General features: G+C 33.6%; 3 protein-coding genes across 3 annotated transcripts; 2 read left to right on the forward strand and 1 right to left on the reverse strand.

Annotated features, from left to right (window-relative positions):
• Positions 1-24,520: 24,520 nt before the first annotated feature.
• LOC139853084 (phenylalanine ammonia-lyase) lies at positions 24,521-28,067 on the forward strand. Its single transcript, XM_071842446.1, has 2 exons — positions 24,521-25,015; positions 26,318-28,067. The coding sequence occupies exons 1-2, from the start codon at positions 24,651-24,653 to the stop codon at positions 28,065-28,067; spliced, it is 2,115 nt and encodes a 704-aa protein (XP_071698547.1). The 5' UTR covers positions 24,521-24,650.
• A 2,742-nt stretch (positions 28,068-30,809) lies between these two features.
• Positions 30,810-33,437, forward strand: LOC139851394 (uncharacterized). The gene is made up of 2 exons (XM_071840426.1): positions 30,810-31,862; positions 33,348-33,437. The coding sequence occupies exons 1-2, from the start codon at positions 30,815-30,817 to the stop codon at positions 33,383-33,385; spliced, it is 1,086 nt and encodes a 361-aa protein (XP_071696527.1). The 5' UTR covers positions 30,810-30,814; the 3' UTR covers positions 33,386-33,437.
• A 19,471-nt stretch (positions 33,438-52,908) lies between these two features.
• Positions 52,909-54,167, reverse strand: LOC139855605 (pentatricopeptide repeat-containing protein At4g32450, mitochondrial-like). Its single transcript, XM_071844844.1, has one exon. The coding sequence runs from the start codon at positions 54,138-54,140 to the stop codon at positions 52,953-52,955; it is 1,188 nt and encodes a 395-aa protein (XP_071700945.1). The 5' UTR covers positions 54,141-54,167; the 3' UTR covers positions 52,909-52,952.
• Between the last annotated feature and the right edge of the window lie 17,922 nt (positions 54,168-72,089).

The raw sequence follows: 72,089 nt of genomic DNA on the forward strand, positions 1-72,089 counted from the left end.
ATCAATGAAAACAATGACAAACTTGTCAAGGTATGGTCCACACACTCGGTTCATAAGGTCCATGAACACAGCTGGTGCATTAGTTAAACCAAACAGCATGACCATAAACTCGTAATGACCGTAACGTGTTCTGAAAGCAGTCTTTGGAATATCATCTTCTTTCACCCGCATTTGATGATACCCGGAACGTAAGTCAATCATTGAATAAACAGACGAGCCTTGTAGTTGATCAAATAAGTCGTCGATTCTCGGTAGTGGGTAGCGGTTCTTGATGGTAAGTTTGTTCAACTCTCGGTAGTCGATACACAGCCTGAATGTACCATCTTTCTTCTTGACAAACAAAACAGGAGCTCCCCACGGTGATGTGCTTGGACGAATGAAACCACGCTCTAAAAGTTCTTGTAATTGGCTTTGCAGTTCTTTCATCTCGCTGGGTGCGAGTCTGTAAGGAGCACGAGCTATTGGTGCAGCTCCTGGTACAAGATCTATTTGAAATTCAACGGATCGATGTGGGGGTAATCCCGGTAATTCTTTCGGAAATACATCGGGAAATTCTTTTGCAATGGGAACATCATTGATGCTCTTTTCTTCAGTTTGTACTTTCTCGACGTGTGCTAGAACAGCATAGCAACCTTTTCTTATTAGTTTTTGTGCCTTCAAATTACTAATAAGATGTAGCTTCGTGTTTCCCTTTTCTCCGTACACCATTAAGGGTTTTCCTTTTTCTCGTATAATGCGAATTGCATTTTTGTAACAAACGATCTCTGCTTTCACTTCTTTCAACCAGTCCATACCGATTATCACATCAAAACTCCCTAACTCTACTGGTATCAAATCAATCTTAAATGTTTCGCTAACCAGTTTAATTTCTCGATTCCGACATATATTATCTGCTGAAATTAATTTACCATTTGCTAATTTGAGTAAAAATTTACTATCCAAAGGCGTCAATGGACAACTTAATTTAGCACAAAAATCTCTACTCATATAGCTTCTATCCGCACCCGAATCAAATAAAACGTAAGCAGATTTATTGTCAATAAGAAACGTACCCGTAACAAGCTCCGGGTCTTCCTGTGCCTCTGCCGCATTAATATTGAAAACTCTTCCGCGGCCTTGTCCATTCGTGTTCTCCTGGTTCGGGCAATTTCTAATAATGTGGCCCGGTTTTTCACATTTATAACAAACTACATTGGCATAACTTGCTCCGACACTACTTGCTCCGCCATTACTCATTCCGTCACCATTTGTTCCTTTCGTTCTATTAACCCCTGGTCCGTAGACCTCACACTTCATCGCGCTATGACCATTTCTTTTACACTTGTTGCAAAATTTGGTGCAGAACCCCGAGTGATACTTTTCACACCTTTCGCATAGCTGCTTCTGATTGTTGTTGTTGTTGCGGTTATTATTGTTGTTGGGATGATTGTTGTAGTTGCTGTTGTTGTTGTTGTTGTTATTGGGCCGTTTGTTGTAGTTGCGATTGATGTTGCGATTGTTGGGATAATTGTTGCGATTATTGTTGTAATTGCTGTTGTTGTTGTATTGGTGATTCTTATCACCGTTTTCCTCCCACTTTCTTTTGACTTGCTTCACATTGGCCTCTTCAGCAGTCTGTTCTTTAATTCTTTCTTCAATATGGTTCACTAGTTTGTGAGCCATTCTGCATGCCTGTTGTATGGAGGCGGGCTCGTGTGAACTTATATCTTCTTGGATTCTTTTTGGTAATCCTTTCACAAACGCGTCGATCTTCTCTTCCTCATCTTCGAATGCTCCCGGACACAATAGGCACAATTCTGTGAATCGTATTTCGTACGTGGTAATATCAAATCCTTGGGTTCGTAACCCTCTAAGTTCTGTCTTGAGCTTATTGACCTCGGTTCTGGGACGGTACTTCTCGTTCATCAAGTGCTTGAATGCTGACCACTGTAGTGCATACGCATCGTCTTGTCCCACTTGCTCTATATAGGTATTCCACCATGTTAACGCAGAACCTGTGAAGGTATGCGTAGCGTACTTCACTTTGTCCTCTTCAGTACACTTACTTATGGCAAACACCGATTCGACCTTCTCGGTCCACCGTTTCAATCCGATCGGTCCTTCGGTTCCATCAAATTCCAAAGGTTTGCAGGCAGTGAATTCTTTGTCGGTGCATCCTACACGATTTCCTGTACTGCTAGATCCAAGGTTATTGTTGGTATGTAGCGCAGCCTGTACTGCGGCTATGTTTGAAGCTAGAAAAGTACGTAATTCCTCTTCATTCATATTCACGGTGTGTCGAGTAGTCGGTGCCATTTCCTTCAAAATAGTCAAATGGAACAAGTTAATCATACAGAATATTAAGAGTAGTTAATAGTATTTCGTAGCATAATATGAACTCATTTATAAAAGCTTTTTCTTCATATTAGCGTTTTATAAGTTTAAATTCGGGTAGTACCTACCCGTTAAGTTCATACTTAGTAGCTAATATACAATTCAACTACTACAATTCTATATGAAAAACTGATTATAATAATATTTCGCGTTCAAACTTTTACACAATATTTTACAAACTTACAATACCGCTTATTTTACATATAGCTTGAAATATAGCACACAATAAATTTGATACAAGATGGTTGTGAAGATAATTCTAGCTAGTACACAAGTCGTTCAGCAAAGGCAATAAAGACACGTAATTCATACGTCCAGAAATAAGTCATGCATTCTGGTTTTACTAGGATTACTTCCCATCCTTGGTCTTGTGGAACATAACCGTTATGGCCGTTGATAATACATCGTGTTGTAACGTCGTCAAAGGGACGAGGGTTACGTAATGTCCAACAGTCCCGTAACAATCTAAAAACCTCATTTCTTACCCCAATTACCGACTCCGTCACTTGTGGGAACGTTTTGTTTAATAGTTGTAGGCCGATGTTCTTGTTCTCACTTTGGTGAGAAGCGAACATTACTAATCCGTAAGCATAACATGCTTCTTTATGTTGCATGTTAGCCGCTTTTTCTAAATCACGAAGTCCAATATTCGGATATATTGAGTCAAAATAATTTCTTAACCCATTGCGTCAAATAGCATTTGGGTTCCCCGCAATATATGCGTCAAAGTAAACACATCGTAACTTATGGATTTCCCAATGTGATATCCCCCATCTTTCGAACGAAAGCCTTCTATAAACCAAGGCATTCTTGGAACGTTCTTCGAATGTCTTACAAACTGATCTCGCCTTAAATAGTTGTGCCGAAGAATTCTGACCGACTCTAGACAAGATTTCATCAATCATGTCTCCGGGTAGGTCTCTTAAAATATTGGGTTGTCTATCCATTTTGTGTTTTTATACTGTAAAATAGACAAGAGTTAGATTCATAAAAAAAAATACTTATTAATACAAGTAATTTTTACATATATCATAAAGCATAAGCACACTATATTACATATATTACACCACACGAATACAACTATCTTATTCCGACTCGCTTGTTTCTTCTTCTTCGGTTTTGGTTCGTTTTGCCAAGTTTCTAGGGATATATGATGTTCCCCTAATACGAGCCGTCGTTTTCCACATTGGTTTAGAAAAACTTGGTGGTTTAGAGGTTCCCGGGTCATTGTTACAACTTAAGGACTTCGGGGGTTGACGATACATATAAAGTTCATTGGGGTTGGAATTAGATTTCTCTATTTTTATGCCCTTTCCCTTATTATTTTCTTTTGCCTTTTTAAATTCAGTTGGGGTAATTTCTATAACATCATCGAAATTCTCGTCGGAATCCGATTCATCGGAGAATTGGTAATCCTCCCAATATTTTGCTTCCTTGGCGGAAACACCATTGACCATAATTAACCTTGGTCGGTTGGTTGAGAATTTTCTTTTACTTAACCGTTTTATTATTTCCCCCACCGGTTCTATTTCTTCATCCGGTTCCGATTCTTCTTCCGGTTCCGATTCTTCTTCCGGTTCCGACTCTTCTTCCGGTTCCTCTTCGGGAACTTGTGAATCAGTCCACGAATCATTCCAATTTACATTTGACCCTTCATTATTATTAGGTGAGTCAATGGGACTTGTTCTAGAGGTAGACATCTATCACATAATATCAAACGCGTTAAGAGATTAATATATCACATAATATTCACATGTTAAAAATATATAGTTTCCAACAAAATTTGTTAAGCAATCATTTTTCAAGTAAACATGGTCGAAGTCCAGACTCACTAATGCATCCTAACAAACTCGATAAGACACACTAATGCAAAACTCTGGTTCTCTAAGACCAACGCTCGGATACCAACTGAAATGTCCCGTTATTATTGATTAAAAACGTTCCATATTTATTGATTTCGTTGCGAGGTTTTGACCTCTATATGAGACGTTTTTCAAAGACTGCATTCATTTTAAAACAAACCATAACCTTTATTTCATCAATAAAGGTTTAAAAAGCTTTACGTAGATTATTAAATAATGATAATCTAAAATATCCTGTTTACACACGACCATTACATAATGGTTTACAATACAAATATGTTACAACAAAATAAGTTTCTTGAATGCAGTTTTTACACAATATCATACAAGCATGGACTCCAAATCTCGTCCTTATTTAAGTATGCGACAGCGGAAGCTTTTAATAATCACCTGAGAATAAACATGCTTAAAACGTCAACAAAAATGTTGGTGAGTTATAGGTTTAACCTATATATATCAAATCATAATAATAGACCACAAGATTTCATATTTCAATACACATCCCATACATAGAGATAAAAATCATTCATATGGTGAACACCTGGTAACCGACATTAACAAGATGCATATATAAGAATATCCCCCTCATTCCGGGACACCCTTCGGATATGATATAAATTTCGAAGTACTAAAGCATCTGGTACTTTGGATGGGGTTTGTTAGGCCCAATAGATCTATCTTTAGGATTCGCGTCAATTAGGGTGTCTGTTCCCTAATTCTTAGATTACCAGACTTAATAAAAAGGGGCATATTCGATTTCGATAATTCAACCATAGAATGTAGTTTCACGTACTTGTGTCTATTTTGTAAATCATTTATAAAACCTGCATGTATTCTCATCCCAAAAATATTAGATTTTAAAAGTGGGACTATAACTCACTTTCACAGATTTTTACTTCGTCGGGAAGTAAGACTTGGCCACTGGTTGATTCACGAACCTATAACAATATATACATATATATCAAAGTATGTTCAAAATATATTTACAACACTTTTAATATATTTTGATGTTTTAAGTTTATTAAGTCAGCTGTCCTCGTTAGTAACCTGCAACTAGTTGTTCACAGTTAGATGTACAGAAATAAATCGATAAATATTATCTTGAATCAATCCACGACCCAGTGTATACGTATCTCAGTATTGATCACAACTCAAACTATATATATTTTGGAATCAACCTCAACCCTGTATAGCTAACTCCAACATTCACATATAGAGTGTCTATGGTTGTTCCGAAATATATATAGATGTGTCGACATGATAGGTCAAAACATTGTATACGTGTCTATGGTATCTCAAGATTACATAATATACAATACAAGTTGATTAAGTTATTGTTGGAATAGATTTGTTACCAATTTTCACGTAGCTAAAATGAGAAAAATTATCCAATCTTGTTTTACCCATAACTTCTTCATTTTAAATCCGTTTTGAGTGAATCAAATTGCTATGGTTTTATATTGAACTCTATTTTATGAATATAAATAGAAAAAGTATAATTTTATAGTCGGAAAAATAAGTTACAAGTCGTTTTTGTAAAGGTAGTCATTTCAGTCGAAAAAACTACGTCTAGATGACCATTTTAGAAAACATACTTCCACTTTGAGTTTAACCATAATTTTTGGATATAGTTTCATGTTCATAATAAAAATCATTTTCTCAGAATAACAACTTTTAAATCAAAGTTTATCATAGTTTTTAATTAACTAACCCAAAACAACCCGCGGTGTTACTACGACGGCGTAAATCCGGTTTTACGGTATTTTTCGTGTCTCCAGGTTTTAAATCATTAAGTTAGCATATCATATAGATATAGAACATGTGTTTAGTTGATTTTAAAAGTCAAGTTAGAAGGATTAACTTTTGTTTGCGACAAGTTTAGAATTAACTAAACTATGTTCTAGTGATTACAAGTTTAAACCTTCGAATAAGATAGCTTTATATGTATGAATCAAATGATGTTATGAGCATCATTACTACCTTAAGTTCCTTAGATAAACCTACTAGAAAAGAGAAAAATGGATCTAGCTTCAACGGATCCTTGGATGGCTCGAAGTTCTTGAAGCAGAATCATGACACGAAAACAAGTTCAAGTAAGATCATCACTTGAAATAAGATTGTTATAGTTATAGAAATTGAAGCAAAGTTTGAATATGATTATTACCTTGTATTAGAATGATAACCTAATGTAAGAAATAAAGATTTCTTGAGGTTGGATGATCACCTTACAAGATTGGAAGTGAGCTAGCAAACTTGAAAGTATTCTTGATTTTATGTAACTAGAACTTGTAGAATATATGAAGAACACTTAGAACTTGAAGATAGAACTTGAGAGAGATCAATTAGATGAAGAAAATTGAAGAATTAAAGTGTTTGTAGGTGTTTTTGGTCGTTGGTGTATGGATTAGATATAAAGGATATGTAATTTTGTTTTCATGTAAATAAGTCATGAATGATTACTCATATTTTTGTAATTTTATGAGATATTTCATGCTAGTTGCCAAATGATGGTTCCCACATGTGTTAGGTGACTCACATGGGCTGCTAAGAGCTGATCATTGGAGTGTATATACCAATAGTACATACATCTAAAAGCTGTGTATTGTACGAGTACGAATACGGGTGCATACGAGTAGAATTGTTGATGAAACTTGAACGAGGATGTAATTGTAAGCATTTTTGTTAAGTAGAAGTATTTTGATAAGTGTATTGAAGTCTTTCAAAAGTGTATAAATGCATATTAAAACACTACATGTATATACATTTTAACTGAGTCGTTAAGTCATCGTTAGTCGTTACATGTAAGTGTTGTTTTGAAACCTTTAGGTTAACGATCTTGTTAAATGTTGTTAACCCAATGTTTATAATATCAAATGAGATTTTAAATTATTATATTATCATGATATTATCATGTATGAATATCTCTTAATATGATATATATATACATTAAATGTCTTTACAACGATAATCGTTACATATATGTCTCGTTTAAAAATCATTAAGTTAGTAGTCTTGTTTTTACATATGTAGTTCATTGTTAATATACTTAATGATATGTTTACTTATCATAGTATCATGTTAACTATATATATATCCATATATATGTCATCATATAGTTTTTACAAGTTTTAACGTTCGTGAATCACCGGTCAACTTGGGTGGTCAATTGTCTATATGAAACATATTTCAATCAATCAAGTCTTAACAAGTTTGATTGCTTAACATGTTGGAAACATTTAATCATGTAAATATCAATCTCAATTAATATATATAAACATGGAAAAGTTCGGGTCACTACAGTTGCCATAAGTAGTAAACTGATGCAGCAAAGCAAAGCTTTGCAACCACAACTTGAGATAAATTCCGAGCAGCCACTTGAATTAAGCTACCACGAATGGACCTCCATGTCGCATTGTCAACCAGAATCCGAATCAACTGCTTGACTTTGTCCTAAACCTTCATATAGACATTGCATTCGAGGAAAACATGGTCATGCGAGTCTTGAGTTTGCTTACATAGAGGACATAAGAGAGTGCCTCCACTTGGGTTATCCTGCGTCTTCATTTTATTTTGCGTCTTGAGCCTTTCACTCATAAATAGCCACATAATAAAAGCATGACGAGGGATGCATTACGAATACCAAACCACCTGAAACCAATCAACTTTTAAAGCTCTAGGCCGTATACTTTCCCATACGATAGTAACAAAGAATTTATGGTAATTACCATCATGACCCACCCACTTGGTCACATCATTAGAATCGTTGAAACTGGGAGGATTCAGACCCTGTGGCAAGGTGTAATTTCACATTCCATTGGTTTGGCCAAATAAATTGTGACCCCTGAACAAATCATGGACTAAAGCATTGCTATTTGACCCAATCCCGTGGATATCCCTTTGAGATATAAACGCATCTAGAGGCCCACATGTACTCCAGTTGTCTGACCAAGCAAAATTTGAGATTCCATTGCCTATCAGATGCTTGAAAAAATTACGAACCATGGGCTTAATTCTCAAGATCTTACGACAACTCCAGCTCGAATCTCCTAAAAATGGAACATCCCAAAAACTTCTGCCATTCAATTTATATATTTGGATCCACCTTACCCATAAAGAGTCCTTGTTCGTTAGGCTTCGCCAAATATGCGCAGTCATAAGGGAAATATTTGAGTATTTAAAACGCTTCAAACTGAGACCACCCTCATCTTTCAAAAGACATAAATCATCTCATTTAACTTTCGCTTTTTCTTTTTACATTTCTCCTTGGCACAAAAGAAACCCGCAATGGAATTTTTCTATATCTTTAATAATAGCTTCGGGAAGAATAAAAAACTGAAGACCAATATGCTTGCATAGAGGTTAATACGGATTTAATAAGTTGCATTCGTCGAGTAAATGATAGGAAATTGTTTTTCAAATATTCAAAATTGTTCTTAACCCGCTCAACCAAAACTTTGCAATCCTGATACATTAATCTCGAAGAAAGCAAAGGCACTCCAAGATACCGTACCGGTAAATTACCTTCATCAAACGGTAAGATTGATAAGATTTAAGCTTTGACTACCAAAGAAACGTTTAAGAAAAAGGCAGTACTCTTAGGGAGACTTGGAACCAGTCTCGAGCATCTCTTGAATTCCTCAAGAGAATCACGAATAACAAACACCAAATTAATGTCCCCAAGAGCAAACATAAACAAATCATCTGCGAAACAAAGACTGATAAATCAAATTCGATCACATCTTGGATGAAATTTAAAATGATCATCACGCCGGATATTCCCATTAATCATCAAATTTAGGACCTGCATCACAAGCATAGACAATAGACCTAAGGTCACCTTGACGGAGACTTCTTTTTCCTTTAAAATAAAAGTGAAGATACCCATTAATGAAAATAGAATAAGACTTTGTAGAAACACGATTCATTATCCATCTAACCATCTTCATAAGGAATCCAAAACAAATAAGCATAACCTCACGAAAATTCCAATTCACTGTAGTGTAAGCTTTCTGGATGTCAACCTTAAATGCACATTTTGAAACACCTCTATTCAAATGATAGTTCTTTATGAATTCTTGAAACACCTCTATACGAATGGATATAATTTGCACAGCTAATAAAAATAAGCCACGTGAAACAAATGCACGTCGCTCTTCCCGTTGGATTCTAACTGACACCCCACCACACCCACTTCGAACGTCGTGTATCGTGAAAGTGTAGTGTGGCTTTTGCGCCACATGACTTATTTTCATTGGGATAATGTTTTGTCCTGACGAGGACGTCAGGAGTTTAAATGGGGGAGTTTATAATAACGCTTTGCACATCCTATTGTGAAAGAATTATGAGTCTTTTATAAGCATAAAATAGTGTTTAACTAATATCTCCAACCATGGTTTTAGTTAAAACATGGAGATCTCAGTTAGACCACTGATTTAGCTTATGATGAGCGATTGACTTCCGGGTTATGACGGGCATGGGCCTCGTGTATCTCTTGGGGCCGATTCGAGGGTCGTTTCATTAATTGTGATAAAAACCTGCAATTCAAAGTGCCGGTAATCCAGTTCATCATGAAAAAAAGTAAACATTTTGAGTTGGATTAGTACATTGTAAAAGAGAAAGTTAATAGTGGCATTTTAAAAAATTTGAAGGTAGAAGCAAATCTTAGTATAGCAGATTTATTTACAAAATTTATTAATAGCTCTCAACATCATTTACTTTGTCACAAGTCAATTATGTTTGATATTTTTGTTAACTAAAATTGTGGGGGAGTATTGAATGATCTAATTAAGTTAGATTGTACAATCTTAATTAGTTGATTTAATTACTCCTAACTTCAGCTAGTTAAGTGTAGGACTTGTGATGAAATAATAATAACTGGAAAGGATTAGTTATGCAAGAGTGTGACAGTAGAGGGGTTAAAGTTGTACAAACTAAAACTTGAAGGTTGCTGGAACTAATTTGGATTATTATATAAGTGAATGTCATTATTCGTTTATTACATTGTATCATTATTGTTATCAACTAGATCATTCTCCATGCTTTCTTTTTTAGAACAACAATATGTTCACGAAGAAGCTTGAACTTCTAATCTCTTTGGTTGAGAGGATCTTTGAATACCGCTAGACTATAAGCCCTTTGGTATTCTATGTGCTTTCTTATTCACTAATTTAGATTTGATGTATTTTGTTCCCAAGATCAAATCTCTTGATTCTTGGTATATTGCGTTTCCCATTTCGGTTTACATTCGAAATATTGTTTTTGTATAATTTACAAACTCTTATTTCAAGAAAAGAATTTGGATTGATTCAAGATTAATTGATTGGAACTGTTGTTGCTTGATTAAGCTTAAATCGGTATGTACTTTTTGTTGAGATAATCGGTTAATGAGTGTCCCACATCGGATATGAGAAGAAACACATATATGTTTATAAGCTTAAGAGAAACCTCCATCTATCACCAATTGATTTTAAAGCACCAGGGAACTCTTGGGCTTATGTGTAGGACATGTTGTTGGGCCTAAAATGATCCTATAAGTGATATCAGAGATAGGCGGCATGAGTGTAATTAATGTGGCAGCAGGGGTTCAAATCGGGGTTACTTTGGACGTGAGAGGTCGTGGGTCAGTGAAAAATCAAGATGTAAATGAACGTGTCCGGAATTAGTCATGTTATATGATACAAGTGCATGAATAAATAGATGAAGACGTTGAGTAAGGGGGCAGAGCTTGAAGAGCGAAGAGAGCTGCGCTAGCCTCTTACGTCTTTCAGCAGCAAGCTACATCGATTAAGGGGGTGAATGTTGTAGAGAATCGATTAATGGGTGTTCCCGTGTCGAATATGAGAAATTGAGAAGTAACAAATTGTGATGACCCATCCAAATCCATTTGGATGAATACATCATTCATCGATTTCACAGTGAGGTACTGACCTCTATATGATACGTTTTGTAAACATTGCATTCTTTTGAAAAGGCACACCATAATTGAATATCAAATTCCAAGGTTTTTGACGATTGATGATTTCTACATATAGACAATCACCGTAATTAATAGTTTACAATACTACATCGGTTGATAATGCAGTCAAAATAAGATACATGGTGATGATTTTGTGAATGCAATGTTTTCTCGAATAAAGCATGTATCACTCCATGCACATAGCTTGTATCACATATAAGCAAATAGCGGAAGAGACTTCTAGGAACCTGAGAATAAACATGCTTAAAAGTGTCAACACAAAGGTTGGTGAGTTCATAGTTTTAATGTTGCGCATAATCTGTATATAAAGGTGGATCACAAGATTTCAGTTGTTTCATCCAGAAACGTTTATCAAAATATTCTACAAGATTGAGCACCATGGTAACTAAACTTAACGTATATATAATAAGTACCCCTGTTTTAACATACATGAAACTAACATGTACAATACACGCAAACCAACGTGTACTAAACTCAAATAGCATACGTCTGTTTTATAGTTCAGGCTAGGGTTTCTATACCTGGAACAGACAGGGATGTCAAACCCTATGGATCCATATACAACTATTCGCGCCCACCTATTCTTATAACTAGCAGCTACTAGTTACCAAAGTTAAGGGATTTTCAGTTTAAACTCAGTGTAGAATTAAGTATGTACTTGTATCCATTGCGTTTAAAATAAATTGCATGCATTCTCAGCCCAAAAATATAGATTTCAAAAGCAATTAAAAAGGGAGCATATGAAACTCACCTTAGCAGCACATAAGGTCATTCACCGAAATGTGACCGAAACTCGGAATGCAAAATAACCGTAGATCTCAACCTAGAGAACATATGTTGGTCAATACATGTCTAACAAGCTAGGTCAGGTCATAGTGTATCATAATCCTAATGCTCGAGACCGACATGCAAAAGTTAATAAAAAGTTATCTCAAAAGTCAACCTGACCCAATATGATCTTTAAATCTATACATGTTTATTAACATAGTATAAGTCTTGATAATTGAACGAATTTATAGTTTATCAAACTTAAAATATTATTTATTTCAGGAGCTATGTTATATTTGAATTGTCATGGCAATCGAACATATTTTACTATTTCACATAGTTTTTCAATACTTGTTGTAACGACCCGGAAAATTTCGACTAATTTTAAACCAAACTCTCGATACGATAGTGTAATTTTAACACGATAAGCAAAGTCTGCTAAGTTGAGTCTCAAAAAGTTTGAACTGTTTCATGGATTCAATTGACCTCGACCAGTTTCGATGATTCACGAACAATTAATTGTATATAGTTTGTGTGTGTGTGTGTGTGTCTATATATATATATATATATATATATATATATATATATATATATATATATATATATATATATATATATATATATATATATATATATATAATTAAAAATGTAATTTGAAATATTAAATGTTGTTGTTATATGTAATTATGTGATAAAAATATTTTTACCTTTTTAGATCAAATTTTAGTACTCCGTACATAGCAATTGGAACAGAAAATAAATAATTATTGAACCCTTTTTGATCAGGTTTTAAACAGTTAATGAGTGAAATAATTAATTATATTTAATCTAAAAGTTTGAGATTTTTAAGAACACTTTTATACAACAACTGTTTAGCAATGGACACGATATAGCACTCCGCGAATTGAAAATATCTAACCGTCGGCACAAAAATTAAAAATGGTTCACGGATGATTTCCTGTCAACTTCCACATGCTTCTTTCATTATTGTATGTATTATATTATTAATTATTAAGTATTATTATATTATTATTATTAATTTAATATCACTGTTTTTTTTCTTTTCACCTGACCACACCATCTTCCTAGCATCTAAAATCTATTTATCTATAGCTATACATATGTTTATTGAAATGCATATTGAAGTTTTACACTAAACATAACCCACATCTTTTTCTTCCTTCTATTTCTTGTCGACCACCATTCGATACTTCTTATTTTCTGTATCTCATCATGAGCCATCCCCATCATGTCGATCACCACCACGGTTATAACAACCATCGAACCACAATAATTATCATCCTCACCACCTTTCTTAATGAAACCCACCATAGTCAATCTTCAACACCCATGATCATAAAACCATAACCTGCTACAAGTTTACTATGATCAAGTGATGGTTCTACTGTTGCCGAGCATCATCATGGAATCATTCATGTTAATGTCCGTAAACCACACAAAACCACATCACTGTTCTGCGACTCTAATTGTCACCATTCATTAATCAAAACCAAACACCAAGTTTATTTCTTGTATGATCACGAGCTCGAAACCAAAACACCATTTGATCGATTTTTCCAGCTACTTGCTATCGTCGACCCAAAACAAACCCACACCATCGACTATTGTCGATACCACACAAACTAAACACCTAACCTTTATTTTTCTCACTATTAGGATATTCGACAACCACCTTTGGTTTCTAATTCTTGTTCTCTTTCATTACCGTACACCATTCGACCACCATGAAACCGACTTCCTTCCTTCTTCCCTTCGTCAACCCACTGCCACATCCACCTCCTTCTACCCACTTGTACTTACGAAAACCACTATCTTTAAAACTATAACAACTACCTAAATCATCACCATACTCATTACTACTTCTGTTATGATTACACCATTTCCACCATTTCCACCATATTACCTTCCAACCCCTAAATCACCTCCTTCTAACCACTTGTATTTAGGTATAACCTTCTAGTGCCACTCCTGTTATACTATTCTTATTCGACACCACGCTAAAACCAAACATCCCATAGCTTTTACTAGTTTCGATATTCTTGTTTTGGGTTATCAAAGCAACGAATTTTTTTTAATGATTGTGGGGCGGGACAAACATGCAAGTAAAAGGTGATATTAATGGAATGTGGGTCTATGGGAAACACAAAACTACACGTACACTTTTCTTTTATGCATACAACCACTTTTACAATCCAACAAAAACACATACATACAATCGGCTATTTATATTTATAGTTGGGCCGATGCATATTTTAGTCCATGAACTTGTGATGGGCCGAGATTAAGACTATATATTTGGGCCGAGAAGTCCATTGATGAGGGTTAAAAGATGATTGTTGATGAATCGTGAAAATGAAACCGTCATCCTTAAGTTTCTGCTGTAAACGTTTTTATAAAAAAAAAATTTCAACTGACAACGAAGGAAACAATAAAAACGATGATGAAAAGGTTAGATGATAGAAATGATGTTTATGTTATATGATTATGCGTATGATTATAATTATAATTAAGTTATGATTATGATTATGATGATGAAGAGATGATATTGTTATGATCATGATGATGAAGAGATGATGTTGTTATGATCTTGATGGATGATGATAATCGAATCAGTTTATAAATATATGGATTTAGATTGGGAATTAAATTAGAAAAGTTTAGCGGAGCAGTTGGTTAGGCGTGTTGTGTTGATGAACGAGAGGTCTCGGGTTCGAGCCTGAGAAGTAGCCTTTTTTTTATAGAAAAGAGAAGAAGAAGAAGAAGAAGAAGAAGAAGAAGAAGAGGAAACAGTTAAGAGGTTAAATAAATTTACGTATGGTTATTATCAGAAGATACTAAATAGAGGAGTGGTTGTGGTGTTATCGGGACGTCGCGGGTTCAAACCCGGACTTGGGCATTTTTTTTAGAACTACTCCTTTGAGGTAGTTTACTAAGTACTCATTATTATTATTATTATTATTATTATTATTATTATTATTATTATTATTATTATTATTATTATTATTATTATTATTATTATTATTATTATCGTCATTTTTAATGTAAGTAATATTATTATTGAAACTAAATTTTGTTTTATAAAAATTATCATATTTATTATTAGAATTATCATTATTATTATTTTTGCCATTACTAATATTACTTTAATATTATTATAACTTTAACAAACAAACGATATATATATATATATACAAAAATATATTTCGTACATATAACATAACAAAAGTAATATTTCTTATTTTAAATATATAAAAAGAATATATGAAACATATATGTTATTAATATAAAAATAATATAACTAATAAATTTATATATATATATAAATTCGTACGATTACAATTATGTGTGTTAATATATATAAATGATATAGGTTCGTGAATCCGATGCCAACCTTGCACTTGATCAGTGCCGTTATATGCATATTTGCTACGAAATGCAGTATTGTGAGTTTCATTTGCTCTCTTTTTAATTGCTTTTGCAATATATATTTTTGGGCTGAGAATACATGCGCTGCTTTTATAAATGTTTACAAAATAGACACAAGTACTTAAAAATATATTCTACGTTGAGTTGTACCACTGGCATATTTCCCTGTAGCTTGATAACTACTATTTACATGGGTATTGTAAACGCGAATCCTGTTGATAGATCTATCGGGCCTGACAACCCCAACCAGACTGGACGACCAGTATTCAACGGTTGCACAGTACTTCGTTTTGGTGACTACACTTGGTACGGTGTAGTGAGATTTCATAATAAAGGGAATATGCGACGTTGATTAAATGTTAAGTATGATTACCAAGTGCTCAACCACTTAGAATGCTTTACATACACTTGCGAGTGTATTATGTTTATGATTATGAAATCTTGTGGTCTATTAACATATTGAAATGATTGTTATGATAACCTATGAACTCACCAACCTTTTGGTTGACACTTTAAAGCATGTTTATTCTCAGGTACGAATTAAGTCTTCCGCTGTGCATTTGCTCAATATAAGGACATTACTTGGAGCCGATCATCGCAATGGGGCCAAATGTTGTTGACTTCGTCCAGGTGGATTAGGACGGGTCCTTTCACTTGTAAAATCAGATTATAGTGTTTATAAAGCTTTAAAATATGATAAAACAGTCAACTTGACAATTGTTCAACGAGACGTGCCTTATATAAGAATTCATTTACTCGACTAATAATATTTGGAAATTCAATTTATCAATCTCATAAACAAGTTGTTTAAATATCAATTTACAGTTTCAAACACAATTTCAATTAATATTAATCATAATTCAGTTGACCATAACTTTTAATCCGTTTCTCGAAAACACACGATTTCTAAATGAAAAGTTATTAATTTTTCGACAGCTTTTCAACGACATGCATATCATATACCTTATATCAATAACATATGTATCAAATTCGTGATTCATCATAAACTATCTAACGACAAAATTAAAGCATACAAGTATGCATAAACATATATACTCGAGCACTAGACATGGATACACTATTAAATATATAAAAGATAAGATATGAATGCTCACGTATCAATATTGTGATTCAATATTGCAGGAAAGTAAGTAGACGCAACGGAGATGATAAACACTAGGTTTGACTTGCGAACAATACCCACGAACATTACCCATAACCTCCATAGCTATAACCCATAGTTTTCTTAGCTCTATCCCGCTTGAAAAACTCGTTTTGAAATATCTTGCTCATAACCTCGTCGTAGTATTTTATGTATAATACTAATAATAATACTAATACTCCTAATAATAATAATGATTAATAATAATAATATTAATAATAATATAAATAATAACAATAATAATAATAATAATAATAATAATAATAATAATAATAATAATAATAATAATAATAATAATAATACAGAGATAGATATGAGTGTGTGAGAAGCCAGAAATCGATGAGCTTTATAGACATCTCCTGGCCAGCCATCCCATGCGATCGCATGGGTTTGAAGGCCATTGGCCATGCGATCGCATGGCCTTCATTTTCCAGCTCACCTTGTTTTGTTTCTTTGTTCGTCGACATAATTTTATAATATATAAATAATACATATAAATAATATTAATTATATATACATATTATATTATATTCTCGTGTATAGGTGACTTGTACTTTTAGTTTCGATGACTTGTACATTGATGCTCGACTAATGTCCCGGTTCCGATTTTTCGAACCTCCTTTCGTACACTTAGAAAACCTGTACTTTACCTTTCGCGGCGTGTACATTTATCAATAATTAGACTTAATCAATGATAAACTATATTACCCGAAGTATAACTTAATCATTTGAGTGTTTTGGTCATTTGCTTCCTTAAATCAACATCTCTTTACCAATTAAAATATAATTAATAATATCAAAACGTTTTATATCTAAATTACTATTATATATTATCACATCATAAAATATATATATAATTTAGAAAAATAAAAATTTGTACACCTCATATATAATATCGTAATCTTTATTTAACACTAAATCGTTTAGTTTTTCAAAACTAAATATATTTAAAGTTCATTATATTTTAAAATTATTTAAATCGTAACGTTTACATTTTAAAACTTAAATCGATATAACTCATTTATATACCAACGTTTATTTTAACTTCTCAAACGTTCTAATTAACTTATAGAAATATTAATCGAATCAATAAACGAATGTCACTATTGTTTACAAAATACCTATATATATATATATATATATATATATATATATATATATATATATATATATATATATATATATATATATATATATATATATATATATATATATATATATATATATATATATATATATATATATATATTATATGCACATCTATTTACATATAATTGTCCGTGAATCGTTGGGAATAGTCGAAAGGTTATTGAATACATTAACATAATTCCAAAATTTTAGAGACTCAACATAACAGACTTTGCTTATCGTGTCGGAAACATTATTTATACAAAGATTAAGTTTAAATTTGGTCGGAAATTTCCGAGTTGTCACACAAATGAACATACATGTTATGCATGATACAAAGTAGATAAATCAAAATTACAAAATTATAACTGAAAAACATGTTAGATTTAAAGAAAAAATTTGAGGATTATCATATATCGTTTGTATAGTATAAGCGAACTCTTCGTCTTATATATAAAACATGTTTGGAAGCAATCATACAATTTTGTTTAGTTGCAAATTGAATAACGCAGTAAAAAACTCATCCTGCTTGATGCGTTGTTACTACCCGTTTGGATGGTCTTATGGATATAAAGTATACTTGACTCCTTTTATCAACTAATGGGATGCTATAGCACTTTGACTTTGACTAGAAAGAAGTTCGCTGCGCTGATATTGGTAGTGTAGGAATATAAACTTGAAGCAATTACAAAATAGAAGTCATAACAGATGTAAAGTAGCTTATCCAAATGTCTTTGAGGATCACACTAAACATAGATATTGTATTAAAGACGTCATTAATTATTTAATATTAAACATATACTGTAACGACGTACTAACGTTTTAACGTGATATTATAGATTTTGAGGTATATGTTAACATGTACTTCATGAGACTCTATTGTATTTCAATTAGCTAAAGATTTGATTAAGAAAGATGTACATTCATCAATAATATCTAAGAAACATTAATTGTATATTTAATCCTCAAGAAATTTGGGATCTGATATCTGCCAAAAAGTCATGTTTTTACCCTCGTTATTAAGCCCTAAATCCATAAAGTTCCAAACTTTATCGTAAAATTTATCGCTTTGACTGTTGATTTTGTAGATTAAGTGATTACGAAGGCGATGTAAAAAGAATCAAGTAAAACGGAGCTAAAACGAAGAATCTCGAGCAAAAACGGTGAAAGTCAAGTTACGATCCAGGAAACAGGATGACTAGAGCACCAAATGGCCTGCCACTATGGCAAACGGCATGCCACACGGGTCAAGCAAACGGGCACCAGAAACGGCTGATCAAGCCAAACGGCCTGCCAAATGGCCTGCCAGCCGTTTGCAGGCAAAATCTAAGTCTATTTGAAGGGCTTCTTCCATCCATTTCAATACACACTCAATTTGTATTTCACTTTATATTTTCAAGCTTTTTGGTTAGTTTTTAGTACTAGCTAGCTTAGCTTTTATTTTCCGGAGGATATCCCGGCGAGTCCCTGCGATCTCGGACAGATTTCTTCAGCCTTTTCAGGTTTTTATCTGAAACGTTTATCTTTTGTATTAAACATGCTTTGTTACCATTTATGTTTAATAATGAGTTCTGATATTACCATGTTAGCTTAATTAATCTGTATGTTGCCATGATAGAAGTCTGGGTTAACGTAGTTATATTAATTTAGTACAGTTACTATTGTTATGCTGAACTTGTGAGTCTGATAGATTTGTATGCTAGCATCTTAAGGATTGACCAACTTAGGTTGTGATCAAAAATTGTCCACCCATATAAACTTAGCTACTTCATAGGATTAAGGCCCCTGGTTATACTATATCTGAAGATTCTATGAACTCGGTATGGCCGGAGTTCCCGAGAGGCATCTAATGCGCTTTTAGGACACGGAACCTAAGAATTGAGACATGAATGACCTAGTATGCCTATTGACTGATCCAAAGAGACCTCTTAGGAGCTGTTAAGATCTAGCTAGTGCTTTAAGTGTATGACCCAAGCCTATTGCATGTTCTTGTCTGATTGTTGCCCTAGGATTAAGTCATATCAACTGTTTTGGTATCTGTTAGGTTTCTATCTGCTTTACTTTCAGTATATCAACTATAATGCTATATAATGTTTGATTTGGTATGATTTCATTAGTATGATGAAATGGTTGTTAGTTTTCATTTAAGGTTTTGTCAACTTAACTCGACGGACTCCTTTCGTTTGTGATCAGTGTTCAATCAACACGGCACGTTGTTATTCAGTTATCCAAACTGATAACGAGGGTTAGGATTAGAACTTAACTCACTAATAAACCTAGTACTTTACTAAGGATGACCTCCAAGGTATAGTTACCTTTCAATTATATAACCAAATGACATGCTTTTCACTACTTAACGATAACTCCGAGAGTCTAGAGATAAGTAGGTCTGTGTAATTGGCTAACCAGATCTGCACCATTCTAATCTTAGCCTTAACATAAACATAATTACCTTAACCTAACCCAAACTAATATCTTGTTCAACATTTCCCTGACCTGCATACTTCAGATATCCTTCCACTTCCTTTACTTTTATGCAATTAGGACCATTAGCTTAAACCAACTACTACCCTTTATCCAGGTAATTTAAATAAAAGACAATTATCCACTTGATCTTCAATTCGTTAATCCATTCAAAAACACGACCCTAGGTTAACTTACACCTTCTACATCTTAGAAAGTTGAAAGTAAATTTAGGCCCCGCACAATATAAATAATAAACCACTGTTTGCTACTCTGATCAGCCGATTCTGACGCTCTGCGGCCTAACGACACCGCACGAATAAAACTGTCCGTTTCGGTCATATCAGGATCTATAATATCTATCTTATCAAGAACTATATATAGAACTAGGGGTGTGCACCATTTGTGTTCAAACCGAATATCAAATCGAATCCAAACAAAAAAAACCCAACCGAATTTTTTAAACGGTTTTCGGATTGATCGAAACCGAAACCGAATTCGTAATTCGGTTTTTGATTTGATTTTCGATTTTGAAAATTAAAAATTCGGTTAACCAAAAACCGAATTAAAAACCAAAAATTCAAATTAATAACATATTAAAATATATTTATAATTATAATATTTATATATCTATATTATATTTGATGTATTATTACATTTTTATTAAATAATAAACATGTTATATATCCTATATACTTAAATTAATTTCACAATCGTTATTCCTAATTTATATGTAAGTTTATGGCGGTTAGGATTTTTATTTTTAGTGATTTTCGGTTTTAACCGAAACCAAACCGAAATCAAATTCGGTTTTTGGTTCGATTTTGGTTATGGTTTTGATATTTAAATTTGGTTTTGGTTTGGTTTTCGGTTTTGATTTTATAAGTTTCAAAACCGAAAAAACCGAACCGAATAAACCGAAAAACCAAAAACCGAACCGATGAACACCTCTATTTGAGTCAACAACAAGCGTCGATTTATTGGAAACTTGAATGCTGCTTAGAGCCTAAATTGAATTCCATGCATGATTTAAACTCATGGAGAATTGATACCATTTTCATGGCGTCTCATTTTTTAAATTTTATCTTTTTAAAAAAATTTCCTACTTATTGGTTGGAGGTCCTCTTGGAAGCAATCTCTTTATTCGTCGAACAGAGAGATTAAGGACTTTCTCTACTCTTGAAGTGTTTCACTCCCGGTGGAGAAATGACTTCTCTTTATTTCACGATAGATGAATGATTGTCTACATCACCTCTACCATACCCCACACATGTAGGATTGAATTTTGTTGTTGTTGTTGTTGCTACGGATCGTGGGACGTATTATTACCAACCACTCTTCACTTCACTTCCCTTCAATCAAGTGCCCCACTCTCTGCAACTTAAACCTGTCACAACCCTCAGTCGGGCAATTCAAAAACATCTGACTCGAGATCGGAAATTAAAAAAAAAAAAAAGGGCATTAATAAAACTGTTGTTTTACCAAATTATACATTTCTTCTAATTAAAAAATCGAAGGCAAACGAATGTGACGATGATATTGAATCTTAAAAGAAAGGTTCATATTAGAAAGGTTCATATTAGATGGTGTTCTAACGGCAAACGAATCTCTTGAGTTCATGAGAGCAACCAAGAAAAAAGGTATCATCTTTAAGGCCGATTTTGAAAAGGCTTTTGATACCCTGAATTGGGACTTTCTTATGGAAGTTATGACTTGTATGGGGTTTGGTGTGAAATGGCGTAAATGGATTCTTTCTTGCCTTAAGTCGGCTTCTATTTCGATTCTCATAAATGGTTCTCCAACTCCGGAATTCTCTATTGGTAGAGGGGTTAGACAGGGGGACCCACTTTCGCCTTTCTTGTTTATTTTAGCAGCGGAGGGTCTTAACATTCTCACTAAGGCGGCGATTGATAAAGGTATCTATAAGGGTGTGGAAATTGGGAGGGATAAAATCAATCTATCTCACTTGCAATACGCGGATGATACTATGTTTTTTGGAGAATGGTCGAGAATAAATGCCCGGAACCTAATTAATATTCTTAAATGCTTCGAATTATCATCGGGTTTAAAAGTTAATTTTCGGAAAAGCTATCTTTATGGTATTGGTGTGAGTTCGAATGATGTTGATCTGTTGGCTAGGAGGATGGGTTGTCTAGCCGGGAAATTGCCCTTCTTTTATCTAGGCCTCCCGATTGGTGCCAAAATGAAAAAAATTAGTGATTGGGAACCGGTGATTCAAAAGGTGAAAAGTAGACTCTCGGATTGGAAAATGAAAACAATGTCATACGGTGGAAGAATGGTCCTTATTAAGTCGATTCTTAATAGTCTTCCTTTGTATTACTTTTCGCTCTTTCGTGCCCCGCCTTGTGTGCTCAAAATACTTGAGAGTGTGAGGCGAAACTTCTTTTGGGGAGGGGATGGGTCGAATAAAAAAATTTCATGGGTGGGGTGGAATAAAACTATTCTTCCTTATCGGGATGGGGGTTTAAATTTTGGTTCCCTAAAGTGTAAAAACCTTGCACTTCTAGGAAAATGGTGGTGGAGGTTCAAAACCGAAACCGACTGTCTTTGGACAAAAATTATCAAAAGTATTTATGGAATTGACGGTAGCCTTCGGGCGGATAATGGGCTTGCCCATCTTCCGTCCGCGGGCATTTGGAGTAACATTATTCTTGCAGGAAATCACATTGAAGAGTTGCATATACCTTTTAAAAATTCATTTCAGAAATCTCTGGGTGATGGCAGTACAACATCTTTTTGGGAAGAAACGTGGTGTGGGTCGGTGCGCTTCTGTGATATGTTTCAGCGGCTATTTCGGTTGGAATCGAATCCTTCAGTTCACGTGAATGAAAGGATCAAAACAGTTGCTGCAGGTCAGATTGTTACGGATCAGCAAGGTGTTGCAGGTCCAATTGTTGCAGGTCAGTTTGCTGCGGGTCAGAGGGCTGCTGTTGGTCAGTTTGGTGCGGGTCAGAGGGCTGCTGCTGGTCAAAATGGGTCCGGGAATGCAGCTGCTGCAGATCTGTTCGGTTTGGGCCATCCAGCGGGTGTAGGTCGGAATTTTTTGGTTCAATTTGCTGCTGCAGGTCAGGGTGCTAACGCCAATCAAAATCAAAATCAGTCTATGCCAGCGGGTCATCTTCAATTCGAGTGGTCTTGGGTGCGTAATCCAACCGGACGGACCCACGATGAATTGGTCGAACTCAGCAATCTTCTATCGATGATTTCTTTTGATTTCACGCGTCCGACATCTTGGAGTTGGAATCTAGCTAATAACGGTATTTTCTCCGTTAAAAAACTTTCAAATATCATTACTTCGGCTATGTTTCCAAGTCAATCGGGTGTTGTTCAAAAAACTTTGAAAAACAATCTCGTTCCAACAAAACTTGAAGTGTTCACTTGGAGGGTTATGAAAAAAAGATTACCGGTTCGTGTGGAACTTGACAAAAGGGGAATTGACCTTCATTCGGTTCGATGCCCCGTATGTGACGATGATATTGAATCGGTTGACCATGCGGTTATAGGGTGCAAGCTTTCCAGAGAAGTTTGGTTAAGGATTTACAATTGGTGGGGTATTGGAAATGGCATAAATCGCGGCTTCAATGATATTCTTCATGGTCTTATTCCTTTCACTTCTTCTTCGCTTGGCATTCAAATTTGGCAAGCCGTAGAATGGGTGAGTGCCTACTTGCTTTGGAAGAATCGTAACGCAAAGGTCTTCAAGAATCAATCTTCGTGTGCTTCGGTGATTTTCAACGACATTCAAGTCATGTCCTTCGATTGGGTCTCGAGAAAACTAAAGAAGAATAGTATAGATTGGCTCTCGTGGCTCTCAAATCCATCTGTGTATTGTAATATGTAATATTTAATTTTCTCGTGTTGGGTTGCTTTCTAGGCTCCCATGTTGTTTCTTCGTTTCCGTTCTTGGGTTAGCTCCGTTCTGTAGCTTTCCCGTGTTGTTTGCTCGTGTTCTTCTTAATGAATATCTTGCCTTTCAAAAAAAAAAAAAAAAAAAAAAAAATCGAAGGCAAACTAATAAAAAAGTACTTAATAAAGAAAATAATATGAAAAACATTGGAAACTCACCAACCACAACTAGTGTTTTACGAATGGTGCATTGAATCAAAAACATCCACTCGTTATTCCGGCCCGCTTGTCCACGTCAGATAAAATCGGCCGTCGATCAAATAAACAAAACCAACGGCCATGATTAAATCATGAAAACCAACCTACCACTTTCCTATTGGTTTCACCTACCCCGTTATTCATACAACTACAACAATTTCCTCTTCTATATAAACACCGTATAATCCCATAAAATAATACTAACTCACCAATCTCTCATTTTTTGTTATTTATTCTCACACATTTAGTGTGAGTCTAAATTTGTTAAAAAAATCTTGTTCTTGCGTTTGACTTTTATTTTTCATAAATAATTAATATTTTGCTGTGAAAATACGTTAATTTTACTATGGAGAACGGTAACCATGCTAACGGATTATGTATCAAGGATCCGTTGAACTGGGGAGCGGCGGCGGAAGCGTTAACCGGAAGTCATCTTGATGAAGTTAAGAAAATGGTGTCGGAATTTAGGAAGCCGGTTGTTAAGATTGGTGGAGAGACATTAACTGTGTCTCAAGTTGCAGGAATTGCTGCCGAGAATGATGTTAAGGTTGAGTTGTCGGAAAGTGCACGTGCGGGTGTGAAGGCGAGTAGTGATTGGGTGATGGAAAGTATGAATAAAGGAACTGATAGTTATGGTGTTACAACTGGTTTTGGTGCCACGTCACACCGGAGAACTAAACAAGGTGGTGCTCTACAAAAGGAACTCATTAGGTATATATATATTTTTATTTTTTGTTCTTTAGATTATTATATAAGACACTCCTTTAACGTATTAGAACTGCATGAGTAAAAGTTTCGTTATTGTACATAATAATAATAATATGTGAGATCAAATTAAATAAAGAAGCATAAACGATCAAGATATTTGTAATTTAACATGGGTTAAGTTGCTTAAGACAAATTATAGGATATAATGATCTATGGTTAAATGCAAGGTTTGTTAGTTTTAAATTTTGTGTGACATCTAATACTCGTAGAAAAGTACTATAAATAGAAATTTGGTAGGCATGTATGTTATGGCAAAGCACGTTGAGGATTTGGAGATCTGAATCCTCAATTATGAAGTAATTAAAAATATATATAATTCAAAGTATTGAAATTTGGTCAGTAACGATATAATCATATAATTATTGGTACTATTTAAGGTTAAAAAATTGAATACATAGGGATCAGATATTTTTTAACCTTTTGTACATGGTAAAGAATGAAAATAATAATGACCTGTTTTAAAATTTGTCTTTTACAATTGTGATATCACACCGAAAATGTACTTTGAAATAATATTGTACCATCTAGAATCTAACTTCTAACTATCTAACTTTATGTTATAAAAAAAAAGTAAAAATAATACTACGGAGTATTAAAGATCTGTGTATCAAAATTGTCGTGATAAATGAGTAAATTTATAACTGTTTAAATATATCAACCAAAGTTGAAAATGATATTTGTAGTGATATTTGCATTTGGTTGAGGTGTAAATGAATTTTTCTAATTAAGTTTAAGTTTCAAGAGAGACAAATATCTTGCTAGAGAGATTATTTAAAGATTTACTAATTAAGGTGTATTTAGTTAGCTAGTAATAATAATGTCAACTATTTTATAAAAATGATGTGCAAATTCCAAGATTTATATGCTTATTTATTTTTATATTAATTTAAAAAAATAGTCAATAGATTATATAAAACCATATTTCTAAAAATGAATAATGATTTGGCCGGCTGGTGGTAGGTAGAGAAACGAAGAGGAATATATTGAACGGAGTTGAAAAACTACTAAGGAATATATATAAGAAACCTTGAAAAAAATTAAAGTCGGTACACCCCATATAGTCAACGGTCAACAAAAACCTAACAGTAAACTCCTTATATATTCATAAATTTAATAAGTTATATTTAATTTAATGTTTGTAAATATAATAATAATAAAATACAGTACCGTAGTAAAAAGTAAAATATAAAACTTGAGAAAAATAATCCAAAGCTAATAGCTTTTTTACTGCTTTCCTATCACCAGATTCTTGAACGCCGGAATATTCGGTAACGGTACGGAATCAAGCCACACGCTGCCGCATTCCGCCACAAGAGCCGCCATGTTGGTCAGAATCAACACTCTTCTTCAAGGTTACTCCGGCATCCGTTTCGAAATCTTGGAAGCAATCACCAAATTCCTCAACAACAATGTCACACCATGTTTACCACTCCGCGGAACCATCACTGCTTCCGGTGATCTAGTCCCATTATCCTACATTGCCGGTCTTTTAACCGGTCGTCCCAACTCAAAAGCCGTGGGCCCCACCGGCGAAATCCTGAACGCCGAAAAGGCGTTCCAGAAAGCCGGTGTGGAAGGCGGGTTTTTCGAGTTACAACCCAAAGAAGGGTTGGCACTTGTTAACGGGACAGCAGTTGGATCGGGTATGGCTTCGATGGTTCTTTTCGATGCGAACGTGTTAGCATTGTTGTCGGAAGTGTTGTCCGCTATTTTTGCGGAGGTTATGCAAGGAAAGCCCGAGTTTACGGATCATTTGACCCATAAGTTGAAGCATCATCCGGGTCAAATAGAAGCTGCAGCTATTATGGAATATATATTAGATGGAAGTGATTATGTTAAAGCTAATGCAAAGGTTCATGAAATGGATCCTTTACAAAAACCTAAACAAGATCGTTACGCTCTGCGTACTTCGCCTCAATGGTTGGGCCCACAAATTGAGGTCATTCGATCCGCGACTAAAATGATCGAACGGGAGATTAACTCGGTTAACGACAACCCGTTGATTGATGTTTCGAGAAACAAAGCTTTACATGGTGGTAACTTTCAAGGAACACCAATTGGTGTATCAATGGACAACACTCGTTTAGCTATTGCGGCCATTGGGAAACTTATGTTCGCTCAATTTTCCGAGTTAGTAAATGATTTCTACAATAACGGGTTGCCTTCGAATTTATCGGGTGGGCGTAACCCGAGTTTGGATTACGGGTTCAAAGGTGGGGAAATCGCTATGGCTTCTTATTGTTCCGAGTTACAATTTCTTGCTAATCCGGTTACAAACCATGTTCAAAGTGCCGAACAACATAACCAAGATGTCAACTCGTTAGGGCTTATTTCGGCGAGGAAAACAGCTGAATCGGTCGAGATTTTGAAACTCATGTCGTCCACTTACTTAGTCGCTTTATGCCAATCGATCGACTTGAGGCATTTGGAAGAAAACATGAAAACAACGGTTAAAAACGCCGTTAGCCAAGTAGCTAAAAAGGTCCTAACAACGGGCGTGAATGGCGAGCTTCACCCATCAAGATTTTGCGAAAAGGACTTGCTTAGTGTTGTTGATCGCGAGTATGTTTTTGCGTACATTGACGACCCTTGTCTCACAACGTACCCATTAATGCAAAAGCTTCGACAAGTCCTCGTTGACCACGCTTTAAACAATGGTGAAACCGAGAAAAACACACACACTTCTATTTTCCAAAAGATAGCTACTTTTGAAGATGAACTAAAAGCTATATTACCAAAAGAGGTGGAAAGTGTTCGAGTTGCGTTTGAGAACAATACAATGGCCATTCCTAACAGGATCAAGGCTTGTAGATCGTACCCGTTGTATCGATTTGTTCGTGAGGAGCTCGCCGGAGGTTATTTGACTGGCGAAAAGGTGACATCACCAGGAGAAGAGTTTGATAAAGTCTTCACGGCTATGTGCAAAGGTCAAATAATTGATCCATTGTTGGAGTGTGTTGAAGGATGGAATGGTGCACCACTTCCTATTTGTTAGGGTTGAAAGTTGTTTGATTTGGAACTAATGATTTTAATTACTTTTGTTGCATTTGGATTCAGATTCAGATTTGTATGAACTCGTGTTTATGTCTCGAATGGTTGTAAATCATATCTATTAACTTATTTTTTGTCTCTTTTGTTTCGTTAATCAAACTCAAATAAATGTCATTATTGTGTTAGACCTAATACATTCCATTGTCATTTTCAGTAATATTATACAAGTGGAGTATTAGTTTAAATGCAAACACATGAGTTGATGTCACATGTTAGGTGTTGCACATCACATTTATTTTGGGGGTCACATATACATTTGGGCCCTTTATCATTATGGCCTAAACATGCTTATTCGGCCGTTTGTCATCAAGTCTCAAATTTTTGTCCAAGAAAAGACTCCCCCCATCTCAAGTGGTTCAAGAATATGGTGGGGTTAATCATTATATGATACTATTAGTTAATCATTATATGATACTATTAGTTAATCATTCATTATGTTCGGTATCGACTATGCATATTATGAAAGATTGAAGCTCCCAAACTCTTCCTCGTTGACCCTGTTGGTCAAAGCGTGGTCAATGAGGGTCAAAGCGTGGTCAATGAGGACTTCACGAAGCTATGCGTAGTTGCGAGAGATGGATTCTCAATGTAGGCAAAAACATACTTGCGATCAACTATACAAAGCAGGTCTTTTTCGCAATCTCTATGGGTGAAGCTTGCCGTTTAAGTATGATTTTAGGACCTTTTTGGCTACTTGGTTAACAACGTTTCTAAAAACTGTGGATTTCAAGTTTTCTTCGAAATGCCTCAAGTCGATCGATTGGCATAAATCGACAAAGTCTATGACATGAGTTTCAAGATCTCGAACGAGTTAATAACATCTTGGTTATGAGTTAACTGTGAACTCATAGGGCTTATTTCTGCAAGGAAAAAAGCTGAATCTATCGAGATCTTGAAACTCATGGCATCAACTTACTTAGTCGCTTTATGCCAATCGATCGACTTGAGCCACTTGGAAAACATTAGTGTTTACAACCTAGTTATTCGTTCATGCCCTTTGTGATAAGAGAAGGAAAACACCACTTTTATCCTGTGAAAATATCTATCCCAAAATTTCATTAAAAACCCATATTAATTACACAATCAAATGATGTTATTGGTTCAAAAACAGACGTGTATATAACATCTATCCCAATATTTCATTGAAGAACAATCATATGTTAAAGCTGAACAGAAGCCACAAAGAGCATGAAAAAAGATAGTACAAAACAGAACACATCATGTTACATTAAAAAATATGAAATCAAAACCCATACATATTACATATAAGTAGTTGAACATCCATCCATAATAATTAATAATGCTTCTTAATTAATGAGATTAGCTAAAGAGAAGAGGTAGTAAATTAGTTATTGTCCACAAGAACATGCTCCATTGTTGAAGCGATGTATCCTCCAATGATCAACAATTACAACAATTGATCTTCCAACTATCTTTGAAATAATCTTGAGTGCATCATGGCAATCACGACATACATAAATACTTTTAATTATAAGTTAATTGTGTAAGATTCACCTTCGAGAATGAAACATTGTTGATACCGAACAAGAACAAGGCTTGTAAATTATACCCATTGTATACGTTTGTAAGAAAAGAAGTTGGTGGACCTTATCTTACACGCGAAAAGTCAACATCGCTTGGTGAAGAATTTGATAAAGTGTTCACGTCGTTATGTGAAGAAGAAATTATTGATTCATTGTTGGAATGTCTTTAAGGATGAAATGGTGCCCCACTTTCTATTTGTTAGAGGATAGATGTGAAGTCTAATTTGAGTTCATGTGTTTTGTAAGTTAGATGCCATCTGTTTAACTATATATGTATGTATGTTTGTAATAGTAACTATTGCAAATTGAAATGTAATTTATGTTTCATATATGAAAACCCTATTACGTTATTTTATTATCTTAAGAAAGAAAAAAAAAACATCATTGATGTATCACAAACTATCATAGTTTTTAGTTTACTTTTTTCTTCTTCTTTCAACTTGTATACAGAATACAGAACTAGTAGGAAAAAAAAAAGACTGATATGTTGATGATATGCACGCTGAAGATGGAGGTCATAGAATCTACTAAGCGAATTAATGATCAATTTGCAACCAACACAGGGTAACTTTCACATGATATGTTCAAGCATTAAACTTGATCTTATATGAAAATTATTTTAAGATTTTTATAACTTTGATCGATAAAATGTATCGTAGACAATGTCATATTGACACAATGTCACCATGTATATGAAGAAACTGCTTTGATGAAGACAGTGGCGCAGAAACTGTTTGGAGTATTTTCTCTTTTTCAATTCATGTTGACACAATGTCACCATGTATATTTTTAAGCCTTCATAAAAGCAGCATTCAAATTCGACCTCCGGTTGGATGCTAAAGTTGTTGAGATAAAAGGATCAGAACAGGTTTTCAGCTCAGGCTAACGGCAATTTCTTTTTTAGTCAAAAGTAGATTCCCTCAAAAGTAACAAAACTCCATTCCAATAAAGGAATTAGCTGTTACTTTTTCTATCTTATAAATAGCTTAGCTTCTCATTGTAAACATATAACAATTTAGCTTGTATCAAAAATTATCTATCAATACAAATGATCAATTTTAGTTTAAACATGGTATCAGAGCTAACGGTATAGATCCCTGATCATTATACACGTTTTTTAGTCTCATCTACCTAAGAGATTACTGCCATGTCCGAGGACGGTAGTCATCTCCATTCTGAGTCTCAAAGTGAGTCATCGGGCAACAAAACTGATTTTCAAATTCAATTGGAAAACTTTTTCAAAAATGGTATGAGTTTTCAACCTAGACCCAAATTGACTAGTAGCTTGAAGATTAATATTAATCTTAACAGTCAAAACTATGCACTTTGGTCACGAATGATGAAAGTGGCCATAGGAGGTGAATCGAAAAACCTCCTAAACCACCTGAGTTCAAACGCACCTGAAAGTGATGACTCAAGCAATAGTCAATGGGAACAGGATGATCTCGTTGTTTTCTCCTGGTTAATACAAAACATTGAGCCAAATCTCGCAAGTGATTTGACATCTTTTCCAACAGCCAAGACCCTTTGGGATGCCCTAATTACCACTTACAGTAGTGGTCAAGATAAACTTCAAACTTATGATTTATATGTAAAAGCAATTAAAATGGAACAATCTAACATGTCTTTAGAAGAGTTGTGGATAAAGATGCAAGGAGTATGGGGGGAACTCGAAAGAAGAGATCCAAACCCCATGGAGCATCCATCCGACATCTCAAAATACAACAAAATACGAGCAGAACAAAAATTGTTCCAATTTTTAAATGCTTTAGATCGAAAACATGATACCATTAAACGAGAAATGCTGAGATTAAACCCATTACCAACTGTTGAAGAGGCATATGCTGCCGTGAGAAAGGAAGCAGCACACCAACAGATTTTAGGGTTAGCCACGAATGATTCTTCGACCAGTCATGGAATTGCAGTTGGGTTAGCTGCAATTGACGGCAAAAAACCACCGGCTCAACCTCACCGTACCGGTCATCCAACCAAATTCGATAAATCAAAGTTAAAGTGTACAAGGTGTGGAAAATCCAAGCATACGATTGAGCAGTGCTTTGAGATTAAGGGGTATCCAGAATGGTGGACAAAGCCAAGCAAAGGTAAAGCATCAACAGCCGCAGCCGCCGATGAAACCACCACCACCGCCGCCGATCAAGGCTTCAGTGGTATTGCTTCCTCCTCAAAATCCACGGGTATAAAACTCAAACCCTTTATTTCTTTTTTTCCAGATATAGGGAAGATAAAATCTAGGGTTTGTGAATTGAAAAAGTCATATGGGGATGATGAACTAGGGAGGGAAACTTGTGGGGATGATAAACGAGTTACATATACACATAGGTATAACAAACTGTTGGATCGTTTTCAGGTCCACCAACATATACAACATATAAGCTCATGAGTTCCTCTTTTCTCTAAAACCAATTGGTGATAGAGGGAGGTTCCCATAAGCTTATATATGCACATTTGTTTATTTCACTTTCCGATGTGGGACACAATGAATCGATTAGCTCCAACAATCACCCCCTTAATCGATTCATTCCACGCTACTTCCACGAACACGTTCAATACCATCTCGACTCTTCCGGGACACCCGACCTCCTCCTCGGTCACGTCCATAGTCATCTCGGTTTGAACCACCGCTACCATTCTGCACCGTCCACACATCTAGGCTATAACCAGGCTCGGATACCATTTGTTGGATCGTTTTCAGGTCCACCAACATATACAACATATAAGCTCATGAGTTCCTCTTTTCTCTAAAACCAATTGGTGATAGAGGGAGGTTCCCATAAGCTTATATATGCACATTTGTTTCTTTCACTTTCCGATGTGGGACACAATGAATCGATTAGCTCCAACACAAACTAGCTACAGATGTACATAAACCAATCAACCACAAAAGTACTAGTTGTGGTTTAATTAATAAAAAAGGGGAACATGTGGTAGATATGCATGGGAACAATAAAAAATTCGGTCAACATAATGGAAAAAAGAGGAAACATAAACCAATCAACCACAAAAGTAGGTGTGATTTAATTAATAAAAAAGGAGAACATGTGGCAGATATGCATGAGGACACTAAACAATTCGATCAACATAATACAAATGATTATGGGCCGAAACAAGTGGGGAAGCCCACTATGGGTATATGGGGAAATGTTAGCAGGCCAAAATTTAAACATGGTAGGAAAATATTAACAGCCCAAAATAAACATGACTCTATAAATACTACAAGTGGGCCAGCCTGTTTACAATCAAAAATTGACCCTCAAAATGTAAATAAATTTAATATGCCAAACAAACCCGAGCCTATTATTTCGTGTCAAAATACATACTCTGTCTTGTCTAAAATATAAAAGGACCCTTCCGAAGCGAATATTGTTTCAAATAATTTCAAATCTGAGTCTTGGATATTTGACTGTGGAGCAACGGATACTATGACCTTTGACGAAAAAGATATTATTTTTAAAACAAAACCTAGGAAAAATAAGATTCAAACGGCTAACGGTGAAATTGTTCAAGTCAAAAGTGGTGGTACTATTGAAATATCACCAACGATTAAACTACCTAATTGTCTATATATTCCAGCTTTATCTCATAAGCTGTTATCGGTAAGTCATGTTACAAAGGAATTAAACTGTAAAGTCCTAATGTATCCGACTTTCTGCATCTTGCAGGACATCCGGACGGGACTGTTGATTGGGCGTGGCACTGAAAAAGGGGGGTTATACTATGTTGACGAAGTTTCTCAACAAGGTACCGTGTCACTTGTTCACGGAACGCCTACGAGAGAAGCTTGGTTATGGCAAAGGAGGTTGGGTCACCCGTCAGCCGGATATTTACATGCTTTATTTCCTAGTTTATTTTCGTCGAATGTTATCTTAAATTGTGAAACTTGTATTTTGGATAAAAGTCACCGAAGTACCTTTAAATCTAGTAATACTAGAAAAGATGTACCTTTTGCCTTAATTCATTCTGATGTATGGGGTCCAGCTCCTGTTAACGGGGGAAAAAATTTTCGTTACTTTGTTCTCTTTATTGATGACCATACAAGAATGACATGGATTTATTTCTTAACCCACAAATCTGAAGTGTTTGACAAATTTTCCCACTTTTATAAAATGGTGCAAACACAATTTAACAAAAACATCCAGATTTTGAGATCCGATAATGGAGGTGAGTTTGTCAATAATTCAATGAAATGTTTTTGCGAAGATAAAGGGATTATTCACCAAACATCTTGTGCGCATACCCCCGAACAAAATGGAGTAGCCGAACGAAAGAATCGGCTACTCTTAGAAATGACAAGAGCCTTATTAATTGAATCTAAAGTTCCGAAAAGTTTTTGGCCCGAAGCTCATGCTTCCGCTACCTATCTTATCAACCGTCTACCTACAAAAGTTTTGGGTACAAAAACCCCTAAGGATGTGCTTTCCCAATTTCATACCCTTCCGACCTCTTTTAGCCTTGAACCTCGTATATTTGGGTGCTCGGTCTTTGTCCACATCCCAAAACATGAGCGTTCCAAACTAGACCCGTGTGCGGAGAAATGTGTCATGGTTGGCTATGGAATAAATCAAAAAGGATATAGATGTTATAGCCCTAAGAGACGTCATGTCTTTACTACAATAAACTGTGATTTTATTGAAACCGAATACTTTTATAATACCCAACTCACGAGTGAGAGGGAGAAAGAAGAAATCGACACTCTAAGTTGGGTACAATGGGTACCTAGACATGATGATATACAACCACCAAATCTCGATAATATCCAAACATCAACGTCAAACCCCGATTCACCAAACCCACCAAACCTCGATTCACCACCTCATAACTTACCAAACACTATGCCACTAGCCTCGGAACCCACTGAAACCTCCACAAACGATGAACATCATATTCATGAGGATCTACACAACCCAACTGCCGATACCACACTTTCCTCAACCGACAATGACCCAAACCCTAATGAAACCACAGGAGGATATGTCTTACCACCAAGAGCCAATAGAGGTGTACCACCAAAGAGATATTCCCCGGAAAAGGAAGCTCAGAGATCAAGATATCCTATCGCTAATATAGCACAAGGAAACCTATCCAGTGAAGCACAAAAGTTCAACTCTGCTTTATATTCTGAAGAAATCCCAACAAGTGTTGATCAAGCCATGAAGTCTGAAAAATGGAAGAAGGCCATGGAAGAAGAAATGGAAGCACTCAAGAAAAGTGACACATGGGAAAAATGTGTCATCCCTCAAGGAAAAAAACCAGTAGGGAATCGATGGGTGTTTACAATAAAATACAAACCAGATGGTACCATTGAAAGATACAAAGCCCGACTAGTTGCCAAGGGATATACTCAAACATATGGAATAGATTATTCTGAGACTTTCTCACCCGTTGCGAAGATTGATACCATCAGGGTTCTTTTCTCAGTTGCTGCAAATGAAGATTGGCCACTTCACCAATTTGATGTGAAGAATGCTTTTCTACATGGCGAATTAAAGGAAGAAGTCTATATGGAAGCACCACCGGGATTCAGTGACAACTTCAAAAACAGAGAAGTTTGTCGACTTAAAAAGGCTTTATATGGGTTAAAACAATCCCCACGGGCTTGGTTTGGGAGATTTACTTTATTTATGAAAAAATACGATTTCAAACAAAGTAACTCGGATCATACTCTCTTCTTTAAACGAAAAGGAAATTTGATTACATGTTTAATCATCTATGTTGATGATATGATAATAACAGGAAATGATAAACAGGAAATTTCTAACTTAAAAGTAAACTTATTTAAAGAATTTGAAATGAAAGACTTGGGCAGACTTAAATATTTTTTGGGGATTGAGGTGTTACGATCCCAACAGGGAATATTTATCTGTCAAAAGAAGTATGTTCTTGATTTTCTTGCAGAAACAGGTATGATTGATTGCAAACCAGCTGATACTCCGATGATTCCAAACCAGAAGCTATATATGGAAGATGAAGCTGATCTTGTTGATAAAGGGCAATACCAAAGGATGGTGGGAAAACTCATCTATCTTGCTCATACTCAACCTGACATAGCACATGCAGTTGGAGTTGTGAGTCAATTCATGCATCAACCACAGGTTCACCATATGGAAGCCGTAATGAGAATCATCAGATATTTGAAGAAAACAGCGGATCATGGAGTTGTTTTCAAGAAAAAAGGGCATCTAAGAACTTGATAATGCTAAAAACGAACATATATATCCATCCTCTCTATATCTATACGTAAATATTTATATTTATATTTTAATTTTAATTTTAATTTTAATTTTAATCCTAATAATAAGGGTATGTTAGCGAATATTGTAAGGGTGTAAGTCGAAATTCTGTCCGTGTAACGCTACGCTATTTTTAATCATTGTAAGTTATGTTCAACCTTTTTAATTTAATGTCTCGTAGCTAAGTTATTATTATGCTTATTTAATCCGAAGTAATCATGATGTTGGGCTAATTACTAAAATTGGGTAATTGGGCTTTGTACCATAATTGGGGTTTGGACAAAAGAACGACACTTGTGGAAATTAGACTATGGGCTATTAACGGGCTTTATATTTGTTTAACTAAATGATAGTTTGTTAATGTTAATATAAAGATTTACAATTGGGCGTCTCTATAAATTACCATATACACTCGATCGGACACGATGGGCGGGATATTTATATGTACGAATAATCGTTCATTTAACCGGACACGGGAATGGATTAATAGCCACTAGAATAATTAAAACAGGGGTGAAATTATGTAAAAGGACACTTGGCATAATTGATAACAAAATATTAAAACCTTGGGTTACACTCAGTCGACATCCTGGTGTAATTATTAAACAAAGTATTAAAATCTTGTTATAGTTTAAGTCCCCAATTAGTTGGAATATTTAACTTTGGATATAAGGATAATTTGACGAGGATACTCGCACTTTATATTTATGACTGATGGACTGTTATGGACAAAAACCAGACGGACATATTAAATAATCTAGGACAAAGGACAATTAACCCATGGGCATAAAACTAAAATCAACACGTCAAACATCATGATTACGGAAGTTTAAATAAGCATAATTCTTTTATTTCATATTTAATTTCCTTTACTTTATATTTAATTGCACTTCTAATTATCGCATTTTTATTGTTATTGTATTTAATTGCACTTTTAATTATCGTACTTTTTAATTATCGCAAGTTTATTTTATCGCACTTTTATTATTCGCAATTTCATTATCGTTATTTACTTTATGCTTTAAATTAAGTCTTGTATTTATTTATTATTTTACATTTGGTTTTAACTGCGACTAAAGTTTTAAAATCGACAAACCGGTCATTAAACGGTAAAAACCCCCCTTTATAATAATAATATTACTTATATATATATTTGTATTTTTATAAAAGTAAACTAATATAGCGTTAAACTTTGTTTAAAGATTTTCCCTGTGGAACGAACCAGACTTACTAAAAACTACACTACTGTACGATTAGGTACACTGCCTATAAGTGTTGTAGCAAGGTTTAAGTATATCCATTCTCTAAATAAATAAATATCTTGTGTAAAATTGTATCGTATTTAATAGTATTTTCTTGTAAAATTTAATAGTATTTTATACCCCTCCGCTACGACATCAAGTTATTTTTGGCGCCGCTGCCGGGGACAATCTAGCTTAAAAGCCGGAAGCAACGCTAATATATAAAAAAAAAAGATTTTTAGTTTACTTTTATTAAAATTCGTTTTTATAAAAATACGTTTTAAATATTCGAAAATATAAAAAGAAAAACAAAAATATAAGTATTTTTAAGATTTTGTTAAATATTTAAGTTTTATAAAGTTTCTTTATTTTTATATAAGTTTTATTTAAGTATTTTGTTTTTATTTGAAACATATAAAAAAAAACCGAAAAAAAAAAATTTAATATATATAAATCTATTTTTAAGATATTTTTAAAATTATAAAGTAGTTCTATTTTTATTCTAATATTTAAAATATAAGTTTTTATTATATAAATATTTTAGATTTGAAAACAGAAAATATAAAACAGAAAAAAAAGAAAAAAAAACGTCGAATAAAAAAAAAACTGTACCTGAGTTGAATTTTGGAACCCCGCGACTCGTGGAGTTTGCAGCCTCGAATACCGCGACTCGCGGAGCCACTCTGACACCGACAGAAACCCTAATCTGCATTTAATTAGGAGTAATTAATTATTATTATTATTTTAATTCTAATTAGTTTAATTATTATTATAATTTAGTTTAAGTTTTAATTTAATTAGTATAATTAATTATAATTAGTTTTAATATATATAAAAATTAATGCTTTTATAAAATAATATAAAAAAAATATTTTTATAAAAATTTGTAACTTTTTACAACTTTTTGTATATTTTTATATTTTGTCCCTTTTTAATCGTTTTAGCGTAATATTTGTATTTTTAGCTCATATTTAGTTTTAAACTTAGTTTTTGCCATAGTTATTTTTACTTCTAGATTTTTAGGCTTTGCCGTAGAATTCCTTAAGTGCTTTTTCTTTAGACTAAGATTTAGGTGCTTTAGAATTTTGCGACGCCTTTTTAAGTTTTAATTTCTTTTTTTAGTTATTTCCATTTGGGATATAGTTTTTCTTGTAAGCTTTAATATTTTTAGACACCTTTTACCTATGTATCAATTATCATTCCAATTAGTAATCTCAATTTGCGATTATAATTTTAAGTTAGTTGTAGTAATAAGGTTAGGTTAGTCAAGTGTTTTTAAGTGTTATAAGTTTCTTTTATTTTTCCGTCACCTTTTATTTTTCAACCATTTTTCTTTTTCGACCTTTTTCCGACGCGCTCTTTTTCTTTCTTATTTCTCGCTATTCTAGTTTTAGGACATAGATTTTTATTCTACTTCTTATCTAAATTTCTTAAAATTACGAAAATTTATTTTAAATGGTTAAATTGATAGACATCAAAATTTTCTGGTTCGTAGTAATAGTTGGATTTGTACGTGGACCGGGTTATTGGAGCCAAACAGTACTCAATTATATTGAGACCAAACGAATCCTGCCCCTCTGCTGCATCTTTTGGCTATTCGAAACGTGGGCAAAATCAGAAAAGTCTATTGATTGGATAACTTATTATAATTTTTCTTTCCTTTTAAAAACTAATAGGATATTCAGTGAATGCACCGAGCAAGACGTTCACCACCTTTTGTACGTTCACCACCTGTAACTAGATCAAGACATTTAGCAAATATTACTGCCGTTGATTTTTCTTTAGAATCGTCATCCAGTCGACCAAGTACTCCAGTTCAAATTTCCGATAATCCATTTTTTGAACCCGACCTCACAATTGAGAATCCGGAGAATATTCAGGAACGATTCGTAGATCCTGAACCATTAAATTTTCCTCCGGAACCACTAATCATTCAAACCGAGATTGTTGAGGAACGAACCATAAAATCAGAATCCTCTAGTGATTCCGATTCAACAAATTCAATTATGGAAGTAACAGAACCTTTAAGTATGGAAGACCGAATGAGAGCTAAACGCACTGGCCAAGGTCACGCAATTACTCATCCAGACATTAATGCGCCAGATTATGAAATCAAAGGACAAATTCTACACATGGTGACTAATCAATGCCAATTTAGTGGTGCGCCGAAGGAAGATCCAAATGAACATCTACGTACCTTTAATAGGATCTGCACACTATTTAAAATCCGAGAAGTGGAGGATGAACAGATATATCTCATGTTATTTCCCTGGACTTTAAAGGGAGAAGCCAAAGATTGGTTGGAATCGTTACCTGAAGGGGCGATTGATACATGGGATGTTTTAGTTTAAAAATTTCTTAAACAATTCTTTCCTGCATCTAAAGCCGTAAGACTTCAAGCAGAAATTGTACGTTTACACAGAAGCCAAATGAAACTCTATATGAGGCGTGGACAAGATTTGGAAAGTTGTTAAGAGGATGTCCGCAACATGGTTTAGACACCTGTCAAATAGTACAAATATTCTACCAAGGATGCGACATCACTACAAGGAAAGACATATATATAGCAGCTGGTGGTTCTATTATGAAGAAAACCGAAACTGATGCTTACAAAATTATTGATAACACTGCTTCCCACTCACATGAGTGGCACCAAGAAAAAGATATCGTTAGATCATCTAAAGCAGCTAGAGCCGATTCTAGCCATGACTTAGATTCCATTTCCGCAAAGATAGATGCTGTCGAGAGACGAATGGAAAAGATGACTAAAGATATTCACTCAATACGAATTAGTTGTGAGCAGTGTGGAGGACCACATTTGACAAAAGATTGTCTCAGTATTGAATTAACAATAGAACAAAGAGAGAATATTTCATACATAAACCAAAGGCCTGGAAATAATTATCAGAATAATTATCAACCGCCAAGACCGATTTACAATCAAAACCAGAATTATAACAGAAATATTCCATACAACAACCAACAAGGTCCTAGCAATCAACAAGTATCCAATAATACTTACAATCAGCAAAGACCTAATTTTCAAAACAAACCACCACAACAAACCGATGATAAAAAGCCGAATTTAGAAGATATGATGACGAAGCTAGTTGAAACTCAAACGCAGTTTTTCACATCTCAAAAACAAACCAATGAACAAAATGCTCAAGCATTTAGAAATCAACAAGCTTCTATTCAAAATATGGAACAAGAAGTAAGTAACCTAGCAAGGTTAATAGGTGAAAGAAAACCGAGAAGTCTACCTAGTGATACAAATGCTAACTCCCGGAATGAAACAGCTAAAGCCATTACCACATGAAGTGGTACAACACTTAAACCACCTGAAATACCTGTAACTTCTGATGAAGCTATTCCTACTCCACAAGAACCACAACCTAATCAAGATAAGGAAAAAGAACCGGTAGTTGAAAAGGTTAATGAAGATAACACAGTTAAGGCTAAACCTTATGTTAAACCATACCAACCACCACTTCCTTACCCGAGTAAAATGAAGAAAGAGAAACTTGAAGCCGAGCAATCTAAATTCTTGGATATGTTTAAACAGATAAATGTAAATCTTCCTTTCATTGATGTGATTTCAGGAATGCCTAGATATGCTAAATTCTTGAAAGATCTAATTTCAAATAGAAAGAAAATGGAAGAACTCTCGGCTGTTACCATGAATGCTAATTGTTCAGCAGTGCTGTTGAATAAGATACCAGAAAAACTATCTGATCCAGGAAGTTTCACAATTCCATGTTTTCTGGGTAGTCTTAGTTCAATAGAAGCATTGGCAGATTTAGGTGCTAGTATAAATCTAATGCCATATTCACTATACGCCAAACTAGACCTTGGAGAATTGAAACCAACCAGAATAAGCATACAACTAGCCGATAGATCAATAAAATATCCTAGAGGGATAATGGAGAACATGCTAGTTAAAGTTGGTACTTTAGTATTTCTAGTAGATTTTGTTGTTTTGGACATGGAAGAAGATTCTCAAGTTCCTCTCATATTAGGAAGACCATTCTTAAACACGGCTAAAGCAATGATAGACGTGTTCGGTAAGAAATTGACCCTAAGTATAGAGGATGAGAGTGTTACCTTTTCAGTTGATAGAGCAATGCAACAACCACAATCTGCAGATGATATATGTTATTATATTCAAACTATAGATGCACATGCAGAATTGTTAGAAGAATTTCCAGAATTACAAGGAACAGGAGAATGTTCTTTAGGAGAAGGTAATGAACCAATTGATGAAGCTGAAATGTTAGCTACACTTATAGCTAATGGATATGAACCAACAACAGAAGAAATCTAAATGCTAAAAGAAGAAAACAGATATCGATACAAATCATCGATAGAAGAACCACCGAAATTAGAGTTAAAGCCACTTCCAAACCATTTGGAATACGCTTATTTACATGGTGAATCTGAATTACCTGTAATAATATCGTCTTCTCTTACTAAAAATGAGAAATCACAACTCATTTCTGTGTTGAAAGCCCATAAACCAGCCATTGCATGGAAGATTCATGATATTAAAGGAATAAGTCCTTCGTATTGCACACATAAAATCCTTATGGAAGAAGGTCATAAAACGTATGTGCAACGCCAATGAAGACTAAATCCTAATATGAAAGATGTAGTTAAGAAAGAGATTATTAAACTGCTAGATGCAGGTCTAATTTATCCAATCTCTGATAGTCCATGGGTAAGCCCAGTTCAATGCGTGCCTAAGAAGGGTGGCATGACTGTCATTACAAATGAAAAAAATGAGCTTATTCCTACTAGAACTGTAACAGGATGGCGTGTGTGTATTGATTATAGAAAATTAAATGACGCCACCAGAAAAGATCACTTTCCCTTACCTTTCATTGATCAAATGTTTGAAAGATTAGCCGGAAATAGTTACTATTGTTTTCTAGATGGATTTTCCGGATATTTTCAAATTCCAATAGCACCCGAGGACCAAGAGAAAACCACATTCACGTGCCCTTATGGTAATTTTGCTTACAAACGCATGCCATTTGGACTTTGCAACGCCCCTGCAACCTTTCAAAGGTGTATGATGGCGATTTTTCACGACATGATAGAAGAATGCATGGAAGTTTTCATGGATGACTTTTCAGTCTTCGGTGATACATTTGAATCATGTCTAGTTAATCTGGAACGAATGCTTATTAGATGCGAACAATCAAATCTAGTACTTAATTGGGAGAAATGCCATTTCATGGTTAAAGAAGGCATCGTTCTTGGTCATAAAATTTCAAAAGAAGGAATTGAAGTGGATAGAGCTAAAGTAGATGTAATTGCTAAACTTCCACATCCCACCAATGTTAGAGGAGTTAGGAGTTTTCTAGGGCATGCCGGTTTTTACCGACGTTTCATAAAAGATTTTTCTAAAATTGCCACTCCTATGAATAAACTCCTAGAAAAGGATGCTCCATTCATCTTTTCCGATGAGTGTATCAAATCTTTTAATATTCTTAAAGAGAAACTCACTAATGCGCCGATCATGATAACACCAAATTGGAATCTACCATTTGAACTAATGTGCGATGCAAGTGATTTTGCAATGGGAGCCGTTTTAGGACAAAGGATTGAAAAACGATTTCAACCTATATATTATGCTAGTAAGACGTTACAAGGAGCACAAACGAACTATACAACTACTGAAAAAGAACTCCTTGCTATTGTCTTTGCTTTTGACAAATTTCGATCATATCTCGTTCTAGCAAAAACGGTGGTCTATACCGACCATTCTGCTCTTAGATACCTATTTTCAAAACAAGATGCTAAACCAAGATTAATCCGTTGGATCTTACTCTTACAAGATTTTGATATTGAAATCTGAGATAAAAGAGGAGCAGAAAATCTCGCCGCTGATCATCTTTCTCGTCTTGAAAATCCTGAGTTAGAAGTTCTAAATGAATCGGCCATACAAGACAACTTTCCTGATGAATATCTATTGAAGATAGATTATAAAGAAATTCCATGGTTTGCAGACTATGCAAACTATTTAGTATGTGGATTCCTTGAAAAAGGATTATCGTACCAAAGACGAAAGAAATTCTTCAGTGATATAAAACACTATTTTTGGGAAGATCCACATTTGTTTAAAAGTTGTCCCGATGGAATAATACGCCGATGTGTATTTGGAGATGAAGCTAGTAAAATATTAAACCATTGTCACACAGGACCAACAGGAGGGCATTATGGGCCTCAACTAACAGCAAGAAAAGTTTATGATGCTGGATTCTATTGGCCTACAATTTACAAAGACGCACACCTTCTTTGCAAATCCTGTGATGCTTGTCAAAGGGCCAGAAAAATAAGTCAACGTGATGAAATGCCGCAAAATGTTATTCAAGTATGTGAAGTATTTGACATTTGGGGTATTGACTTTATGGGTCCATTTCCAAAATCTCATAATAATCTATATATACTCGTAGCCATTGATTATGTATCTATATGGGCAGAAGCACAAGCTCTCCCAACTAACGATGCACGAGTTGTAGTCAACTTTTTAAAACGTCTTTTTGCAAGGTTTGGAACACCGAAAGCTTTAATAAGTGATCGGGGTACTCATTTCTGTAATAATCAACTTGAGAAAGTTCTTAAAAGATATGGAGTAACTCATAAAATCTCCACCGCATATCATCCACAAACAAGTGGACAAGTTGAAAATACCAACCGAGCTTTAAAACGTATTCTAGAGAAAACCGTAGGATCAAATCCGAAGGAATGGTCCATTAAATTGGAGGATGCACTCTGGGCTTTTAGAACAGCCTACAAAACTCCAATTGGAACCACACCTTTTAGACTTATTTATGGAAAAGCATGTCATCTTCCAGTAGAAATTGAACACAAAGCATTTTGGGCTTTGAAGACATGTAATCTTGATTTACATGAAGCCGGACGTCTACGATTAAGTCAACTAAACGAATTAGAAGAATTAAGACATGAAGCATACGAAAATTCGTTAATCTATAAAGAAAGAACGAAGAAATGGCATGATAAAAGAATCAGAAGTTCAAAAGAATTTAAAGAAGGAGACAGAGTTCTTCTTTTCAATTCACGATTCAAGCTATTTCCTGGAAAATTGAAATCAAGATGGTCTAGACCATTCATAGTCAAAAGAGTTTTCCCATACGGAACGATAGAATTAATAAATTCAAATGGGATTGAATTTAAAGTTAATGGTCACAGAGTTAAACATTACATACATGGTCCGATGGAAGTTGACAATGAAGTTAATCACAATTTCGATACCACAGCTAACTAAGTGTGGGGAGAATCAAGGGGTTTATGTATTTCTATTAGAGTTAGATTGTCTGTTTTCGTGTAGTTCTCAAAAATGGAACCCGAATGGTCTTTCCCTAGCAGACCCTAAAGAACTAGTCTTCTCCCCCCATTCTGAATTTTTGTTTTTTTAGGAAATGAAGACTGCCTGTGAACTAAACCATGGTCTAATGCTACACGCTTTGATCACTAAACGTAATAATGACACACTACCGAGTGAAATAGTATCAGTAATCAGAGAAAGATTGGACGGAGTTAGAAAAGAATCCAGATGCGAAGATAATAAGTTACAATTTGGTAAAGGAAAATCAAAATCCGCAGCGAAAAGAAGAGCACGACACCTAGAAAGATGTCACAAATGCGGAAAATGGTCACATGGAGGTAAATGTTCAAATAATCAAACCTATTCAAACACTGAATTTGTTACTTTATGAAGAGACGGACCGTTCATATGTTTAGAAGAAAAGACACTGAATGCTCGAGGTTACGCCTATGTAGCTATGGAAAACCAATTAAACCGACTATCTTATGAATGGGATAGATCATATAACTAAGAAATCTATTTCACAGGTATGTTTGTACAGTTTTTATTTTTTTTATTTTTAACCTTTTGATAATAAACGCTAATTTGTTCGCTATAAAGTATTAAATTGGTATTGAATAAAATTAGGTTTGGCGACCAAAATTATTGATATCATTCAAAAATTTATTACATCACTGCGAAATTTAACGTTTATTCTTAAGGTATAAATATCTTTAATCAATCAACCCAAAATATTTCAAAAATTCGTCATGAGTTAAATTAGGTCTTGGAACCGAAATTACTTTACCGAAAAGAGGGGCGCATATTTTTGATAATATTTGATTGATTAAAGTGGGATAAAAAGCCAAAAAGATTTTTAATTTTATTTTTACCATGTTTTTAAAATTAATATTTAAATCTTAAATTAATATTGTAAACTTTGTAAAAACAATATTTTTAAAATTGTAAATATTTGAAAAATTAATATAAGTTTGGTGTGAATTTATAATATGAATTTTTAAATTAAGTTTGGTGTGAATTTTTAATTTTTAAAATATGAATTTTTAATTTTATGCATTTCAAATTTTTAATTTTTAATATTAATTTTGAATTTTATATTTAAGTTGTGTGAATTTAAAAACAAAAATTTACTTTATCTCATTAAGTTAAAAATATGATTTTTAAAATTCGTCGTGAGTTGAAGACTAGGTCTTTGAACCGAAATTTCTTTACCCGAGGGAGGGACGAGAACTTTTATTATCATTATTTTTAATCTTATTGAATTAAAGTATGCCAAAAACATTAAAAAACCCAAAAATCTTAACTTTTAAAACAATCGCTACAAAAAGACAAATTTTAAAATTTTGTCGAAGGACGGACTAGGACATCGATCCGAAACGACCTCGTCCTAAATAACAAGGGAAACAAAATTTTAAAATTAATTACTTAATTGTTTTAATTAGTATAAGATGTTATAAAAAAAAAAACAAAAAAAAACAAACTCCGCGAGTCGCGGAGTTTGAAGGGTAATATACCGCGACTCGCGGAGTTCCTAAAATCCAGAAAAAAAATATAAACGCAGAACTGATCAGTCCCCAACCCACAACACAGAAAAAACTGCGAAAATACTGCCAAAAAAACCCGCAAAAATACCCCCAAAATCACAATTTTTAACCTTTAATCATCAAATCTTTTACTAAAATCATGTTGAGAAGGATGCTATCAAGGAATTACTCAAGAAAAACGGTAAATTTCTACACCTAAACACCATTTAATCCGAAAATTAGTGTTCTTGAGCAATTTTTTTCTCAATTTGATTTTGATGCTTTTTAGTGTAATTATGCTTAAATTGCTTATGTATTATGCTTGTATAACCCAGATTGATGCTATTTAACATGATTAGAAGCCTTAAACTTCAAATTTTGAGTAATCTAGGGTTTGTGTTCTTGAGCAAATTTGGGGCTCTTTGATATAAACAGGTTATGGCCGATTTTTGTCATGAATTGTTGCTAAATTAAGTAGTGTAACATGTTTAGGTAGTTAAATGATCCAAACTTTGAGCCTAAACATGATTTTGAGAATTAAAGTGGACTTTTTCAAGTCTAAAATTCATGAACTTGATTTTTGAAAGATAATGTCATTTGAAACTTGTTTAATTGCTAGTAATGATTATTTTGACATGTTATTTGAGTTAAATGCTTATGAACTTGGCGAACATTTTCGTATATGCTTATTTGAAAAAGTGTAGATTTGATAAAAATATGAAAATGAGCTTAAGTTTGATATAAATTAATCATGTCATTGTAATTATTTTGATTGATGATTTTGCTGACACTAATGCATATTTGGATGCACAAAAATTGTGTTTGATGTGTTTTGCAGACTGAAAGGGGTGAATCTTCATCCCAAGCTCGCAATGCTCCTGCTGAGAATGCGGAACAACAGGAGGTGGATAACTACTACAAGCAAGATATACCTCATCCAGTCATGACATTTTCTGATATGCACTTGGAAGATTTGCACCCGAACCTGAGATTTGACAGACTTTGGATAGATTATCCAAAATACCAAAGGGGTTTGCATACTCTTCATTCTAAAGTTGTTGAGGTACCTAGGGTCATAGAATGGGGACCATTAGAAGCTGTAGAATTGGCCGGGCCAATTAGGGAATTACTTGCACAGAGATATGGTAATTCTACTTTTAACGACTGGGTACGTTTATTCACCATGCGTAGACCTGTATATAAAGTATGGTGTGAAGAATTGTTGTGTAGTATAGAATTAAATGATCGGGTAGCTAGTTTAACCGATCGATCTTTTATTAGATTTTTGTTAGGAGGTTCGATGCGCCACATGTCTTTACTAGACATGGCTCAGGCTTTACGTATATATACGCCTGAGGAGTTAGCATCTACCGATTGTAGAGGGTTGATACTAAATGGTAGAAAGATAGATGAAAATTTTGATACACATGGTGTATGGAGTCAAATGACAAGCCATCACCGATTCAAAGGGGGAAATTACTCTTATTTGGATATAGATAGAGCTGAATTAAGAGTGATTCATAGGTTTTTAGCTAATTCGATTACACAAAGAGGTAAGAACAAGGAAAAGGTAAATGAACAAGATTTGTTTTACCATATGTGTATTCGAGACCCACAAAGCGCTGTAAGTATACCTTATTGTGTGGGTTATTATTTATCAGCTATGGTTAGGGGGATGAGACCGCATAGCATAATAGGAGGTGGTATTTTTATTACTTTGATTGCTGAATATCTCGGTGTGGATATAAGTCGGGGGGGATTATTAGTCGAAGAACCAGAACCCCGCGATACAATAGGTTTAAATGTATACCATGGTGCGAAAGTTTTGAAGAGGCGAAATAACGCCGCAGTACAATACCATGGTAGACATCCACAGGTTGAGAGAAACCAACAGCAAGGTAATGTAGGAGGGGGAAATGAAATGCAAGAAATGCAAAGATTTATAGCTTCACAGGAGTACGAAAATGCTAGACAGAGAGCATTTGAAGATTGGCAAGTTCATCAAAACCAAATCATAGCTCATTGCCAACATATAGGTAGAAACTATATTCCTACTCCAAAACCCATATTCCCTCCCTGGTCTATAGAGATGCAACCACCGTATCCTACGTATAACCCTGCCGAAGCATTTTATAGCACCTATGGTTATGCATGGAACCCTTATTGGTATCAGTATCATCCCTAGTCTACTTAGTTTTATTTATTTTGTAATTTGTAATGTTGATACGTTTAATACTTATGTTAATATTGTAATAGTTTTTATAATTTTCTAACTTTTATTCTTAGATTTTAATAATTTTTGAATGTGGGGTAATATACCAAACTTCAAAAATATGTATATATGTTTGCAGTTTATCTTATGTACACAACAGGGTAAAACAACGCATTTTCAAAGACTGGCATTAAGTTCAGCAAAAGCAACTAATTTTGACGACAAGATGCAAAATATATGTGAAATAACAACAAGACGGAATGAACAAATGATGTGCACCATTTATCATTCAGCAAACAAACGCCAATATATTTGGAAACTTTGGTAAAATTTAATCATTTTCACACAAATCACCCTCAATAATTTAAATTGTTACTGATTTCTTGCAAATGAGGGCATTGCAAGATCTTAAGTGTGGGAAGGGGTTAAATTCTTTCGGATTTTAAAATTTTTATCTTAAACACTGGGTTACCATTAAAAATACTAGTAAAGCAGTAGTTGTATTAGAATCTAGTGCTCTCTGATAATAAAGAACAGCCCTAGTCTTATATACTGACTACCCAATTCTAGTAAAATTTTTCAAAATTTTCAATTAAATGAACTCAAAATCATGTTTATACATATTTATGAACGATAAAACTAGGTTTTAACACCGAAATTATTGTAACCTCGGAAAGGACATAAAATGAGGAACAAACCAAAATGTTAAAATTCATTTAAAATGGAATAGAGGACAATAAAAAGGAAAATAAAAGCCAAGTGTGGGAAAATTCTCCAAGTTATTCAAAACATATATCACATATTTTTGTACAAATAACTGAAAATACTTTTGCTTTGGACTAAACTAAAAAGTTTTACCTGATTTACTGTAAGAAAGATGGATCTACACGATGAATCAATTCCATCATTAAAAGGAAGTAAAGTCTTCCGAAAAAGACACGCGCTTCTTGATTTAGGTCAAGAAGTTGTCGTCCAGACCAGCTGTAGGTTGACGAAAAATCTAGAAAAGTCATCATTAAAATCAGCAGGAAATCCACGGACCTCAGCATTAAACAGGGTCGCCAAGTGGTCAGATTTATCCTAACCATGAGAAGGATTTATCTCGTAAAATGGGGGACACCATGCAAATTAGCTGGATAAGACTAATGAATCAGATCCCCAGAAAGGATAATCTCCTTAAAAGATCAAAAATCAGCTTTTAAGCCTGATATTACTCAATCCTTGAGATTGACCTTAAAGATTGAGAATTACAAACTCATGGAATTCAATGATATCTAAACTCGAGCTTGAACGAGAAAATATTTTGATCAAAATTACAAACCGATTTGTTTTCTGAAAACCCTATTTTCAATGCGTTCATTACCATTGAACGTAAAATTCTAGGAATTCACCTGGAATTCATTAGGTCACCTGAACTAAATCGGGTGTCAACCGTAAGAACGGTGGTTGCATAGTGGTCAAAGACAGGACCTTGTGCCAGACCGAAAAATCATAAGGGTGAGCTTTACTATTGCTCCTACCAAGGATAGTAATTGCGTCCGACACGTTATAGACCATAATTAAAAGCATGTCAGGGGACATTGCCTTAACAGTTGCTTGTTCAACGCTTTCCTTTACAACCGAACGGTAGTTTACCGAAAGGTAATATACGGGACAAGTAAACTGGACGTGTTGCTTTCCAAATACAAGGTTAGCAAGTGGGTGACACAAAACCGCAAGTTTTGAGTTAAAATTTTCAAATCTGAAACCCACCAAACCAACAAAAATATTTTGCAAACACCGGTAAAGGGTTATTCCGGAAAACTTATCTAGGGTAAAAACTAGATTTAATTTTCAAAAGATCAAATGTTTTCATAAAGATCCAATTTCCTTAATGGATCTAAATTTTTATAGTCATGTGGGACTGTAAACCATATCGTTACTACCATTGTTTATACCGCCGTATAGAAATCACTGATGTACAAAGTGTGAAGAATAAAGAAGTGATTCTAGTATTTCAAGACGATATTGCTTGAGGACAAGCAACGCTTAAGTGTAGGAATATTTGATAATGCTAAAAACGAACATATATATCCATCCTCTCTATATCTATACGTAAATATTTATATTTATATTTTAATTTTAATTTTAATTTTAATTTTAATCCTAATAATAAGGGTATGTTAGCGAATATTATAAGGGTGTAAGTCGAAATTCTGTCCGTGTAACGCTACGCTATTTTTAATTATTGTAAGTTATGTTCAACCTTTTTAATTTAATGTCTCGTAGCTAAGTTATTATTTTGCTTATTTAATCCGAAGTAATCATGATGTTGGGCTAATTACTAAAATTGGGTAATTCGGCTTTGTACCATAATTGGGGGTTGGACAAAAGAACGACACTTGTGGAAATTAGACTATGGGCTATTAATGGGCTTTATATTTGTTTAACTAAATGATAGTTTGTTAATGTTAATATAAAGATTTACAATTGGGCGTCCCTATAAATTACCATATACACTCGATCGGACACGATGGGCGGGGTATTTATATGTACGAATAATCATTCATTTAACCGGACACGGGAATGGATTAATAGCCACTAGAATAATTAAAACAGGGGTGAAATTATGTAAAAGGACACTTGGCATAATTGATAACAAAATATTAAAATCTTGGTTTACACTCAGTCGACATCCTGGTGTAATTATTAAACAAAGTATTAAAATCTTGTTATAGTTTAAGTCCCCAATTAGTTGGAATATTTAACTTCGGATATAAGGATAATTTGACGAGGATACTCGCACTTTATATTTATGACTGATGGACTGTTATGGACAAAAACCAGACGGACATATTAAATAATCTAGGACAAAGGACAATTAACCCATGGGCATAAAACTAAAATCAACACGTCAAACATCATGATTACGGAAGTTTAAATAAGCATAATTCTTTTATTTCATATTTAATTTCCTTTATTTTATATTTAATTGCACTTCTAATTATCGCATTTTTATTGTTATTGTATTTAATTGCACTTTTAATTATCGTACTTTTTAATTATCGCAAGTTTATTTTATCGCACTTTTATTATTCGCAATTTCATTATCGTTATTTACTTTACGCTTTAAATTAAGTCTTGTATTTATTTATTATTTTACATTTGGTTTTAACTGCGACTAAAGTTTTAAAATCGACAAACCGGTCATTAAACGGTAAAAACCCCCCTTTATAATAATAATATTACTTATATATATATATTTGTATTTTTATAAAAATAAACTAATATAGCGTTAAGCTTTGTTTAAAGATTTTCCCTGTGGAACGAACCAGACTTACTAAAAACTACACTACTGTACGATTAGGTACACTGCCTATAAGTGTTGTAGCAAGGTTTAAGTATATCCATTCTCTAAATAAATAAATATCTTGTGTAAAATTGTATCGTATTTAATAGTATTTTCTTGTAAAATTTAATAGTATTTTATACCCCTCCGCTACGACATCAGAACTCAAATATATACAGATGCAAGTTGGGCTGGAGAAAAAGGGGATAGAAGATCTACATCCGGATTCTTTACAATAGTCGGAGGTAATTTAGTTGCATGGAAAAGCAAGAAACAAAAGGTTGTTTCTCTATCAAGTGCAGAATCAGAGTTTAGAGGGACAGCCAAAGGAGTTGTAGAAGCATTGTAGACCCGAAAACTACTAACAGAGATCGGATTTCCACCAGAAGATAGCATTCAGATATTATGTGATAACGAAGCAGCCATTGCCATATCAGAAAATCCAGTTCAACATGACCGAACCAAACATGTGGAAGTTGATCGACATTTTATTAGACAAAAATTAGATGATGAAATCATTTCTCTTCCATCAATCAGATCCGAAGATCAGCTAGCTGACATCCTCACCAAATCAGTCAACGGAAGACTCTTCAGCGAAGTTCTTAGCAAGTTGAATATTGAAAACCCCACTATTCAACTTGAGGGGGAGTGTTGAGATAAAAGGATCAGAACAGATTTTCAGCTCAGGCTAACGGCTATTTCTTTTTTAGTCAAAAGTAGATTCCCTCAAAAGTAACAAAACTCCATTCCAATAAAGGAATTAGCTGTTACTTTTTCTATCTTATAAATAGTTTAGCTTCTAATTGTAAACATATAACAATTTAGCTTGTATCAAAAATTATCTATCAATACAAACTATCAATTTTAGTTTAAACAAAAGTAGCCTATTTGCATAACCAGTTATATATTCATGCCATTTCTAATAAAATCAGGAAAACATTACTTTGCAACAACATAGCAAACGAAATGCTATATAATCAAACATACAACCAAACACACAATGAAAATCAAACAATGACACTAAAGATGTACAGTAACTCAGAGGAGAGCATAAACCAAACAAATCATATCCACAACCAAACACAATGAGAATAAAACAATGACACTAAAGATGTAACTCAGAGGAGAGCATAAGCCAAACAAAACATATCCTTGAACAGTACCGTACTACAGACAATAAAATCCCCCCGTGATAATGACATATCCGAAGACGGACAGCCTCCTACACAACATGAGCAATTGAATTACCAAGATCATCTAATATCTTAAAAAAATGTACAGTCCAAAGTACGCTGTCGATTAGCTTAAAGAGAAGTAGTAAATTAGTTAATAATGTTTCTTAATAAATAAGATTAGCTTAAAGAGAAGAGGTAGTAAATTAGTTATTCTCCACAAGAACATGCTCCATTGTTGAAGCGATGGATCCTCCAATGATCAACAATTACAACAATTGATCTTCCAACTATCTTTGAAATAATCTTGAGTGCATCATGGCAATCACGACACACATAAAGATTTTTAATTATACGTACTGGCGAACGGGCTGGAGTGGTCAAAAGAAGTAGAGACAAAGCACGTTTTTCATCATGTAATAAAACATCTTCCTCTTTGCTTTCTTGGTCTACATCAGAATGTACAACTTTAGTATACGGAACATACCCGGCTTCCATCATCACCTCTTTTAAACACCTAAGTACACCATCTATAGATTCCTTCTGGTCTTCTAAATCGCTCATTTTAAACAACTTCTTTATTTTTTTATTTTCTTTTTCTTTTGCGACATTTGAAGCTTCTTCTTCATCTTTTATTGGTATCAAACCTGCCTTAGTCTGTTCATCTAGACGGGTGGGATCTAGAAGCTCGATAAGCTCCAAACACCGGTCTCCAAGCTGAGTATCCCCATGAACACGACAATTACTCATCAACGTTTCCCAAATTTCAACACTTGGTTCCATAGGCATTTTTTCAATAAATTGTAACGCCTCGTTCAGATATCCTGCACTCCCAAGCATATCTACTACACTCCTATAATGATCCAACGACGGAACAATATCATAATCCTTTCTCATTGATTCAAAGTGCAACAACCCCTCTTTCATGTCTCCTACAACACTACACGCAGTGAACACACTGAAAAAAATCTGACTATCAGGGTTCAAACCGATTCTTTTGAACTCGGTAAACATATCAATGGCATCTTCACCATGCCCGTTTCTAGCAAACGATGTAATCATCGTATCCCAACAAGTAACACTCCTCAGCGACATTTTATCGAACACCTTGAGCGCATCTTCCACTGACCCACATTTTGCATACATTTCCAAAATCCTATTAGGGTTTTGGTTGAATTGAGGTTCAGTTTGGCAGTGTAAGTGAAATTTAGAATTAGCTTCTGAAAAATCCAAACTATTATGAGTTTCGTTAGGGATTTTGAAATCATTGGTGGGGGTGTAACAGACTGTGCTGTAATTTTTAAGTGATAAATAATAACTTTTGCGTAAAGTGTTAGTATTACTTACCTTAATATAAGAATTTAGGGTTTCAAGTGTTCTGCCTATCCTATGACACATCGCTTCTGCTGCGGCGGCGGCGGTGGCGGGCGGTGGAACTAGAAATCTCAAATAAGGAGAATTTTTTATAAGGTGGTCAAGATGTATGCGTTGGAGTGAAAAGAGTATGGGGCCCAATAGCTATTTGTCTAGGTAAAAGATACCAATAAGTTTATGAGGGTAAAATAGTCTATATACTACAAAAATTAACCCGGAAAGCTCTCAAAAACAGCCTTGAAAATGTTACGAAACACTCGGCCAAAGAACTTGTGTGAGTGTGGTGAGTGGTACAATCATTTGCATCGAGTGTCACTCATTCTATGGTACTTTACATGTCCTGTTAAATTACTTTTAGTTGTTATTTCGTAAAATGCTCAAAAGTATGTCACATGATTCGTGACAAAAGTTAGACCAAATATTGAGTAGACACGTGATTTTTAAAATAAAACGATATGCCTTGTTACAAAAGCTAGACCAAATATTTTGTCTTTGATGGTTTCTGAAGCTCGGAAGTCGGAAGAATCTAAGTCACTTAGTGCTTAATGTTGTTACTTGTACAAATAATTAGTGTTTAATTATAAATTATTTAGTCAATATTTGATGTACCATATGATACTGAATTGTTTTAATACTCGTATAAGTAGAGAAATGTTAGTGATGATACTCTATGTGTGTTAACTTCATAATTGATATTGATGCAATTAGAAAAATGTCAATGGTTGTGCACTTGTGCTTGTTCTCATTTAAATTCATAAGTCGTACTTTATTTGATACCAGTATTTGATATTATATCATACTATGGTTGTTCTATATTTACTTAACAGTTGATATATTTTTTTTTTTTGGCAAAATAACGAAAACTCATATAGAAACGAAGTTGTTTTTCAAAGGAAAACGCCATCAACAAAGAATACAAAGAAATGGGGGAAACAGTAAAGCTCGCACCTAGAAAGCAACGAACTAAACGAAGACTATCTATAATCGAGACTTCCCTAACAACCTGAATACCCGATGATCATATATAAGTGATGCTATATCGTGTTAATTATGTAGAAGCATGGAAATGTTACTGATGATATTATGATACTCGTTCCATCGTAGCTTCATCACTGATATCTAATACTAATCGTTTTAGGTAAAACTGGAAACATTTCACGGATTATCTATGAGTCTGTGTGAACTTCATTTGTACTTTTTCATACTTATGGGATGAAGATGAAAGTGAGATGATGAAAATTGGGGAAGATAATAAATCTATTATATGAAAAAGAAAAAGGAAATAACAAAAGGACAAATATACCTATTATGTGCCAATCACGTGTATAAGTTAACGGAAGCAAGTAAAAGCTATGATCATTTTAAGGTTTCCTCACTATCCTAATTTTTGAAACAATGTTTGGGAACCAATTATGAGATTATTTCTTTTTTAAAAAGAAAGTATCTATACTATTATATATGTGAATACGTGAGTTACATACAGATTACATAATGACATGCCTATATACAGTATGCATATGAACGAGTGCGAGATTATTTGTCAAACTGAAATTACAAAGATAATAGTAAACAAAACGAAATGGAATGACCAACGATTTACCTATGCCAACTCTATTAGACAAGAGAAGAACATAAAAGCTTGGATTGATCAACCATTAATGCCAATCAATCTTCATCTTTATATCCTAAAAACTCAATTATGAATAACTTATGTTTGTAATTAATATCCTAAACTCAATTACGAATAAACCATTAGTGACAAATTGTATTGTACAAACAACTAATGAATAATTTGAGCGCATTTATTAAAAATCATGTTAGATTTATCACTATCCATTTTATTTGTACAACAAAAATAATCACACTTTCTAGAAATAACTAGATTTATGGTCCGCGTTTCGCAGCGGATTAGTGTCATTTTAACGTTACTACATGGTTACACAGTTTTTGGCCTGAAAGTCATCGAAACCATAATATAAACACTCGATATAATCTATAATCTACTATTAAAAAAAAAAGACCAATCGAAACCACAATATAAACCCTCGATATAATCTATGATCTACTATTAACAAAAACAAAACAAAAAAAAAGACTAATCAGTTGAGGGTTACACAGCACAACTTCCTTCTCTGTTAAACATTCTTCATCATCAACAACATCCTTCAAATAAAGTTTTTGTACTAGAGTATATTACGGAGTAGCTTTGTTGCGGTTCCTTTTTGTGTGTTTTTGGTTATGCGATTCGAAGTGCAGGCAGACAATTTTTATCAAGCAATGCATTTAAAAATTGATCTTTACAGAGTGAAAATAGGCATAAAAGTCTACTTTGTGAGGCACCAAGTTGTTGCAGGGGCGTTGACAAATCAACAATGCAAGTTGGCAAACCAGCATTTTTCTTTGTTTCCTATATATCTATTGTTGTAATGGTGCAATAACAGTACTGTCAGTTTGTAGATTTGTTTGAAAATTTGTTGTAGAAGATGGAACCCAATCGTATATCGAATATTACCATTAAACCAATCACCTATTTAGCGATTGCACAACCTAAGAAACAAAGCCCTACACAATAAGGCAGACATCACACCACACCATCAGCAAAAAAAGGTAGAATAATGAAAGGAAACCATACATAAAACAGTGTGAGCATGGCCTTCGACACATTGTGAGCTGGTAACATCTTTGACTACCCATTGACTTCGAGTTTATCATCCGTCAATTTATGTACAAACTTTTCACAAATTAAGTCATCAATCTTCTCTTCACTTAAACATTCTAGATCCCGAAGTTTCTTTCTAATTTGTCCATTTGGTATCCTTTACGACAGAAATTATATACACGTTATGATAAGACTATGAAATAAAAAACTAATCAAAATACATTAGCACTTGCATATAATTGTTCAAGTAAAGAAAGTACATTACCGATCCTTGCACCAAAACTTAAAATTTGTGGAACTGGAAGGAGTGCCCGTGTTACGTACTTCACATTGTAGCATTTCATGTTGAGTCATTATGCCCGTGTTAGTTACTTGGCATCGTAGCATTTCATGTTGAGTCATTCTTTTGCTAGTATAATTAGTTGTTTACATCCACCGTATACTATATATGTAGCTTTGCCTGAAAGCTTAAATGAAATCACGTAATATTAAATATTAGGTTATATAAAAAAGATTGGTCTTGAATGAGAATAAACCAAGGAGTATATGGTAAAACTAACCCAATTTTCTGGATCTATATTCAGACCCTTAGACCATGTTCCTCAACTACAACTCCAGATGTACCATCATTATTCACCTTTTTTATATTCTAAAGCAACACAATAATTGAAGGGTTTAGTAAAAGTACATGGTCAAGCAAAAAAAAAAAAAAAAACTTCTGTGTATTACATTAGCATGTTTGGTGGCCTTTTGTTGCAACAATTCCTTTTTACAGTAGCTTTTATGAAAATAGTTTACATGATACTATTACAATCTTCTGTTATATATATAATAAATCCATATCTATATACTCTGTACATATATCGAGAAAATGGTAGCTTACCTGATATGAGTATGAGTCCAAATAATGCTATATTGATGGAAATCATTAGTAGGATCAAACCAAAGACCATAACTCTCTTATCTGTCAACATTTGTGCTTCCATTATCATAAATATTAGTCTGAATCCCTCGTTTTTTTGCCTCTAATATTACCCAAGAACTGAAAGTCAATTTCATCATGTTTTTAATTTCTCAGATATATCCCCATTTCACATCTGCAACGATAACTTTAAGCAGAAAGGTGTGTCAACAGTCCAATTTTCCTCCATAAAATGCATATGTGACGTTTCATTTATTGGTAGGCAAAATACAATATATAGAATTTTACTACAGTAATTAAAAATGTGTTTTTTACACACCTAAAACATGCACAAAAGCTACTGTGACTTCCTCACGTCTTTATTTTTAGACAAATAAAATATATTGAATTTGAATATTAATAATCTGACTAATGGTCTTCTTCTGTAAAATTTTCTCATCAAACTGAAATAACAAACTAACCAACTAAAAGAAGCGTATACCAACGTATGAGAACGGAGAGGAAAAAAGAACCTGAAAGGGCGGAGAACAACAACAATTGTTGAGGAATGGCCCAAAGACTATGGTTGTAGCAATTTTTTTATCGGGACAGTTAAAATATCATCCACTCCTACAGGTAGAAAGCACAATCTAATTCTAAAGTTAAAAAGGAGACAACCGTACAAACTGCAGAAAATAATGGAATATCAAGTAAGCGTATGTTGAAACATACTATAATTAAACAGCTTGAAATCATGTTAGTAATCTGATTGGTCGCTACTTGCATACTATTAACAAAGATTTGATATTTTTCAAGGGTTCTTCACATGGAAGAAACCTTTGTAATCCATGTATGTAATTGCTTGAAAAAAATACTACTAATACAACAATTGTAAGATCTTTGGTACATTGTTTTGTTTCAAAATTCACAGAACAACCCATTTCTAATCATTTATAATTTAAGTAAACGATCCATGTAGCTTACATGATGTCGACATACTTTATTGTTTCGACTTTCCTTTCCCCAGCCAATGTCGACTTTCAAACCCTTTGTTGCACTTCCAAATAAAACTTCAACCACAACACGGATTAATATAACCAATCATATACTGAGATAATTACCTTATCTAGTTGCCATTTTGTAACTCAAAAATATTATGCTTCTTCTATATCTATATTTATATCTGAAATTATAAAAGCATACAATCACCACACAAAAAAAAAGTCGTTTTAATTACAAAAACAACACAAAATCATAATCATTATTTGTTACTTTAAAAGACGAATCTAACAAAAGGTGATATGGAAAAAAAATCAGATATAAATTAGGGTAAAATACCATGATGCGTTCAAACGACGTTAGTTGCTACCAGGAGATTGGGACCATGTAGATAGCGCCAACATCAGTCATAAGCGCAACAACTGCGGCGTTGTATGGCAACTGTAGGTGCTACCAACAAATATTGATCTCCTCAAAACCTAACTTTAATTCATATCCTCAATTGCTTCTATCTGAAAACGAAAACATAAATTGCAAGAAATATGTAATTTATAACGCACGCAAACATATGAAGGTGAAAGATTGTGGTACTGGTGAAGAAGACATAGTGAATCCAAAAATGAAATCAGAAACCCTAATTTCACACACGCACAGAGTGATGAGAACTAAGAGTCGGGCAATTTGTGTTGAATTGAGGGGTGAATTGGAAAAAGAGAAATGGAGGGGATGAATTGGGGATGGTAGGTGTGTGGGTCTAGAAAGATCTGTGTTGTACTCCATTTTTTATCACCAAATTAATGGGAGTAAGGAGTATTTGGGTAGAAAACTATAACAGTAAAATTTTGTGTTTGTAGCCAATAGGAATGCAGTAAATTTACGCGAATTAATATATTGTATAATATAATATAATTACCAAATTACAAATGACCTGTGACGACCCGTAAATTTTCGACCAAATTTAAACTTAATCTTTATATGGTTTCGACATGATAAGCAAAGTCTGTAATGTTGAGTCTCAAAAATTTTGAACTGTTTCATAGTATATTCAATTACCCTTCAACTATCTCCGACGATTCACGAACCATTAACTGTAAATAAATGTGTATACATATAAATATGAATATGAATATAGGTATATATATATATACGATTAAATCGTTAGAACTGAAAATATAATACGATATAATTAAATTGTTATTAAAATATATATATATATATATATATATATATATATATATATATATATATATATATAGAGTGAGAGAGAGAGAGAGTGTGTGTATCAAATATAATTATTTAATAATTGTAATACTCGTTGGACGTTTCGATTATTATTTAGAGAAGTTTAATTAGAACTTTTGTGATTTTAAAATAAACGGTGATCCGAAAATAAACTATATAAATTTTAGGCTTATTAAAAATATATTTAGAAGCTAATTAATAAATTTCAACACTTTTCATATTTTACCCAGAATCGAGAGAGACAGTTGATGTAATTTTTATATAATAAATTAATGATCGAATTTTATACCATAATAACCAAAATAAATAAATATAATTAATTTAAAATTTTGGAATTTTTCAGAAGACTTTTTATCCGCCACTGATTAATAACGGAGCACGATGCCCTCTCCGTGAAAACTGTCGGCAACATAATTAAAGATTCATATCTTCATTACAAACGTTTCTATTTATATTATAATATTAAATTTAAAGTAAATTGATCCGTGAATATGTAAATTATCATTAAGTTCACTGTATTTGTTTTAATCTCTAATCTCTAATTTATATATGTACATACACATATAGCATAGATATTGAATATAAATCACACACCCCGTTCACCATTACCATCTTTTTATTTTTTTTCTTTCTTTCTTCTATCTGTTTTCTGGTTCTAATCCACACCCATTTTGGATACCACCACAACCCATCATCGAATCCTTCTTACTCGACAAACAGCAAGATCGAACCGAAGTATTGTCTACTGCTATTGTGGGCCATTTAGAACCTCACACGCACAATCATTAACTTAGTTACTATTGCCTCGTTTCTTCTATTTTCTTTGATCACCAAAACCACTACAACCATCGACCACCATTCTTGAGCACCTTTGAACTCCATCATCACCTTCACCAAACCAAGAACAACACTCACCATCCCAATAAACAATCACCACCATAAAACACTCCCTTAAACAATTTTCGGTTTCCTCTCGGTTTACAACCTCACAACCACCATAGTTGCTGTTGTCCGGTTGTCATGTTAGCCAAAGAAACGACACCAAACTCACACACCCATTTACAAACACCATAGATTTTTCTTTATGTTCTTCGAATGAACCTGACATCCACTTTACCATCTTTCACCTTGATGAATCATAACTCTCATCAAAGAACACAACCACGACCACCTTCTCCACTTCCTCCTCTTCTTTCTTCTTCTTTAATGATCAAACCACCACCTCAAACTTTTTTGTTTTCGAATTACTGCAGCAACAAGCATGATTGTTGCTGTACCTACAGCTATCCTTATTATATCCTCTGGTTAACCGCCACCAACCTCCTCAAGACCACCCTCAAACACCACCTTAAAAACTGCAATCATAAATCACCCCACCATTTTTCCTGCTATAGTTGTTTCTTTTTTTTTCCTGCCTTTCGAAACCAACTAACAAGAAACCATATTATTACCTGCTACTGCTCGGTCCTTCTCTACAACTACCATCAAACCTTAATTGTTGAATTCTGTTTCTTTTGTTTTAACCTATCATTCTTCTGTCGAAACACAATCCTTAATTCCTGCTGTACTTCGATCAACCTAAACAACAAAACGACTACTGATGAAAAGACGTTGGCAATAATACAATGGTGATACAGTGTGAGGTGGTGTAACGATAATGATGATGGAACGGTTATGCTATTTTCTCTTGTGATGTAATTGTCGAGTAATAAAAGAAAAGAAAATGAATTGATCGGTTCCTGATGATGGCCGACATTTATCAATACCTTAACCCTACCCCTTTATTCTTTCGATCTACTCATATTACAAATCTAAACACTAAATCGATATGGACCTGATTAAATGCTTGGACTGTGGACTTGTGTATCTTTTGGGCCAAACGATAATGATAATGGTGATATGAGTATATGCATAAAAAGGAACTATGCAGCGTATATTTTTTTTTTGTTTCTACCATTCGAAATTTTGACTGTCAAACCAGCCATGAATTTTTCTTTTAGTATTTGGGCTGGTGAATAATAGTAGGCCGTAATTCTTTTTATTTGTTGGGCCGAGACTAGTTTTTGATGTTGCACCGAATTTTAGAATCATTGGGCCGAAGCTTTTATTCTTCTGTTGGGCTTCGTGATCTTTGTAGTAACAATTGGGCCGTGACTTTGGTCGAGCTTATGTTTTATTTTTGGCCCGAGAGGTTTATTGATGAGATGAGGTAGCGGTGGTGATATGATACTATGATGATTATGATATCATGATAATAGAGATGATTATGATATAAGAATGATGATAAGGTTAGATCATGATTAATGATGATGATTAGGTTAGACGATGCATGAAAAGATGATAATGCGAGGGTGATGATGAATGATGTGTGTTGGATGTTATGCATGTGAATTACTATGGTTACTGCTAGTTGATTGTTCCTGTTGTCGAGCTCTAACATCCGCAATCGATCACTCGTTTTATTTTTCTCTCGTTGATTTTATCCAAAGGTATAACCATACCTTTAACTTCTTGATTTATTTATGATATTACTATATTATAGTTACTATGATTATTGTTAAGGTTATGATTATAAATGCAAGTATTTCCTTAAGATAATAAATATAATTATATTATATTACAATTCATATAATTATCTATAATTAAAAGTATTATGATAAAACTTTACGACTAGGATTAAAAAGAAAGTATGATTATGTTTTAAGTATGATTAATAATAAAATTATCATTATTTTTTTTATTTTTTTATTAATAACTCTCATTATTATTAGCATTATTAATATTATCATTATTATTTTTATCATTACTATTAGTATTATCATTATTATTAATATTAAAAGTATTTTCATTTTTATTAACATTATTATTATTATTAGATTTATCATGATTTTTATTATTATTATTATTATTATCGTTATTATTATTATTAGTATTATTAATACATCAAATAAAGATTTTTCTGTATAAAAATATATTTATGACATAAAACATGACTATATTAATATTTGATAATAAATATTAATTATTTAGTTAAAATATATAAAATAAATATATGTAATGAGGTTATTAATGAAACATTAAAATAACACTATATCACTAATAATATGTAAATTTGTTTGATTACCATTATATGTGTTAATATATATATATATATATATATATTTATATATATATATATATATATATATATATATATATATATATATATATATATATATATATATATATATATATATATATATATATATATATATATATATATATGATATAGGTTCGTGAATCCAAGGCCAACCCTGCATTGTTCAGTATCGTCGTATGAATATTTTTACTACAAAATATTGTATAGTGAGTTTCATTTGCTCCGATTTTAAATGCTTTTGCAATATATATTTTTGGGACTGAGAATGCATGCACTGCTTTTACAAATGTTTTACGAAATAGACACAAGTAATTGAAACTACATTCTATGGTTGAATTATCGAAATCGAATATGCCCCTTTTTATTCTGGTAATCTAAGAATTAGGGAACTGGCCCCTAATTGACGCGAATCCTAAAGATAGATCTATGGGCACTAACAAGCCCCAGTTAGAGAATTTGAACTGCTTTAGTACTTCGAATTTATCATGTTCGAAGGGAGTCACGGAATGATGGGGATATTCTATATGCATCTTGTTAAGGTCGATTACCAGGTGTTCACCATATGAATGACTTTTATCTCTATGTATGGGATATATATTTATGAGAAATGAAAATGAAATCTTGTGATCTATTAAAAATGATGGAAATGAATATTGATGATAAACTAATTAACTCACCAACCTTTTGGTTTATACTTGAAAGCATGTTTATTCTCAGGTATTAAAGAAATTTTCTGCTGTGCATTTGCTCATTTTAAAGATATTACTTGGAGTCATTCATGGCATATTTCAAAAGACGTTGCATTCAAGTCATTGAGTTCAATAAAGATTATGATTAAGTAAATGACAGATTAGGTCATTTATAGTTGGATGTATTATGAAATGGTATGCATGCCGTCAACTTTCGATGTAAAGAAAGTTTGTCTTTTAAAAACGAATGCAATGTTTGTAAATTGTATCATATAGAGGTCAAATACCTCGCAATGAAATCAACTATTGTAAATCGTTTATAATCGATATGAATGGGTCCTTTCAGTTGGTATCAGAGCGGTGGTCTTAGCGAACCAGGTCTTGCATTAGTGTGTCTAACTGATAGTTATTAAGATGAGTTAGTGAGTCTGGACTTCGACCGTGTCTGCATGTCAAAAGTTTTGCTTATCATTTCGTGTCGAAAATTACCTGCTTATCATTCTTAGGGAATCACTTGCTTATCATTCTTAATCTAGACATATCTTATTACCTGGATTGCATGAATAGTGTATAGAAAACATTCATATCTTAGCGTATCTGCTAATTCATATCTTAGCATATCTGTTACTGTAAACTTTGCCTAACATATTCCGTAAATTCCTCAGTAATCTACAAAATCTTTTGTTCTATGTATATAGATTGATAATGCTAAAAACGAACATATATTTCATAGCATTATTCCTCAAGAAAGACAAGCTTTTAGTTGCAATTGTTCTATTTACAAGTAATATTCGTTTAAATAATAAAAGATGAAGACAAAAGACAGATTCGACGAATTGAAGACGCAAACGACCAAAAAACTCAAAAGTACAAAATACAATCAAAGAGGTTCCAATTATTGATAAGAAACGTCTCAAAATTACAAGAGTACAAGATTCAAAACGCAAAGTACAAGATATTAAATTGTACGCAAGGACGTTCGAAAATCCAGAACCGGGACCAGAGTCAACTCTCAACGCTCGACGCAATGGACAAAAAATTACAAGTCAACTATGCACATAAATATAATATAATATTTAAATAATTCTTATAATTATTTATATATTATATAATATAATAAACCGTCGGTAAACAAAGAGCCAAAGCTGGGTGAGCTGTAATTACAAACTCCGCAACTCGCGGAGTTTGAAGAGCAAAAAGGGCGCGAGTCGCGGAGTCCCCCTGGATGAAAATTCCTATAAAAGCCAGCGAATTCTGACCGTAAAAATATCCATAAATCTCTTTTTCTCTATATGTAAACGTAATATATATATATATATATATATATATTTATTTATATTTTAATTTTAATTTTAATTTTAATTTTAATTCTAATAATAAAGGTATATTAGCGAATGTTGTAAGGGTGTAAGTCGAAATTCTGTCCGTGTAACGCTACACTATTTTTAATCATTGTAAGTTATGTTCAACCTTTTTAATTTAATGTCTCGTAGCTAAGTTATTATTATGCTTATTTAAAACGAAGTAATCATGATGTTGTGCTAATTACTAAAATTGGGTAATTGGGCTTTGTACCATAATTGGGGTTTGGACAAAAGAACGACACTTGTGGAAATTAGACTATGGGCTATTAATGGGCTTTATATTTGTTTAACTAAATGATAATTTGTTAATTTTAATATAAAGATTTACAATTGGACGTCCCTATAAATAACCATATATACTCGATCGGACACGATGGGCGGGGTATTTATATGTACGAATAATCGTTCATTTAACCGGACACGGGAATGGATTAATAGTCTATGGAATTATTAAAACAGGGGTGAAATTATGTACAAGGACACTTGGCATAATTGTTAACAAAGTATTAAAACCTTGGGTTACACGCAGTCGATATCCTGGTGTAATTATTAAACAAAGTATTAAAATCTTGTTACAGTTTAAGTCCCCAATTAGTTGGAATATTTAACTTCGGGTATAAGGATAATTTGACGAGGACACTCGTACTTTATATTTATGACTGATGGACTGTTATGGACAAAAACTAGACGGACATATTAAATAATCCAGGACAAAGGACAATTAACCCATGGGCATAAAACTAAAATCAACACGTCAAACATCATGATTACGGAAGTTTAGGTAAGCATAATTCTTTTATTTCATATTTAATTTCCTTTATTTTATATTTAATTGCACTTCTAATTATCGCACTTTTATTTATTGTTATTGTATTTAATTGCACTTTTAATTATCGTACTTTTTAATTATCGCAAGTTTATTTTATCGCACTTTTATTTATCGCAATTTCATTATCGTTATTTACTTTACATTAAGTCTTGTATTTATTTTTAATTTTGGTTTTAACTGCAACTAAAGTTTTAAAATCGACAAACCGGTCATTAAACGGTAAAAACCCCCTTTATAATAATAATATTATTTATATATATATTTGTATTTTTATAAATTTAAACTAATATAGCGTTAAGCTTTGTTTAAAGATTTTTCCTGTGGAACGAACCGGACTTACTAAAAACTACACTACTGTACGATTAGGTACACTGCCTATAAGTGTTGTAGCAAGGTTTAAGTATATCCATTCTATAAATAAATAAATATCTTATGTAAAATTGTATCGTATTTAATAGTATTTCCTTGTAAAATTTAATAGTATTTTATACCCCTTAGCTTTAACATCAAGTATTTTTGGCGCCGCTGCCGGGGAACTTAATTTCTTGCTTAAAAGCCGGAAGCGCAACGCTATATATAAATTAAAAAAAAAGATTTTTATTTTTAGTTTACTTTTATAAAAATACGTTTTTGTAAAAATACGTTTTAAATATTCGAAAACATAAAAAGAAAACAAAAATAAAATATATTTTTAAGAGTTTGTTAAATATTTAAGTTTTATAAAGTTTCTTTATTTTTATTTTATAAAAATATAAGTTTTATTTAAATATTTTGTGTTTATTTAAAACATAAAATAAAAAAAATCGAAAAAAATATATATATATATAAATCTATTTTTAAGATTTTTATAAAATTATAAAGTATTTCTATTTTTATTTTAGTTTTTAAAACATAAGTTTTTATTTAGTTTTTATAAATATTTTATTTAAATATTTAAACAGAAATTTAAAAAAAAAGTAAAACGTCGAATTTAAAACTGCACCTGATCTGAATTTTCATTCACCGCGACTCGCGAAGATTTTTGCCAGGTGGAACCGCGACTCGCGGAGCCGCCCTGACACACGTGACCAGAAACCCTATCAGCATTTAATTACGGGGTAATTATTATAATTATTATTATAAAACCCTAATTTGGTTTTAATTAAATATTTATTTTAGTTTTTATTTATATATTTAGTTAAATTAGTTTAATTAGTTTATAAAATTAATAATTTTAATAAATAAATAATATAAAAATAATATTTTTATAAAAATTGTACTTTTTGCAACTTTTAGTATATTTTTATTTTGTTCCTTTTTATTCATTTTAGCGTAACTTTTGTACTTTTCGCTCGTATTTAGTTTTAAACATAGTTTTTGCCGTAGCTTATTTTTACTTCTAGATTTTTAGGCTTTGCCGTAAAATCCGTTAATTGCTTTTTCTTTAGACTAAGATTTAAGTGCTTTAGAATTTTGCGACGTCTTTTTAAGTTTTAGTGCCTTTTTAAGATATTGCCATTTGGGATATAGTTTTACTTGTAAGCTTTAATATTTTTAGACACATTTTACCTATGTATCAATTATCACTCCAATTAGTAATCTCAGTTTGCGATTATAATTTTAAGTTAGTAATAGTAATAAGGTTGGGTTAGTCGATTATTTTTAAGTTTTAAGTCACTCTTTTTCTTTTTCGACGCCTTTTATTTTTCGTCTTTTCTTTTTTGACCTTTTTTCGACGCGCTCTTTTTCTTTCTTATTTATCGCTATTCTAGTTTTAGGACATAGATTTTTATTCTACTTCTTATCTAAATTTCTTAAAATTACGAAAATTTATTTTAAGTGGTTAAATTGATAGACATCAAAATTTTCTGGTTCGTAGTAATAGTTGGATTTGTACGTGGACCGGGTTATTGGAGCCAAACAGTCCTCAATTATATTGAGACCAAACGAATCCTGCCCCTCTGCTGCATCTTTTGGCTATTCGAAACGTGGGCAAAATCAGAAAAGTCTAATGATTGGATAACTTATATAATTTTTCTTTCCTTTTAAAAACTAATAGGATATTCAGTGAATGCACCGAGCAAGACGTTCACCACCTTTTGTACGTTCACCACCTGTAACTAGATCAAGACATCTAGCTAATATTGCCGCCGTTGATTTTCCTTTAGAATCGTCATCCAGTCGACCAAGTACTCCAATTCAAATTTCCGATAATCCATTTTTTGAAACCGACCTCACAATTGAGAATCCGGAGAATATTCAGGGACGATTCGTAGATTCTGAACCATTAATTTTTCCTCCGAAACCACCAATCATTCAAACAGAAATTGTTGAGGAACGAACCATTAAATCAGAATCCTCTAGTGATTCCGATTCAACAAATTCAATTATGGAGAATCTGGAACCTTTAAGTATGGAAGACCGAATGAGAGCTAAACGCACTGGCCAAGGTCACGCAATTACTCATCCTGACATTAATGCGCCAGATTATGAAATCAAAGGACAAATTCTACATATGGTGACTAATCAATGCCAATTTAGTGGTGCGCCGAAGGAAGATCCAAATGAACATCTTCGTACCTTTAATAGGATCTGCACACTATTTAAAATCCGAGAAGTGGAAGATGAACAGATATATCTCATGTTATTTCCCTGGACTTTAAAGGGAGAAGCCAAAGATTGGTTGGAATCATTACCTGAAGGGGCGATTGATACATGGGACGTTTTAGTTGAAAAATTTCTTAAACAATTTGATGTGCGAAAAGTGTCGTATAAAATTGTCTTGTAAATAATATGGAAAAATACCGATTTAAGATTGCTACACACTAACGGGCAGTGTACCCGATCGTGTAGTAGTATAGAAACTGGTTTAGTTCCGTGTATCGTTCCAAGGACAGTTATATCAGTCAAACTAGAATTAGAAACTATATTATGATTAACTAAGTGAATTAAAGTAAAAGTACAAGTTTTATGTTTTGTGGCTGTTTTAACGATTTAGCCAAATCAAAGAAGGTTAAATGTAAAAACAATATTTTTAGTCTTTTGGTTTATAAGATGCAAATAAATACAAATAAAGCAAGTAAGATAGTTTTGAATTAAATCAAAGAGATGAAATGTTCATCTAGATATTTTACCCTCGGTATTGGATGTAAGTTTAGATATTAAGCCCTGATTGAATACTTAGGCGTGTAGTTATCTAATAGGTTAATTAAGAGTTCTCTCGGATAAACACGCAAATACAATAACAAGCTCAAGGGTTCCCTTTTTACTATGGTTCTTGTATTTGTAATCAAATAACTATAAGTATGCTAATCACCTAAATCGACTCACCAAGAGTTCTCTTTAGCAAGTACTCAAACTAAAATTACTAAGCGAGGGTTCCCTATAACTTAGACCTTTTCGTTTGTGACTAGTTGATCAACAAGATTAAAGACTTGAATAACAATTGCCTTTGCGTTCGCTCTACACAATTCATTCCTATTTTGTTTAACCGTTTTAATCTAGTTTACCCCCTTGGTCCGGTTTAGCAAACAATCAATCTAAGACAAGTTGATTGTAAATCAATATGATACATCAACAAGAGTTCTCTTTATCAACAACATATCAATTAACTAGATACAAATGGTTTTAACAACAATAAGCATGGTTCTTAATTCAAGCTTCAATCTATCACGCATAATACATTCAATCAATAAGTTTACATCCAATACCTTGGTTATTAATCTAGACAAACATTATAGAAACTAGCCAACAATCATGGTAACAGACAACAATACATTCAAATTATAAACTGAAATCATTTCTGAGAACAAGTGAATAACCTACAAGAACAAGAGTTCTTGGATGAAGAAGATGTTGATGGATGATGCCTTGATGTTTGGCCTCTTCAAAGAGGTTGGAATTCTCCAAATAGCTCTTCAAAATCGTCCCTGAAACTCTCTGTGCGTAACTCTAATGAAACAGTCCCAAAAATGAGTTTTTAAGGTGGAGAAATTAGGTAAAAAGCTCTAAAATCGGGTACACCTACTTCGGGACGTCGTCCTAAAAGGGAGGACGGCGTCCCGGTTAAATGAACAAGACGGCGTCCCGAAATTCAAAACGGCGTCCCAGTTAGCAAGCCAGGACGGCGTCCCTGGACCCTAGACGGCGTCCTGGTAGGCTTTTAGGCACTGTTTCGTTTCTTTTTAATATTAGCTCATTTGGACGAAGCCTAACATATCGGAAGTCTTGTTTAATCATTTTAGAGTGCTATCTTGACCTTAACTTGTATTGGAATCGACCAATGTCATAAATCATCAAAATTCTTTGCAACTCCTTCTTCCGATACAAATTCGCGCATCTTAGCTTATCACTTGTAGATCATCTTCATTATCTTCCAATATAGAGCGTTTTTAAGTGATATTGCGATAGATATATATGATGTTATTGAGCAATATCAAAACACCCCACACTTAAACCTTGCTTGTCCTCAAGCAATTCTTTTGTTACATAGTAGAACAATATCAGACATAATTACACAATATAGATTACAAACATTACATGAATTACTCGAAACACACGAAACACACACGTAGATATGAAACACAACTCACACTATATGAAACACACGCTTTAAGTAACACACTCACGCTATATACACTATGGAAACACATGCTTTAAGTATAGTATACTTTTATTGAAATCACACGCACGCTTTATACACAATGGAAACACACACACACATTTTAGAGCCAAGTATCCGAAAAATTTGATCCTAGGGAAATCAGGACCTTGATGAAAACGTTTTATGGTTTTGAAAATATCATGCTAGTTTTTAATACTAGACACGTTTTCCGATTTTGTCGGATTTTCTTAATTTTGAAAAATGAGTGCGGGTTTCCCGCTATTGGTCAAGCCAATCCCTCCCACGGTACCTAACATTACAAGATGTCGGTAGAAAATAATGTGCTTAGGAGGATACACATTACGTCCGGATATCATTGACAATCATGAGGTAATTATCTAATCCGTTAAGTCAATCATAAAGATTGAAGTTCATCAGGCTTAAAAGCTGATATATTACCTTTCCGGAGGTTATCCTTCCGGGGATCTGATAAATCACTAACATTTTGTGTATACATGGTGCCCCCCCGTTTTACTAGTTAATCCCCCTCATTGAGACAAACCTTGACTACCAGTTTCCCTGTTTGACGTTGAGGCCTGGTAGATTTCCAGTCGATGTTAGTAATGACTTTTCCAGAGTTTTTGTCACCCTACAACTGGTCTGGACTACATCTTCTGAATTGAATCAGTAAGTGTGTCATTCGGAAGACTTTACTTCCTTGAGGATGGAACAGATACATCCTGTATGGTCATAATAAGTGGTCGGACGCAACATTGTCCTTGTTAGGAGAAACAATGAGGATCGCCCTTAGGGTTTTTTGATCTGGCGCGAGATCCGGTTTCCGACCACGCTATACAATCACCGCTCTCTCATGGTTTACACTCGTTTTGGTACAAGTGACCTACAAGTTAGCTTACTTAAACTAGTAGGATTTTCATTCAAATAATTGAATGATGGAGCAACTTCAAAGACTATTAATAATTTAAAATGTAAACCAACATTTATTTTCTAGATTTTAAGACCATAATGTGTATAACGTGGTTTTTGGGCTTTTAATCGTTTTTAAGGCTACTTGAAAATTTTAAAATTTTTTAAATAAGCTTATAATCAATTAAGTTTATAAAATTTCTTTTAAAAATTTATATTTATAACGGAAATTCGGTTGTTAAACCTGATCTTAATCCGTCGATAAATTTTAAAATCAATTTTATAAAATTTAACCTTTTACAAGTTATGTTGCTTTGAACGCCTTAATTTTAGTAAAACGAGTTCCCGATAAATTTCTACTCCCCACCCCACACTTGAGATCATGCAAGGCCCTCATTGCATGAAATCAGAAAAAGGATTAAATTTAGAGGGCAAAGTGATAGGGTGATTGTAGAAATTTCCAATTTTTAACCTGTAAATCGTGGAACAAGTAGACGGATGCCGCTGAACTTACTGCCAGCATAAGAGCATCGTCTAGTCCGCGATTATCATCATACACACATCATAATATCAAATGTCGCTGAACTTAATGCCAGTCTTTGAAGTTCAAGCATGCTGCACAAAATAAACAAACCACACAAA

Source organism: Rutidosis leptorrhynchoides, chromosome 6 (assembly GCF_046630445.1).
Source record: "Rutidosis leptorrhynchoides isolate AG116_Rl617_1_P2 chromosome 6, CSIRO_AGI_Rlap_v1, whole genome shotgun sequence".
Taxonomy (NCBI): Eukaryota; Viridiplantae; Streptophyta; class Magnoliopsida; order Asterales; family Asteraceae; genus Rutidosis; species Rutidosis leptorrhynchoides.

Coding starts and splice junctions, on each gene's coding strand:
- LOC139851394 (XM_071840426.1), top strand. CDS start 30,815: ATGTCCGAGGACGGTAGTCATCTCCATTCTGAGTCTCAAAGTGAGTCA. Junction 31,863..33,347: donor TTCCTCCTCAAAATCCACGG/GTATAAAACTCA, acceptor TGCATCTTGCAG/GACATCCGGACGGGACTGTT.
- LOC139853084 (XM_071842446.1), top strand. CDS start 24,651: ATGGAGAACGGTAACCATGCTAACGGATTATGTATCAAGGATCCGTTG. Junction 25,016..26,317: donor CTACAAAAGGAACTCATTAG/GTATATATATAT, acceptor TCCTATCACCAG/ATTCTTGAACGCCGGAATAT.
- LOC139855605 (XM_071844844.1), bottom strand. CDS start 54,140: ATGTGTCATAGGATAGGCAGAACACTTGAAACCCTAAATTCTTATATT.